This window comes from Tympanuchus pallidicinctus, unplaced genomic scaffold, assembly GCF_026119805.1.
Source record: "Tympanuchus pallidicinctus isolate F22 unplaced genomic scaffold, pur_lepc_1.0 scaffold26, whole genome shotgun sequence".
Lineage (NCBI taxonomy): Eukaryota > Metazoa > Chordata > Aves > Galliformes > Phasianidae > Tympanuchus > Tympanuchus pallidicinctus.
This window is the reverse complement of record NW_026294743.1, coordinates 8,714,483-8,776,491: the sequence shown is the minus strand read 5'-3', so window position 1 is coordinate 8,776,491 and position 62,009 is coordinate 8,714,483. Positions and strand designations below refer to the sequence as shown.

The 62,009-nt window shown below is 40.1% G+C and overlaps 2 protein-coding genes and 1 long non-coding RNA gene across 6 annotated transcripts; 2 read left to right on the top strand and 1 right to left on the bottom strand.

Moving 5' to 3' along the window:
- The first annotated feature begins 28,121 nt into the window (after positions 1–28,121).
- ANXA10 (annexin A10) lies at positions 28,122–53,895 on the top strand. Of its 2 annotated transcripts, XM_052690188.1 has the most exons (12): positions 28,122–28,392; positions 38,006–38,090; positions 40,935–41,029; positions 42,976–43,089; positions 43,925–44,015; positions 44,655–44,734; positions 47,347–47,400; positions 47,522–47,615; positions 48,790–48,885; positions 49,594–49,652; positions 51,825–51,947; positions 53,148–53,895. In XM_052690188.1, the coding sequence occupies exons 1-12, from the start codon at positions 28,375–28,377 to the stop codon at positions 53,214–53,216; spliced, it is 978 nt and encodes a 325-aa protein (XP_052546148.1). In that variant the 5' UTR covers positions 28,122–28,374; the 3' UTR covers positions 53,217–53,895. The 2 variants fall into 2 exon arrangements, with proteins under 2 accessions (XP_052546148.1, XP_052546147.1); XM_052690187.1 differs by lacking the exons at positions 28,122–28,392; positions 38,006–38,090; positions 40,935–41,029 and having other exon boundaries at positions 42,659–43,089.
- LOC128084282 (uncharacterized) lies at positions 36,090–40,573 on the bottom strand. Its single transcript, XR_008208430.1, has 3 exons — positions 40,519–40,573; positions 39,182–39,311; positions 36,090–36,189 (listed from the first exon to the last, which is right to left on the bottom strand). It is a non-coding gene; the product is annotated as an uncharacterized LOC128084282 (long non-coding RNA).
- Positions 53,896–54,719: 824 nt separating the features above from the next.
- Positions 54,720–61,704, top strand: LOC128084249 (tripartite motif-containing protein 59-like). Of its 3 annotated transcripts, none has more exons than XM_052690161.1 (9): positions 54,720–55,343; positions 55,542–55,628; positions 55,825–56,058; positions 56,896–56,918; positions 57,756–57,901; positions 58,712–58,797; positions 58,887–58,988; positions 59,891–59,999; positions 61,253–61,404. In XM_052690161.1, exons 1-9 carry the CDS (start codon positions 54,759–54,761, stop codon positions 61,279–61,281), a joined length of 1,401 nt encoding a protein of 466 aa, XP_052546121.1. In that variant the 5' UTR covers positions 54,720–54,758; the 3' UTR covers positions 61,282–61,404. The 3 variants fall into 3 exon arrangements, with proteins under 3 accessions (XP_052546121.1, XP_052546120.1, XP_052546119.1); XM_052690160.1 differs by lacking the exon at positions 61,253–61,404 and adding an exon at positions 61,045–61,206; XM_052690159.1 differs by having other exon boundaries at positions 59,891–61,704.
- The last annotated feature ends 305 nt before the right edge of the window (positions 61,705–62,009 follow it).

Here is a 62,009-nt window from a genome sequence, read left to right as displayed (position 1 = left end):
GCTGTGCTGCCTGATACTGTGACTAGCTCCCCACAAGTAAATCAGATGGCTCTGAGAGGTCCTTCTTCACCGTGATCAGTAGGGTTGGTCTCTAGTTGAACACAGGATTCTGAGCAGCATGCTTTAAATAAACACCCCCAAAAAGCCTGCAGTCCAGATTTACTCCTTCATACCTTTACTGAATAAAATGTCTCCTCTATGTTTCGCTATAGCTGACAGTTTTCTCTATACCTTCATCTTTGGGGAATAAAGAATTCTTCTGTGATGGCCCCTGCACATCTGAGGAGAAAAAGCATTTATTTTATACCTGTGAACAGACAGGTAGATAAAGAACAACACAATTCATCTGATTGCTAACCAGACCATTTCTATTTCATACAGCTTTAAAACAAAACTGCTTTTAAAACTGCTTGCAGTCAGTAGAAAGACTGGTGTAACTAAAGATCATACAGCCCAACTGGCTCCTTTCACTTGTTATACTCGGTAAAATATACTTACTGTACAACTATTCAGAGGCATTCTGGATTTATATCTACCCTCCTCCACAAGTATGCATGTACGAAATACTATGTACAATAAGATCAACATATATTTACATCACGCTGAAACACAGGATAGGTTTTGTTGTTTTCCTGGTGACTCTCTAATCATTTCTAGAAGCAGCGAGAAGGCAGTTTTCCAAGCCCCTGACTTGCCTTCATTGTCAAGAAAGCTATCCAGTCTGAGAGTAGGGGTTCACTCACGAACAGCCAAAAGTTGGGGGCACAGCTACTATTAAAGACCACGAATCCCAAGAACAGCTGCTTCAGCCAACAGGCAACCCAGGCTTGTCAGGGTCATTATGCTGTTTCCACAGCAGAAAAGAGCTTTAATGCTCATTAAACCTGGAACCCTTCCAGACACTAAAGCAGGATGCTGACTTTCCTAGTCTTTCAGATATGCCAACATCATACCACCCTGTGGTTTTACGATCATATCACTGCCTACACTGAAAAAGCCTACATCTGGGCTGCTTCCTTAATTCTTCATGAAGTAAATGAAATCTGCCATGCTGTTACTAGTTATCGCTAGTCACACAAATCCATGGGACATATTACAAAAATCAAGTACTTATGATAGCACTGCTTGATCATTTAAACAATAATGTTTTTAGATGACAGGTCTTCATACTGACTGATCTTATGATATGAGCTCGCAACAATTTCCAGCAGCTAAATTGCAGAGGAAGACAGTTGAAATTTATTCAGCACACTGCTAATATTCCTTAGTCACACAAACAATTGCTCTTTTAGCCTCACCACTCAGCACGACAGCAAAACAAAAAGAGATGGCAGTCTGCAATCTCTGGATCAGCAGATGCCAAGGGGCTGCAGCTCCCCCAGCAGGCTACTGAGGCAGATGCAAGTTCTCACTAACAGTGCTGCTAGTCATTTCAGAGGTCATCTTCTCTTACAACAAACAAACAAAAAATAATACAACGAAACCAAACAAAACCAACAATCCTAAGCACCTTGTGTTTCATTTTACATAACACTCTCTTTCTTAGGCACAAAAAAACCCGCCGACTACTTGTCTATTCACATTTTGTGTTTATTTTTAAAGGGCATCATTTGCAAATGAGAAAGCAGACAACTACAGCCTAAGAGCAGACAGCAGAAGGTTTCCTAAACCAATATAGGGCTGTTGAATTAGAATATCTTATAAGACTTAAAAGACTCGTAGTACCAACTTTCAGCTGCCCAGTCTGAGTTACTAGCTTTTAGACACAACGCAGCTACAAAGACAAAGAAAAGCTTATAACTACTGAATACAGAATACTGTACAGAAACTTTCATGATAAAACACAGGCAATGGAACAAAATTAAAATCTCTACCTACCTAGGGCCTCTGAATCACAGATAGCATCATACCAGCAAACGCTGACCCAAAGACAGAAAAAGAACCTTCACCAGCATTCTCTCCTTCTTCCCCACCTCCTTTGTGCATTTTTAGAAAACGTAAACCTTGAACACAGCTGAGACAACCTTGCTAGTAGCACCTCGTTATGATTTGTAGCAGCCTCACCTGTTCCCTTTAATGTTCCCTGGAACACCTGAAACTGTCCTAGAGACTAACTCTTTTATCTTCAAGTTTTTGAGTTATGTTATATATGATCCTGAGTCAAGAGTTACATTCTGAAAACGTAACAGAAAGTACAGTTATTTGCAAGGGAAGATTCCAAGTTCCCCAGCCTGTCAGAAATTTGCAACTGTTTTTCCCTTGTGGATTTGCTGAGAAATTGATTTACTTTTTCCATCTCTATAATAACTGATTACAAATTTTCCTTGTGCTTTTTATTCTATTGCATTCCACAGCGTAGACAAATCCTAAACTGGGAAGGTCAGGGATGAAGCAGCACCACAGCTCTGCAGAAATGTATCTGGCACAAGGAATGTCTCCAAGTTCTTCAGTGGAGACACTGTTCCCAGTGTGAAAACCCTAGAGCCAGCAACACTTCACAGTTTGACCAGGAAGAAGTAGAAGCTCTTCTTAAAAAATGGTTTTACTTCTGTTGGAGCTGGAAGGCAGATAACAAAGGAAAGGAATGCAAGGACAGACACAGTGGGAAAACAGTCTGAGTTCACAGCAGTGGCTCTATAGAGGCAGCAACACAGAAACTATTCAACCTGAGCTGGGCTAAGAGCTGAATCACCAGCGCCAGGAAGGAATGGACACATGAACTAACCTGAGCAGCACTCGGGGCAGATCAATGTGTGATAGGACATGAAGATCAAAACCTGTTCTCCCTCCATGTCAGAATCCAGCTGAAATCTTTGATCAAATGCAGACAACGAAGCAAAGTGTTAATAAAGCTGTGAGAGGGAATCAAGAGACTTCAGTCATACGAGACTGAGTGCCAGATGTTCAAATTGGGCTGTGTACAAGACTACAGGTGGCTCACGTAGGGAAGAGGACATACTCTAAAGAAAGGGTTGTTTTACAAGCAGCCATATCATATCATGGAGACAGCTCTCCTGCACGAGCTGACAGAAATAAGGAATTGCTGAGAGGAACTTGATGTCCTTTGATTCATTTGTGTTCGGACTTAGAGCAAAGAAGTATTTCCAAAACTAACCCTGATGAAATAGTTCTCAAACACTCGTACGCCAGTCTCCACTTTATTTTTCATTCACACATTCACATTATGGTTTTATAAGGCATTCCTTTCCATGCTTTATTTTCAACAATTTTAACTGTCCCTCACTATAATGCCATTTCACTGCAACAAAGGAGGAATCTGATCCAGAACACATTCTCTATTTCAAACGGTATTCAACAACAACACTGAGTTAAGTAGGATAAAAAAAATAGTTTACAACATTTCTAGAATACGTAACTATTTTGTCCCAATTAAATAAAAATAAATCTGGCTTAAAGTACTGTAATACAGAAATATATGCTGCCTTCAGAACAAATTATGAATAGAGATATCCAGAGTACTTAACTAGTTCAGGTGCAGCTTTCAAAGTATCTGCACTGGCTCAGCTCCTTACAGCCTCATTAACTTAAGTATCTATTAAGTATTTATTCAGTATACAAATGTCATATATTTATGAGTTTTGAAGTCTAGACAGAATTCTTCTGCCATAAAACTCCAGAGATATTACCTAGGTTAAAATAGATCTCTCTGAGCCTAGTTGAAGCATTTATTTCTCTAACAGCCACTGTGCCCTCAAAGAGCTGGAGTCAAAAGCACAGGTAAGTCTATAGTGTTTGAATCGTATCAGGGATATGGTTGCATTCGAATGAACTGCTGTGTAATGAAACCAGATGAGTCCTCAATTCTTTGTTCAGATTGCTTGTAAGTCAAATTTTGAATCAATAAAAATAACTGTTGAACAAAGTTTAATCAGTCAGACTTGAGGAAAGCACTTAAGTTCTAAAAAATTGTATTTTGGAATAAAGTATGTTTAAAGCTTGTGTTACCTGTCACTATCACTCTGAACAGCATACTACGCTTTTCGTATGTGCCCACAGTTTCAAGAAGTCCAGAAGGAACCCAGACAGCACATTCACAGACCAAAAAAGAAAAAGAAATCGTAGGCTCATTATTTGTTTTATTGTCAAGATTTTAAAATCAGTAAAATAAATCAATTTGGCTGAATGCAGTCTTAAGTAAGTCTCATTTGAAGAACAATTAGTCTTACTATTTTCATCTCTCCTACTTTCTGGAGTTTGGGCATCTCTCAAGAATATTTTTTCTACAGTCTGAAGGGTTTTTTTGTTCTGTTTTATTCTCAGCATAAAACATTTCTGTTTAGCAAGCCAGATACACATTGTGAGTAGTAATCTGTACTTACGGAGGCTTAAACTACACCAAATACCCTTCTCAGATCTCATACTGATACTTTCAGTACTTGTCAACGAAATTCCAATTTACCATCATTCTCTCTCCAGCTCTGAAAACAATAAAGACCATAAAGCTGCAAAAGAAAAAATGAACACCCCTAAAAAACTAATTAAAAACATTAACCATTGGAAACTGTAGGCCAATGAACACGGATATCAACTAGGGTGTGTGGGTATTTCTATGAAATGTGATATTAGAAAAACAGAAAAAAACCATTTAGGCTGCTGAAGACCGCAGTTTTTCTGCTGTTTATTCTAAAAAATGTAAGAGTTTGTGGAAGGAAGTTAGTTCCAGTACTCATTCCCTCTCACAGCTGCTATTCCAATCCCCACATTCTCTTTAAATTGCTTCCCTCAAGGACTCCACTCAAACAAACCATCTCAGAGCAACAGAAGCCCACTTCTCAAGAAAAAAATAATGATGGGAAGGAAATCTAATTCATTTTTTCACCATATAGTAATTTATACACCTATCTAGTTATTTTAGTCAAAGTCAACGGAAACCATGGCTGCCAGATTTTATTTAAGGGAAAAACCTGTATTTGCTAAAAGAAACCTATTAAGAAAATCTTTCACAACCACTTCCTGAACCTACAGAATAGAACATCCACTAAAAACTTCTATGCTTAATTATCATCTCAGTCAGATTTCCCACAGACCTTCTGTAAAATCACTAGTTTTTGTACACCTTGCAGTTCAGGATTGAGAGTCGAGATTAAGCAGAATCAAAGAAAAAAATAACTGTAGTTTAGTCAGTCACCAGCTATTAAGCCTCAGAGTTATCAGAAAGGGCATGTAGATAACATTATCAGTATGTTTTCAAAGAGACTGGACTAGCTGAAGGAAAACCAAAACAAATGCACAAATGTGGTAATTGCCTTTGCTTCACATGGTTGACCACCTACTCTCTAAAAGTGAGGGGTGGAAAGAAAAAAAAAAAAAAAAGGATTATCCTCCTTTAAATATTGGCAGTTTGCAAAGAAATGTAACACTGACCCTACTGGATCCACATCATTTTTCAAATGTATGTTTACTGGGCCACCTCACACATGAGGACTGTACAGGATCCTGCTTCTGCTCCCTCAGGGTATGCTTCCATGGACACAGCTCTACCTCCTGCTTACTGATCAGACCCTCTTTGCCTTTCCTCCATCATCTAGAAAACAGTTTAATCACAACCCATAGACTCTCCTCCACTGTCTCATCTCCTAAGGTTTATGTCACTGACCTATGGCCCCTAGAGATTTAACAATTACTAAACAAAAGAACAATGAACCACCTTTAGTGGGGAACAAAGACAATGGCTCCAAGGAGTTTAGACTCAAGCCATAGCTGTAGTTAGCATACAAGTAAATCAATTCTGTCAGTTTAGAAATCAAGGTGATGGGAAGCAGGAAAAGAAAAAAAGAATCAGAAATAGTTTTTAACATGTTAGTCAGTGATTGTAAGAGAAGGACTGGAAGAAGGATTGCCTACATTGCACAAAACTCAAGAAACTGAAGTAATATACTGGCAATGGAACCAAATTATTGTCTAGAAAAAATACTTTCATTGATGCAAATTCCCTACAGAACATTATTCTTTAGGCAATTCTCTTGCCTGAATTAGACGACATAGATATTTGCAGAGCAGAAGAAAAAGGTTACTGCAAAGATTATTGATGTCATCATAAAGATAGCAATGTGGATAAAATTTATAGCACCAAAACGGTAGAAGGCTGCAGCAACACCACACAAATAGAAACTTCTGTGACAGGAGTCCACTGTTTTGCAAATCTCTCACTGTAAAAGAAAACAGTGACTATATCACTATTGATATAGTATATTGTCTTGATGAGGTCAGAAATTGCCCTCTTGCTGGGCAATTAAATACCAGCTCCTTCAAATTTTCACCTTTCAATACACCCAGTGAGACAAGAGCAACAATGTGACAGAGACTGAATGGTCTGAATACACAACCTGTCTATTTAGTTACACAGAACAACAAATGAATGAACAAAATAAATAAGAAGTACTGATTATTTTACAGTCAAATCAAGAGAGTTGAGATTTCTAAGACATTCACCCACAATCAACTTCTTATTAAAAAGACTGGGCAAAACAGCATACATTCAGCCCTACACAAATACATAATATAACTGACTCCAAAATCTCTCCTGAGCAAGCTTGCAGCTAACCTGGAAGCTCTGACTTTTGCTAAGATCTTTCATTCACGACCTGTTGGCACATCGACACACGTGGTTCTTCAGGACAAAGTGTTCAGCTCCAAAAAAGCCCCCACCAATTCCTGTTCATACCAATTCCTCGACATACCACATCGCCACACCAACAGGAACATGGGGATGCACCTCTCAGAAGTGCTCGAAAAGACACAGGCCCTGCCATTCCTTGAGAATGGGAAACAAAACTTTCACAGAAGTCCCGGTTCAGTAAGCATATGCCTCCAACTAGTTTGGAATGGGAAAGATGAATTTGTTCTTTCCAAAGGCTGGTGGAAAGGAAAACAACAAAAAAAGAAAAAAAGAAACTTGTTGTGGGGGGGGGAAAAAAAAAAAAAAAAAAAAATCAGGACACAAAGCAACGTGGCAGAAAAAAAAGCATTGAAAATGGTATATACGAAATTTAGCAGAGATGTTCCTGGGTAGACAAGAATAGAAAGTTACAGCTGATGTTTCTGTGCAATAAAATGCAGCTAAGAAACAAAAACGGTTTTTCATCCATGATCTTGGCTCAAGCCTTTTTTTTTTTTTTTTGCTTTTTGCTTTTTTAAATGTAAGTATGTGCAAACCAGGGACATGGGCTGTATCTTCAGTGAATCCTCATGCAAAAAGGGGACTCTTACAAAGAACACGTTACAGCCCAAAGAAATTAACTAGCACGTGGTTAGCACTTCCCTCCTTTGAGGTTTGGCACAAAGCGCAGCAAGTTTGTAGTTTTAGAAAGAAGTTTGTAGTTTTAGAAAGAGAACAATCAAATTGTTCACTGCAGGCAGAAATGTCACGCCTGGAATACCTGACATAGCCACTTCAAGTGGCAGTACAAGGATCTACCATTGCTCCTGGTAATCTGACCACTGCCTTCGTGGTGAGGATTATCCTAACTTCCTGAGGGACCTTGCAGACATCAACTCACAGCTGCTGCACTGACTGCATCACTGTTCAGGTTGCTCTATCTCCGGCACACATTTGTGGCCAAGGCTCACAAAGCACATTCACAAGAACTAACAAGGTACCAGGAGATGAATATGGATCACAAAGCAGCAAAGGTCTTCCCAACAAGTTCTACCGTCTTCCCAGGACCAACCTTCACCTTTCTTCTCATCACCCCTTGTCTGAAGTCAAAGTATCAAAGAAAAGCAGAGGCGTGCATTTAGTTTGTATATTCTCCTACATCAGACATTGCTACCACAGCAATGTCAACTTGCCCTCTGAACTGAGCTGGACGCACACACAGGGCAGCCACTGACATACGCGTAGTGTGAACATTCCTGTTGCCACGATACAAGCCAGGTCTGCATGATCAAGCAGAGCTGCCCAACACAAGATCCATCAGAAGAAAAAAACAAAACAAACCTGGTGCTCAGGAGGACCTGCCATTCACACTGAAAACATTCCAGGAGTTCCACCCTTTTTTGCTAACTATATTCCCACTCTGTTGTTACTGAAGGGCATTTGATGCATTCCTGGAACTCGCTGTCTACTTAAGCTAGCTACAATCATTCAAGTTCACATTCTGCAAAAGGATGAAAATCAAAAGACGCTAAAAGGAGACTATCAAGAAATTGGCTTCAAAAGCTCATGCTCAGTGTGAGCTAGAAATCTCTAAGTTTCTAAGTCTCTAAGTCGTTACAGCACTACCAGCCTTTCTGCAGCATACAGCTCGGGATGGACAGAACTCACCTTCCCTGAAGCTGCTCTACCACAACTATTGCAGCAGATGCCCCCACCCTCCCATTCCTTGCCAGGAAAATATTGGCTTCATTCACCCACTGACAGTGAATGCACTGCCCAGTCTAACAAAAACCACGGCTGAAACACCTTCCCTGTTAACAGGCATCGCTGTGCCTCATTTGATAACAGCTACGTCAGAAGCATTGCCATCTTGCCCCACGCTACTTAAAAACAGCCTCACCAAAGGAAGCGTCAAAGCCACACTGCATTGAACTGTAAGGGCTTTCTGCTCTGGTTCTCTCTCCTTCCTTTCCTTCAGACCATCCATAAAACATTCGCTGTGAATGGCTCATTTGTTCCAGTTCCAGCATGGATATTCCAGGCTCGCTGCAAGACTTTCCATTTTGAAACTGTTTCTGACCTAACATTGCTATGTTAACCATCTGCCTGAGTGACAAGGCCCAGCTTTGTTACCATACTCTGCTCACACACCTATGCTGTACAACCAGTGGCAGCCTGAAATACCTCCAGTCCAAAAATAAACACTGCAATGGCATCGTATCTATGCATATTGAAAGATTGTAACAGAATACACAGTAGGAAAGACCCACACGGGCAAATGAAAAACACAGACCGTATTTATTATTTGTTAATAACAAAGGGAAAAAACCTCCAATCCAAGCCAGTTTGCTTTTCCATCTCACCATGCATGTCTTGATGAGCTGCTAGGAAGGAACAGGAATGACTTCCTTTGGAGGTAGAGCACGAGTCTGACAGCTTTCTGCACTTCACACTATGTGCTGAAAGAGCAAAGGTCCTTTACTGCCATCGCCTGGAGTCAATGCAACCAGCAACAGGAACTTGCTCTAAAAGCAGAGCATGCAAAACTCATTCAGTTGCATGCTGTTACACGGACAAAAGGACAGGATGGCATCGTTCAGGTTGCAAAAGAACATTCCAATTGTCTAGTTCAACTCATCACCAGCACGGCCAGTAAGCCACGTTCCTCAGTACCACAGCTACCTGCTTCTTCAGCACCTCCAGGAATGGTGGTGACTCCAGCACTTCCCTGTCCCTGTGCCTCACCACTCTTTCTGAGACTTTTTTTTCCCTAACATCCAACCGAACCTTCTCTCGTGCGACCGGAGCCCATCCCCTTTCGTCCTACAGCTGCTATCTAAGAGAAGAGGCTGACCCCCACCTTGCTACAACCTCCCTTTCAGGGACTTTTAGAAAGAGATAAGCTCTCCCCTGACACCCCTCTTAGCCACAATAATCCCCGTTCCTTCAAAGAGATCATCTTCTGTGTGTTTTGCTACAGTTCCTGGGAGGCAGAGGCCCCAAGCACCAGCGTGGGAGAAGGTCTTTCAAAAGAGATTTGCTATAGCAGTGCATCCAATGAAGCCATTCATGAACCAAGTCTTCCCCGGGCAAACCGGACCAATCTTTCTGCTCACTGGTTTAGGCAGTGTCACTGCCTTGCACCACCTAAGCTAAGATATGGGGCAGATCACCTACAATCTAAAAAGGAGCAGTTTGTCTCTGCCAGGTGCTGATCTGGGAGCTGCATATGGAGATGGCATACATGGAAAACAACGCTCCATTAGGTCAAACTGACTACCTAATCCCAAAAGAAATGGCATGCACAATTCTCTAAGCGCTTATGTGGAACAAACTGCTCTCTGCTTTGCCTTTTGGTGAAACAAAGATCAAAAACAGCTGAAGACTTAAGAAAACGGTGACAGAACTCAACTCTCTCAAAGCATTCTCTTCCTAAACTTTCACCACTTGCAAAGCTTCCATCACTTTACAGTTCTTCCAGTCTACATACAGAAAACTCCAACTGACAGCTTCCCAACAAAGACTGTTGGCATTTACACATCATCACTCCATAGATTATTACACCCCACTTCTGAAGAGCTACGGGAACCCCAAAGACACACTTGCTGCTGTAGTTCTTCTCTTCTACCTCTTGATTAGCAAGAGGCATGAGCAGGTCGTAGAAGATCTTATTACCTTCTTGTTCCTGCTAACAAGAAACAAATCCTACCCGCCCCTTTATTTATTCTTCCATCTTCACTTAAGGCCATGTCATCAGCCTGGCAGGATATTGCCACCTGACAAAAGCTTGTAGTGGAAAACAAAACCCTAAGCCTTAAAAATTACACCTTGCTACATTCTCCTCCTACTTCTTGGAAGCAGTGAAAAGGCTTCTGGGAAGTTCTTGGCAAAACCAGCCACAGAAAAACTACAAACCTCAATAAGCACACAGACAAAAACAATGAGAAACACAACCGCTGAAAAGATCTCAGACTAAAGACAACACCCTCAAAGAAAACAGCCTTCACCCACAAAAAATGCTCCCAGGGCAGGCCAGCCATTCACTAAGCCCAGGTCAGGCAGCAGACACAGGTGCATTTCTTGCACCTCCCAAACCTGGACGAGCCACCCCTATGCCAGGGCTGCACAATCACTATCCATCCAGGCCATGACACAGCACTTCCCCTCAACCTTTCGTTCCTTAGCAATATTTTTATGCTCAGGGTCACCATTGCTGGCTTTTTTGGAGGAGAAGCACTGAAGTGGCCAGGATAAAAAGAGGAGGAGCAGAGCGACAACAACGAGCCAGGAAGGAGAACGGTGAAGAGAACAGAAATGAGGGGAAGAGGAGGAGAAAGGGGACAAGGAGGAAAAGGTAAGTGACAACAACGAGGGCAGGAGACGACAGAAGAGGAGGGGTATTGGGAGGTAGAGGAAATTAGGAAAAGAGGAGGAGGAGAAGGAGAAAGGAAGAAAAAGTAACGGCAAGAGAGAAGGAAAAAGCCATTAAAAACAAAAAGGAGGAAAAGGAGAAACAAGAGGAGCAGAGAAGCGATAGGGAAAGGAAAAGATGGAGCAGGGGGTAGAGGAGGAGAAAGAAAGGAACAGGGATGATGGAACACAAAAAGGAAGGAGGAAGAAGAGGACAACAAAAGACGGGATGATGAAATGAAGAGGAGGTCGAGATGGAGGAGGCAGAGGAGGAAGAGAAGGAAAAAAGCAGCAACCAAAAAATGAGGAGGAGGAGAAGGAAAAAAGAGGCGATGACGAAATAAGGAGTAAGATGCATCTGGAGGTAGAGGAGGAGGGAAAACAAAAGCAGTGACCACAAAATGACAAGGAGGTGGACGGAAAAAGAAGCAGTGACGCAATGAGGTAGAAGAGGCGGAGGAGGAGGGGGCCGAGGAGGAAAAAACCAAGACAAAGAATTAGAAGCAAAAGGATAGAACCCATGTCTTCAAAAAATGGCGGAGAAGGAGGGAAAAACAGCGACAAAAAATTAGGAGCAAGAGGAATAAACGAATGTCTTCAAAATATGGTGGAGGTGGTGATGGAGGAGGAGGAGGATCAAAGTATCAACTACAAAATGAGGTTGATGAGGAAAAAGGCAGCAAGTTTGAAATATAGTGGAGGAGGAGGAAGTGGAGGTGGTGGTGGAGGATAAGAGCTACGACAGGAAACTGAGTTGGAGAAGGAACAAAAGGGGAGGACCAGGAGCAGGTAAGAAGCAGCGCAAACAAAACAAGGAGGGTAAGGTGCAGGTGGAGGTCGTGGAGGAGGAGGAAAAGAGCAGCAACCATGACATGACAAGAAGGACGAGGAGAAGGAACAGGAGGAAAAGACAGAGACAAAAAGGAAACAACACGGATGGAGAGGGAAAAATCAGCAATTGGGAAATGAGGTGGAAAAGGAGGAGGAGGAAAAAACAGCAAGAAAAAAATTAGGAGCAAGAGGAACAAACCAACAACTATGAAATATGGTGGAAGTGGTGGGGGAGGAGGATAAAAGAAGCAACCACAAAATAAGATCGAGGAGGAAAAAAGTAGCATCTTTGAAATATGGTGGAGGTGGAGGATAAAAGTAGCAACTACAAAATGAGGTCGATGAGGAAAAAGGCAGCAAGTTTGAAATATGGTGGAGGAGGTGGAGATGGTTGTGGAGGATAAGAGCTACAACAGGAAACTGAGCTGGAGAAGGAACAAAAGGGGAGGACAAGGAGCAGGTAAGAAGCAGCGCAAACAAAACAAGGAGGGTAAGGTGCAGGTGGAGGTCGTGGAGGAGGAGGAAAAAAACAGTAGCAATGACTTGACAAGAAGGACGAGGAGAAGGAACAGGAGAAAAAGACAGAGACAAAAAGGAAATTACATGGATGTAGAGGGAAAAATCAGGAATCAGTAAATGACAGGGAAGCGGAAGCACAACATTAGAGAGGGATGAGGAGGACATGAAAAAATTAATGACGATGAACAGTGAAGTAGGGAAAGGAAAAGAAACCACAAATAAGGTGGAGGAGGATGTAAGTAGCAACTACAAAATGAGGTTTATGAGAAAGAATGCAGCATATTTGAAATATGGTGGAGGAGATAGAGGTGGAGGTGGTGGAATAGGATGGGGATAAAAGCAGCCAACACAAAACATAGTCAATGAAAAAAATATCACAATCTTTGACACATGGTTGAGGAGGTGGAGATGGAGGAGGAGGATAAATGCAAAATCTAGAAACTGAGGAAGAGAAGGAACAATAGGAAGAAAACAAGGAGTAGATTAAAAGCAGTAAAAACAAAACAAGGAGGGTAAGGTGCTGCTGGAGGCCATGGAGAAGATGGAAAAAAACAGCAACTTTGAAATATGGTGGAGGAAGAAGAGGAAATATGCAGCAACCACAAAGTGTGGCCCATGACGAAAAAGGTAGCATCTTCAAAATATGGTGGAGAAGTTGGAGGTGTAATAGTAGGAGTAGGATAAGTAGGAAAAAAACAGCAACCACAATATAAGGTCGAGGAGAAGGGAGGAAGTTTTTCACTCAAGGGTTGGAGTCACACTAGGTTTCCTAACACTCTGTGGATCCCCCATCCGTGGATGCATTCAAGGCCAGCGTGACAGCTGCAAGGACAGCAATGACAACAGTAGGAGGAGAAAGCAAAGACCACGAGAAGAGGAGGTGGAGTAGGACGATGACAACGACGGGACACGGTGAACAACTCATTGGAGGAACGGAGGAAGACAACAGAAATCTTCTTACCCTTGGAAGTCTTCAGGTACTAAGGGACCTTTAGCAGGATGTCCTTGTCTCCACTTCCAACCCTTTAATTAGATCTTGGACAGAATGCATCTCTGCTCAAGCCCTTCCAGTTACACCTCCTATTTGGAAATAAAAAAAAAATAAGCAAACAAAACCAACAAAGATGGTCTGCCATCCCTTTTTTTCTAGAATTTTCTCTATATTTCCCCCTCCTTTCAGTACTTGAAATCCAGTGCATATAGCTGTATTCAAGGACCAAGCCCTGTGAGTTACACTACAAGCCTTTATAATCCCCTAAAGCATCCTTAAAGCATTTTTCAATTCATAAGCATCACCAGGTTAAAAAAAAAATAAATAACCATGTGCTACTGCCCTTTAGATAGTACAATGTGGATAATTAACTAATAATTAGGCTGACCGATTCATTTTTTTTTTTAAAGCACTGTGGGAGTAGTGGCCACCCTCAGCATGTTTGGTGTTGATAGAAACTTGGGAGGACTGGCTGACACCTGAAGGCTGTGTCGCTATTCAGCAAGACCTGGATAGGCTCGACAGCTGGGCAGTAAAAAACCATTCGAGGGTTAACAAAAGCAAGTGTAGTTTTGCATCTAGGGAGGATTAACTCTGGATTTTAACTGTGAAGTGATAGGAGAGATGTGCATGAAGCTCACAGTTCAGCAGCTGAATGATCCTGTCGGAAGGCATGAGCTATCAACACTGCTCAATGTCAGCAATCAGCTGCTAACCACTACAGTGCAGATGGTGGTCCTCGACTGGAAAAGGCTCTGTTCAACTTGCTCCGACTGGAACAGAATTAATCCTTCTTCCTTTTAATTAGTGCCACAGCAATCAGACCTTGTCCCCTGACAGTGAGAAGATCCTGTCTGCAAGCAGGCTAAGAAGGCAAAAAACATTCTGAAGTGTTCTGTAATGAGCATTTGTTACTGTGACAAGGAAGTCCGCAGAACGGACTCCAATAAAATTAACAACATAAACATTACTTTTCCCTGCTTAATCGCCTGTGGTAGCGTATTTGTCTTTTCAATAAGTTGACAAAAGAATATGGGAGTCTAGTAAGATAATTATGAAGTCTTACCATTCTATCTTCAGACAGTCACGACAGAAGCCAGGCAAGCTGAAATGTGAGTGCTAACTGAGACAAGACAAAAGAGTTAATTAAGAGTATTTCAAGAGGAGGAGAAAAAAAACTAATCACCAAATACTAAACTCCTCTTTTCCTGTGATTTTTCCCTTTATCTGGACAAGCATGGAGAGTTCCTTTACGAAACTGAAACCCATGCTTTCCAGATTACTAAGCTGCAGGATTGAAAAGCTGAGTTTTCTCTGTACTTCACACGCCCTATCAGGTAAAGGAACAAGAGAATAAGCAGAAAGATGCAATAAAAGCAACAAGGAAGAGGAGAATTTCAGAGACAGTTTCAACCTTGGAGTAAACAGCACATTTCACAGAACCATAGAGTTATAGGGGCAAGAAGGGATCTGTAGAGATCATCAAGTCCAACCCCCTGCCAAAGCAGGCTCCCTAGAGCAGGTTGCACAGGTAGGCGTCCAGGCAGGTCTTGAACACCTGCAGAGAAGGAGACTCCACAACCCCTCTGGGCAGCCTGTTCCAGTGCTTCGTTGTCCTCACCGTGAAGAAGTTCTCATGCACATTTGTGCAGAACTTCCTATGCTCCAGTTTGTGCTGTTTTCCCCTTGTCCTACCCCCACGCACTGCTGAAGAGAGTCTGGCCTCATCCCACATCTTCGATATTTACTGACACTGACCAGATCCCCTCCAAGTCTTTTCTCAAGGCTGAACTGATGCAGGTTGCTCAACCTTTCCTCCTTAGAGAGGTGCTCCAGGCCCTTTTATCATGTTTGTGACATTCCACTGGCCTTTCCAAGAGATCCCTGTTTTGTAGCCCAGAACTGGACACAGTACTCCAGATGAGGCCATATCAGGGCAGAGTAGAGGGGGAGGATCACCTCTCTTGATCCACACTCCTTTTAATGCACATTCCTTTTAATTGGGTAGCTGGAAAATTCAATGCCCAGCTCTTCTAAAACGCATCTGTATTACCACGATAGCATTAAACACTTTTAAGCTGTTTTGACTCATCTCCCTGAACTTTTGTGCATCAGCTAAAGGTGCTCAAACACACTAGTTCAAAAAGGGGAAACTTCACTGGAGCAGTCTTGGCTGAACGCAAACATTTGCTTCAAGTTTATTGAAAAAACCTTTCCCATTATGAGAGAGAAAAATCACATGTAGCACTGACCAGGGTTCATTAGCCTTCAGAGAACTTACTACACATACAGGCAAAAGCATTATAAACCCAGGTACCTCCACAAGCACAGAAAGTTAGGAGCTGTGCTGGACAGGCACAAGTCATTTCAGGAGTGCCAGGCACACGTAGCATCATTCCACAAATGACTGACTTCAGTGGAGTTTGTTTAAAACAATTTTTTCTTCTGAAGATCTAAAAATAAAGATATCCATCAACATCATTTCTTGATCACTGCATCCTTACAGAAAAACAATTGACTGCTGAGACACAACCTTTTTGTTCTAATAACCTGGCTTCAGGTTGATGACGGGACCATCATCTCTTATTCCTGTCTACAGGTTCGCAGAAAAGGAAACACAAATCATTATTTGCTAAGCAGTGCAGTATAGGAGCCTGAGCTTGGAGACAGGAAATACGTATTCAGAAGCCAGAATCATGCAAACAGATGCTAAACTGAATCAAAATATCAGCAGAAGATCAGTCATTTTTGAATATGACTCGGAGGAAAATTAACGGATCCTCTGTGACAAAACAACGCCAACAAAGCTGATTTTCAACCACCAGCCTGTTTTCACTGAAGTCGTAACATCTTGAGTTCTTTTTAGCATAGCCATCAGATTATTACCTGAGGAGTCAGAACTAGTCAGAATGCCTAATACAACACGTATTAGGAAGATCAAATGTGAATCCTTACTATTAAACCCATAACTTTTCTATTACTTTACTCATGAAATTATTAATGCTTTTGATGTCTTCAAATCCATCTTTGCCAGCATTAACAATTTACAAGATTTCTCAAGCAGTATCTAGAAATATTCTGAAAAATCATTATCCTAATTGATTGAAGTACTGGTTCAGTATACTTCAGTACTTTTTCAAGACAAAAAATGAATGCATTTCTGCATGTACTGCATTTGTTCAAGTACTTTCCTAGCTATCACTCAAGCATGAACTGAAATTTAATTCCCAGCACCCTAATTTCACCCCACACTGTCTTCTTCACACATAACTTGCACTGTCACTTTTTGTGTTGCCCTGTATGCCTGTATTCAAGGATACAAATCCATTCCTCTGTCTGTCTGCCTTTATTTCTTGGACAAAGGAAGTTCCACTCTTACATACGTTGGACACAGAAAGATGTACAAATATCCACAGTACAAATATCCACAATCAAATTTTTGCATAGTTAGGAGTCAAAGAAAGAACTGTCAGTGAGTGTATACACAAGGCTGTACTCAAACTACAGCCTTTTCTATTACAAGTTTTCAATCGGTCAGTGACAAGAAAAATGTCAGGGCATGGATGCTGAAGGAAAAAAACAGATGACACTAAGTGTTATTCAAAGCAAACAGCAACATAAAAAAAAAAAAGGCTGCAATGTTTACATGAGTCATCTGCACAACATTTTGAAGCAGTCAGCTATAGAAAGGAGAAGAAGGTACAACAGAGGAAAAAGATACACTGACTGCTATTTTTGGGACAAAAATTTTACATGACTTGGTACAAATGCTACTGAGCTTACTGGCGGGAGCATTAATTAGACATTTTGCATGTCAACAGAAGGCACAAATAGTCCTACAAAGGCAGGTTTCCTAATACAGGCAAACCAAAAGATTAATGTATCTTTAAAAAAATACACTTGCAGGAGGGATATAAGAGAGCAATTGGGAAGAAATAAGAGCACAACATAGATGGAGTAGGAAAGATCTGACAAATGGCTTTGCCAGCATCGTGCAGGAATAGCTAATGTATGTGGAGAGAGATTCATTAGAATTCCTATAGGAACAAATAAGCCATTTCAGTCAATGTAACTATGGATGTACACTGACTGCAGAGCAGAGGCTATCTCACCTCTGAAAGTGAGTGGAAATTAATTGTAATCTTTCAATATAGAGAAAAGTCCTAACATAAACAGAGTTTTCATTTGCCTCTCAGCAATCAAAGAAATCCAACTCATATCTTCCCTATCACAGACACACGGAAATAGAGTTTATACTGCCCTTTTTCAGACTAATGTCGTCTTTACTTCCTTGTGTTTTGCATGTTATCTATTTTCAGATAATTAGTCACTGTATACCAGTGAGTATGACTTCTTATCACTTCCCATGAACTGCATTTAAGTACCTTTATTAAAAAGATATCATTATTTCCCCCTAGAAAGGGAAGGTGGAACTGCACAGAGCTAAGTAAATTTTCCCATTTGCCAGCCCATTAAGCACCTCTAGGAGCACAACACAGGCATCTCAAAGCCCATTTTGTGGTTTTGTCCATTCTTCCTTACAACACTAAAAATTATGACCCAAGTATAGAAATCCAAGCAACAAATTACCAGAGAAAAAAGCCATGCTCTCAACACAGTGGGGTTTTAAGATGACTCTTACTTGTTATGAATAACTTTGGAAAGCTATAGCCAGTAGTTTAAGTATACCTCTAAGCTTTCCTCCCTCAGCATAGTATAGACAAGTATTTTTTCAGACAGTAGTTTATATGCTAGTGCCAGCCTTATTCCAGTTAACAGGGCACCAAAAAGAACATAAACACCCAAACAAAACCCGCAAGCCAGATTAAATCAGCTCCTGATTTATTTTGCCTATCAGAGTTGGCAAAGATTTTCAAGAACACATGAGGGGAATTATCTTATTAAAAAGGCAGCATTCATTTTACTCTTTCTTCTGCTGCACACAATAACCTCCGCCACATTCCACTTAAGTCTCTTTTAGACCACTGCAAGCTGACAATTATTCTACCTTAAACACAGGAGTTATTACCATTCCTTCTGTAGATGCAGGCATCTAAATAAATGAGATTTGAACAGTGCTTAGCATCAAGCAGCTTCTAGGCTTTAAGACCAGAGGAAGTGCAGAAGATGAAAGGTGGCGAGAACAGGCTTAACTGCCTGGAAAAACGTTAGCAAAATGTAATGTCACTTTTATGAGCAGTAATTTGACAGCGAAACAATAACATCGAGCCTTTCATCGTACCCAATCGACACTGAGTTACAACATCACATCAAATTGTTATTAAACTCATCTTTGGAAAACGATTCGCACTGAAGTTGATTCACTCTATCAGTACCACTTTAGTCACAGCAGTAGGAGCTCTGTTAAACACTTGCTAATTGCATTTCTCCATCTTTATGGTGAAACATGTGCTAACGGATCCATACAAGTTGTTGCAACAGGAAAATTCCTTACAAGTAAGCCTCTCCAGATAAATCACAGCTGCCTCACAAACACAACCACAGCCCCTTTGCTTCCTTCTGAGAGCCTGACTGTGAGATCAGCAACAGCCACTGCCGTAAGTGGATGTGGCTCTGGGCAGCCTGGCTGGTTGGTGACAACGCTCGTAGCAAGGGGTTGAAACTGGATGATCATTGCGGTCCTTTTCAACCCAGGCCATTCTATGAGGACTCTATGATGATGGTAAGGAGCACGCCGGAGAGGTATGTTCTACCCCTGCCAAGATAATCATGCCTGCAGATTGAAAATGGCACTCCAGTCTAACAGCCTATCATACAAGAGATCAGACACTCATCAACGCGCAGTGTAGAATGTTACAGTTGTATCTTTGAAATGCAGCTGGGCTTACCAAACTGCTCAAATTCATAGCATTTCCTATTCTATTTGTAAACATTTCATTAAATTATGAAGTACTGTCTATAGGAGCATAACGACCATCTCGTTATACAAATAAAGTAACCCTGAATGTTCTTCATAAAATGCACCGCATTCTTCAAGTGCTTGCAGTAAATTATCTAAGTGTAACTATCTGAATTATTTTGAAACTGTTATCTGATAAATTATGTTCACTTTGTCTGCTGTGAAACTAATGAAGTTATAATAAAACACTGCAATAATCACAACTGAGAGTTTATCCTTATATAACTGCACTTCTAGAGAACTACATCATTTCTACAATGGAATGCCATAGTACCAAAAATTCTACCTAACACAGCTTCTTCGTACACATAATAGCAGTTGAGAACATAGTGATACTTGGGTTTTCCTTTTATAATAATATTTTAAGCAACAGCTTGAGGAACCTTGCTATTTGGGTAATAGTGCTGTTTATGACATCTTCCTTTCTTTTAGTCCTTTTGCTGTGCATTTTCCTCAAAGGAATGCTTTGTTATTGTCTGTAACAGATTCCCAGCTACAGTGTGTGTGGGAGGGCAGAGGGATTAATAGAACAAGGCATTTTTTAATACTTGGTAAAATTACCAGCAGAATTCAGAACACTCTTGCTCAAGTATAAGGACACAGCTCCTCAGAGGACTCATTTTCTCTTACTTGCTTACCAGTATTTCCACTACCACACTGCCTAACTTCATTAACATGCCATTGATCCACTACGTTCTTTAAGTTTATATTTGCTTCATGCATAAATTATCTGTGCACAAAACCTTCCAATTCTCCCAAGAACCTTCTGAACAGCCTAACCTTTATTAAAATACCCTCAAAGTAAAGAAATAGCTCTATGTTGGACAGCTTTTTTCAATCAGCAGAGGTCTGACTTCATTTATATAAGTATTTCCTTCCCATACTGAGCATATTTCAAGCTCTGTTTTTATTCCTATACATGCTAATTCATTTTACCTTCTGAGCTATCAAAGAAATGGCACGAGGGAAATTGCTAAGACAACAACTTCCATGGTTAAGTTAAAAGAAAATACTTCCATACATTTTAATGGTGAAAGAAGCAAAAGTGATGCCTCTTTTTTTATACGGAACCTTATAAGGGCTTCGCAAGCCTCAAAGTACAGCTCTATTAACTAACCCACTCTTTCAGCTCTTACACAAGTTCTTTCATGTGCTTCTTCACAATGCGGCTCATTTCAATTTCCACAGCAAGTGCTATTGAGACAACATGTATTCCTCTATTTACTCGACTATGCATTAAGTCTAATTCAAAGAGATGACAACATAGGGCTTAACAGTAGCTACGAACATCCATTCAAGTAGAGAAAAGATAACAATACGAACCATAGCTCGACAAGAAAGCCGCAGGAAAGCTGGGCCCAACATGAAGCAGAGCATGACACACACTGACAACACAGCACACACCCAAGGTACCTGAAACCACACATCTCCACAGCAAGACAGAGTTGTTCGCCATGTGTTCAGCCTACATTAGTAAGCATCGGAAGCAAATTCCAGCTAGTCCAGATTATGCTGACTACAGCATGTGGAACTTGCTCTCAATTATTAAGTTCAATTCATCTTCCCTGAGGCAGCCTTAAAGGGATATACCTCAGCCAACACATCATCATACCATACAGCTTTCAATAAATACAGCATACTTCACAATGTCTAGAAACAAGACAAGTTACTAATGTTACTAAAGGGATCTGTTTCTACACAGTTACTGCCTTAGTCACCAATTATTCCCAACTGAGTGGTATGACAAAGAAAAGAAGTGCCAAAAAAGCATCTGTAACAACAGATCATCCCAGTACCTGTCCATGACTTAAAAGTTGTATAAAAGCACCCATGAAGAAGTGCCTGTCAACACAAAGGAAAGATGCCCTAACAACTTTTCTGGCCAGCTGGAAGTCACAAACGTTCTTTTCAAAGTCATGGTCACCCTCGGAGTACTGCAGTTGTCCAAAAGCACCTGGCTGGCACGTGGGAAAAGGAGAAGAGCTGACCTCATAGCAAATAAAGCACAAAATGCCTGAACCTGGCTGAGGTGAACTGAAACAGACTAAGATGGTCCACATCCACACGTAGGAGGGAATGAAAAGCAAGGGCTGCCCACCTGGGGCAGGTGTAATTAAGCAGAGCACCTCACAGCTTGTGAAAAATTACTGATGGCATACAGAAATGAAGAGTAAAACAAGAACAGGAGGTCCTGACAATAATATCAGGGCACAACATTAGGACCAAGAATCACAAGAACTTGGACTCTCCTGACAGCACAAAACATCTGACCAAACGCACTGAAAAACACCTATGCCTGGAGTTAATTTATGTCAGCTGGACACTCTTGGCTCTTAACACAACATGAAAGCGTTGCGTTAAGCCAGAGCAGCTACTCACCCTAGCTGTAGGGCTTCCTCTGCCATCCTTCAAGCTTCCAAAGTGAATGGCACAGAAGTATTTCCTTAATTAGTTTGCCCGAACCAACTGCTAAGAGGCAGCAACCTTCAATCACTGTGCAACACTACCTGCTGACAACTTCCTCCAGGGAAATCCTGAAGTCATGAATGAATGCTTTTTTAGAAGCAGAGCATGCAGTAAGCCAAGAGCACCAGACCTGTCACACATGTGAAGGCAGGACAATGCACTGTTCAAAAAGTTGATAAGAACTCCCTCAAATTTCAGGGAGTTTTACTAAGCAGTTCAATAATACACAGAATAGAGCTCAATAGGAGATACAAGCTGTAAGTAACTATGGCTGTAAAAAGACCGTGCCTTTTAATTTGTTCATCTGAATGTCTATTCTTTTCACTCATTAATCTTCTGCTCAGTTTTACTGTAATCTTGGGAAATATAATAGTTCAGAGATAAACAAGGGAAACAGGATTGGACATGAAGTATGAAATGCAAAATAAAAGGCCAATTCAAAATGCATGAGTAATAAATCAGGCAAAGAAGAATGACTTTATTGTATACTCAACCTTTAAGGAAATGTAAGTGCTATGCATTTGTTTGACAAATGTGCATTGTATCTGAAATCATAAAAACCACTTACAATGACATTCCCCTCCATCTGTGTAACACAGCTTATTACACTACTCAGGATTAAACATTTTAAACTAACTTCCACAGAACACCTTCTGTGGACAAAGACAATAAGTTCAGTTCGTAAGCAAAATAATTCTGAACACCAATGATCAGTTGCCATGGCAATAATTGATTCAAGACGTATGCATTTTGCTTGTTTGGTATAGGTAATCTGCTTTCTAGATAGAAGCTTAAAGAGAAAGTTAATTGTCTGTAGCTTGACAACACCAAGGTCAGACATACAGTCCACTGACATTTTCACATTGCCATTCAAGTCTTAAAACTATTCATTATGCTTCACTGTATCTTTTTTTTATTATTATTTTTAAAAAGCAAATACTTGGGAAGTGTTACTGTATTGAGAATTCCTTCCATGGTAGCTAGAAATATATGTTCTTGAAATAATGTTATTTTCCTTGCAGTATTAGGTTAGCCACTTACACTGTAAAACTATTCTTATTCATTCCTGTTATATACAATTGTATTCATTGCTGTTTGTATACAGCATGGGAAAAAACAAACCATCCAGTGATTTGAATTCAACCATTCCAAAACTGACAGAAGTTCTGCCGAAATAATTATATGCAGACTTCATAGGTTCTTAATGAAGAGCGTTTATTGGCTGCAATGTCAGGTTCTGTTCCACTTTGCTACCAAGCTGTATGTAAATGCTGAGTCCGTAATTAACGCAGGTGCTGAAAATAACATGCACACAGGTGATTCTGCACAGAAGGTTTCCTGAACCTTATGAAGGTTCAAGAAAAAAGTTACAGGAAGCTCAGAAATGCAGATAAGCTTTTCAGCAGTAGTGAGGTCTAAAGAGCAAAACACTTTCCTTAAAACAGAATCCCATCAGCTGCTTGCATTCCCAAACTATTTACTGAATCAGTTTTCATGCTCTTGAAGCAATGCCCACAAACACTGGCACTGTGCTATGAAACAAGGAATCACTTATTAATGAACACAGCATCAAATTAGGTAAGCATATCTAAATAATAAATCAAATAGCACAGAAAATTTATATATTCTTCCATGGAAAGAAGCCAAGACTTTCTGATGGGGAGTGCAACGCATTCCCCAAATCAAGTGATCAGACTCCTAGAAAACCCAGCGGCAAGTGTCAGCCATTATTTTAGACATAACCTGAACAAGTTGCATGAGAAACAAAAAAAGGCTGTTAAAATATGCAATTACAGAGGCTGAGTCTATAGCATAAGATAAAAACACAGAAGGACCTTAAACTACAGAATCGCTACTCAGAGACAGTTTAAACTGCACACACTGTGACCATAAGTCCAAGTCTGCTCTCTCTTGCCCAACAGCAGATTAAATGAAACCTGTACACTGAGAGAAGACAAAGAAAAAACATTCAAGGAAACAAGCACAGGCTTTTCTTGTGAGGCAGTAGAACTGAAGGCAAGTTCTTCTACTACACACAGACTGAGGTCACCAATCCTTTCAACACAATCAACGAGGTTTTGACCTCTGGCTGTTTTTTTACAGAAACAAATACTGGGGGGTGTGAAATGTCTTCAAATTCCTCTTCTTGGCTAATTTTTTCTCTTAGATCAGAGATCTGTGCTTTTGATGAGCTTCTTTTCAGACGATCTACATTTGCCCAGAAGTCACCTAGATCCCTCTCTAATTTTACATACCATTAAAAAAATGGAGTCTCTTTTCAGAACCTCATTTTCCTTTCACAGAACGGCCAGAATGGTTGGAAGGGACCTCAAGGATGATCCATCTCCAACACCCTGCCACATGCAGGGCCACCAACCTTCCCATTTAATACCAGACCAGGCTGCCCAGGGCCTCATCCTACCTGGCCTTGGGACTAAGCATCATCATCTCTCCACTCCAGGTTTTCAACTTAAAACTTTTCACCTGTGCGAAAGACCTCTATCACAGCACAAGACCTACTGCAGATACAAAAAGTCTATTTAAAAGCCTTTGAAGTGGCTAGGTAGAGACAAGCATCCTTACTACATGTCAGCTTCAAAATGGAACAAAAATCAAGCAGGCCCTACCTGGAGCATTGCATTCAGTTCTGGGCTGTCCAGTACAGGACAGACACGGACACAATAAAGGCAGTTTAACAAAGGCCATGAAAATATTTTAGAAGCTGAAGCATCTCTCCTTTGAAGAGAGGCTGAGAGAGCTGGGCCTGTTCAGCTTACAGAAGGAGGCAGCTTGGGACCTGAACTTTAATTTGCAGCTTGAAATAAAAACAGGGACATAACAGGCTGCCCCAATCTATGCCAGACGCTTTGCTGTGTTATCACCTGCAAGAAGGTAAGCCATCATTCCACACGTTTGTGGGTAAAGGCAAAATTCTGCAAGTGGCAGCTGGCAGCCACACTTTTAAGGCACAGTTTACAGACCCTAGAAGTCATCACAGGAGTGCCTTCACACTCTGCTCAGAGCACTCGGAAAGAGAGCAGAGCTTGGCCCTGGTAGTCTTAGAAGGAATTGACAGTTAATTAAGTGCCTCAAATTTCTTTTGTAATATAAATACAGACTTAGGAGTTGCTGAAGTTTAGTCTGACTTCACAGATCCTACAGCAACTCATTGTGTGAAGGTAGTCACCATCATACACTTCATCTAATCCTAAACCAGATGCAAGACATGCCTGTAAGCTCTCACACTGAGTTTAATTCTTATTGCCATCATTTTCAAACACCCAACTGCCACCCAACTGCCACTACTGCACTAGTGTTAGAGATCATTTTCCCACCACTTCTTGAGTTCTGACTTGCCTTCCACTATGCAAACCAAATGCTCTGCAGCACAGAGTTACAAATCCCACTTTCAGCACATTCCTGCTCATCTCTGCAGTAGAAAAGAGCAAAAACAGCAGTAGAAATATCTTTGTTATCGCCTACATTTCAGTTATGTGAAGAGACTTCAGAGTAATACTTAAAGCTTATAATATCAATGATGTGATTTTGGTTTTTAATCAATATAAAGCTGCTCTGCTAGAGCCTTTTTTTCAGGAAAAATGAGCAGATGATTTCACATTCAATCTTTTCACTTGAATTTTAGTTAAATCATTCTTTTCTAACAAGTATAAGGATCTCCAATTGGAAATTAATTTATCTCATTATTTTTACTCGAGGTTTCCACTTGAACAACATAAAAAATATCAGCTGCAATTCGTATACCTAAACCCATCATTGAGCAGAACAAAGGAAGCTTGAGGAAGGTTCTCACACCACACTCTCTGGGAAGACCTGAAGAACTGACAAAATTCTCACCTTATAATTGGCAAAGGTTAAGTAAAGAAGAAAAAAGAGAGAAAGAATACAGATGTTTTCACCTGTCCATCAATGACAAATACAATGACAATTTTTTCCCCACTTGCCCTTGCAGCAGCTTTTATTTTTATGGAACTGTTAACACCTCTTTCACTTTTCCTTCCTTCAGACTAAACAAACTGTTTTCTGTCTTTCTACACAATTCATTATTTTTGCTCTCATCTGCAGCGCTTCCAAGTAGTCCACATATTTAAAAAATATATATATAAATGAGGTGGTCCAAACTGCTTGCAGCACAACCCCTTTATTTTCCCCCAGAAGGCAGCTACACCTACAAATGACTCACAGCTCTGTCTGCTGGTCTTGAATAAAATGTAAAGGTGAGATTAGGTTCACTATGTTCACTCTACTGCACAAACACTGAATCACTCTTGCTAAGCACTGTGTGCACAAATGTATTTTGCATTGCTTTGTTGCCAAACTTGCCTCTCTTATTAGAGAGGAGATGGGAGGTAAGGACAGCCAAAGGACATTCACTTCCCCACCTGTTGAAGCCCTGTCATGGCTTCCCCTGGAATGAGTCACCAATGCACAATCCCAGAATGGTTTGGAAGGGACCTTTAAGACCATCTAGTTCAAGCCCCCTGCTATAGACAAAGACACCTCCCAATAGACCAAGCTGCTCGAAGCCGGACCTTGAAGGGGCATCCACACCCTCACCAGGCAACCTGTTTCAGTCTCTCACCACCCTCAAAGTAAAAAAACTGCTTCCCAACACCTAGTCTAAATCTACCTTCTTCCAGTTTAAAAGCATTTCCCCTCATCCTGTTGCTACATGCCCTTACATTAAGTACCTCCCCAGCTTCCCCTTAAGCTCCCTTCAGGACCTAGAAGGCTGCTATAAGGTCTCCTCAGAGCCTTTTCTTCACCAGGCTGAACAGCCCCAGCTTACTCAGCCGGTCCTCACAGGGGTGCTCCAGCCCTCTGATCACCGTCGGGGCCCTCCTCAGGGCCCATGTTCCAACAGCTCCATGTTATTCTTCTGCTCAGAGTCCCAGAACTGGACACATCTAGTTCTGTAATCAGCTCAACTCTCTCCTCGTATTGCATGCCAGCTATCAGTATTTCACAAGAGCACATTTTCTGTATGCATTTTTATGCCTTGTAGCTCCTGGCCACTTCAGGCTTACACGCAAGCAGATTAAAACACTGTAATCCTGTAAATTTAATCAATTTTGCATAATACTGAAGATGAACATTATTACATTTTAATTACAGCACGGACATGTGTGTAAAATTAGAGTGTGGAAAGGCTTGAAGTGCTCTTAAACTCTTACCACTGTCTGAATATACATGTCATCAGGAGGCTCAATCCTTGCATGTTTAGTCACCCAATCAGCCACCTCAGATTCTCCACAAATATCTTAGCTTAGCTGCAAAATGGGACTTCAATCCCCAGCCATCTTTACACAGCTCCTGAGACACAAAGATTAAAGCAGTTGATTTGATTACACTACAGAAAAAATCCAAGGCAGCTCTAATGCTAAAGCAAAGGTATGCTTTTTTCTGGAGATTGCTTCACAGGCATGCACTTTCTATGGAACTCAACAACCTATGTGTAAGGACTGACCTGTAGACGTCACATCCAACATACACTGACACGCACAAACTTGCCTTAAAAATCAGTACCACAGCATGCACAAAGCACATGTATAGCTCTGAACGATCGGGAGAGCCAGTAACATCTTACCAGGGCTGAGAAGTACAATTGTCATTCTTTCTATAACAAAATTCTCAACTGCAGCAAAAAAATATTCAGCTTTTAATTTGTGTTGCATAGCATTCGATGGATGCAATAATAAAGCCAAACAAGTGGAACTCACATAACTCAGATTTTGAGCTATAATTACCGCCCAACTATTGCAACGTGAATACTACTGCAATGAAACTAATTCCCCAGTAACACCTTCATTTCAAGCTGTACTAAAGGACATCGATTTCTCTTGTGTATCAATTTTATATTCCCACTTTTTGAGGAAACATATTTTCTCAGCACTTTGGCATAGTAATAGCTATGATTAACATGGAAAAAAAAAAAAGAAGCAATGAAAAACAGACTCTGCCTAACTCTTAATAGCAAGGTGATAGAATTTTTTTAATCTCTATCTTTTATCTTTTTACTTTTGCAGGATCTTACAAATTTTAACTTACAGGAAAACATCAAGCAAGATTTTCAACTACAGAGAGGTCTGAGGACCTGCCCTAGGTGTTGCAGGGAATACAGTATTTTTCTAAGCATGCAAGGTAAAAGTATGTATTTGACTAAGTAGTGCACTGTGTAGAAGAAGAAAAGAGACAACAGCTAAACCAGATCCCATCTGAAATGTAAATAATTAACAACAAGCACTTGCTGTAGGAGAACATTTCATTCTGTGTCTAGCTGAATTCTGATTTTTAAAATCAACACAGCAGAGCAGAGGGTGTTGCTAATGACTATTTACTCACGGTACAATCATATTTATTCACATCAGATTAATGACTAAGTACACAAGGAACCCATAAAACCTGAGGACACGCAGTACCAAGCACTGCTCCTGCTCCATGGTCACCTTGGAGCCAAAAGAACTTGGCAGCAGTTGCATCGGATGATTTCTCTAAAATGCACTAAGAGTTAACTGTAATAATTTGGTTTACTAGACCATTAGCTTTATTTTAGGAAAGTTACTATTTTCATCTCAACAGAACTTGAAGGCTTGCATCACAATGTATTGTGGAGCTTACGTGAGTATAAGTTTTCCTACAGTTTTATTGCTTCTGACTTGCTGACATGTTTGAACTCATTTTCCTTCACCAATACAGATTATTCTCTAAGTTAATTTATTTGTGCTCTGTGCAATTCTGGCGTTACTGACAGTATTCATAATGTGTCTGAAATTAAGAGTAAACAGAATTACCAGTTCACGTTACCTGACTGTGAGTCGCTATGTGTGGGTCTCGCATATTTGCACTAAGATGCTGGCACAAAAGGACACACTGCAGCCAAATTCTATGAAATGAGTTGTTCCAATGAGATCAATGCAGGCATATAAAACCAGCAGTATTTTTCGGTGGGTCTCAATTCTCAGTCTGTATAACTGCATGAAGTAGCTTTACTTCAGCACTCGTAAGCATTTAGTTTGGTTCACAACATGAAAAATATTTAAAAGCTAACAAGCAATTCCTGTGAAAGAGATAAAAGCACAGGAAAAACTACTAATTAATCACAGTAATACATTAAATAGTTTCATTTGATCTCTTCAAGAAAGTTCATACTGCAGTTTTAATGCCTCATTTTGAAAGCTACCATTAGTTATTATTTTCTGACAGCCAAGCATAAAATTGTTTTTTTGCACCTGGGATACTGATAATTATGTTAACTGCAACTGTACCTGCGATTCTGATCACTTCATGTTCTTCCATTAATAATTAATAGGAATAATGAGTCAAATCAAAGTCATCTCAAATGCTTTTTGCATATGCATTCTAAATACATTACTGATCAATGCAATATTTTCTAAAGAACAGACAATTTTCATCCTTATTTTATTTGAAAGCGTAATTGCCTTAATTATTCCAATCTCACCAGTAAAATATTTCTTCCTATGAAACCGTATTGAATATATTTGTCTTTCAATAGAACTAGATACTGAACGGGTTTTACTGATGCGTTTGGTCTTCCACTATTTGAGATCTTCCACTGTTAATTAAGCCAGTTAATAACCAAAAAGGGATTTCCTTCTTTTCCACTCTCTCTTTCTGTCAGAAACAGGCTGTTATTTACAATTCAAGCAAGACAAGTAGAATTACTCTACCTGAATAATGCAGTAGATGCTCTTCAGCTAGAGTTTCATTTCCTCTACTGATTTATCAAGATCAATTGTGTTTAAAGGACTGACAACCCACCTTCAAATTACGTGCTGCTTGGTGTTAAAGGTAGTAAATGATAACTTACAGGATGAGTTTTAACTTGTTTATTTCATTAAAATTAGTAAACCATACAAGATAAAAACACTGCAAGAGTCTGGTAGAACTATCAGAAAATCTGACAGATTGTATTTTAATTTGTAACTGTGTGGGATGACTATCCCAGCTGCTTTAGACTTCCCTTGATACCATCATACGCTGCTTTACTTCAGCTCACAACACTGACTTAAGCAGACACAGAACCTAAGTTCCTAGCATTGTCCTTCAAACTCCACCAAAAAACCCCAAAATAAATAATGAGGATACCAGGCCTATTTCACCTGGTTCCAAATACTTTTCCCCTCAATTTCAGAGAGGAAAAAAAAAAAGTGTTATTCAAATGTAGACAATGTGATGTAACTCCATCCCATAAAACTGAGAAAATCTAACTACATATTTTCTCTTAATAAAAAAATACATATTTTTTTCAGTGGGTTCTCAGGATAAGCAAGTTCTTACTCTTAATTCCCACTTCCCCTACATGTTGAGAGCTGGGAGGGGAGAAAAACTAAAGGGGATTAGTATGAACTAGCTCAGAGGTTCCCAACCAGTACAGCAGACTGCAGCTGGGGAGAAAGAACAGGGAGTTGTAGCATGGAGTCCAAGCAAGCACCCTCCCCTGATGCTTGCTTGCTCTTCAAAATGAAGTTAGTTACAGAACAACACCTGAGATTCAGCAACAAAGCAACAGAAAAGTGCTCTTCTAAGAGCTTGGGCAAATCACAAGCAGAAAACGCAGGATCTGCACAGGATGCAGTGAGAGGCTGAGTCCATTCGTTTCTTATCTATGCTCATTAAGCATGACCTTAATTGAGTCTAAGTCTAAATAGTGCACTTCACATATTTTTCAAAGACTTCCAATATGTTCATGTGCCATTGATTTGGAAATGCAAGAAACATAAAAAAGGAATTAGTGGTATTTAAAATATAGTTGATTTTATAAGATTATCTTACTCTTTATGTTGTAAATATATCTGCATACACTGTATGTGGAATACTGGACAGGATGGAGTCAACCTATACTAAGGAGATGCAGATAACACACAGCAGCAATTCTGACTGATTCAGCAGCTCTATGCAACTTCATTATCAAAGATCACATACAGGAAACACTCCCTTCCCCCAGTACCAACTACCAGAGACCAAAGAGTTCCAACTACCAGAAACTAGAAAAGACATTTGCATCCTCTCTAAAATACAAATACAGGTAAAGACAGGATGCTCAGCAGAAAGACTGAGGTCTCTACATTTAAATGCATCTCTCCCAATTCATACATTGTTCCATAATTCCAAAAACGTGTAATGCATACAATAACTCTTAGAAAAAAAACAAAGCTATTTATGAACAGTTTTTTAAATAACAAAGGTGCACACAAAGGACATAGGTGCAGAAGTATAGCTATAACATAGCAGGTAGTTAGCTATTAAAGTAAGCATTTTATTTTAGTACATATTTCCCACGGGAAACATTCAGACTGAGGAATCTGACTTTGATTGTTTGCTATCAGCAGAATGACCTAATGAATAAATATTATTACAAGGCTGTTCATAGTTGAGATTGCTTTTTCCATCACAAGATGGAACTGCCTGAACTTTACTTATCATACCATTGATAAAAACAGCCTCAGTTTTAATGGATACTTTCGTTGAACCTCTTATGGCTTTGGTCAGGCAAAGTTGTAACTTCCTTCTACAGAAGGAAGCTAGATTTCAAGTATGATTTTTCAGCCTTAATAAATATCTTAAAGTTCCTTTTCAGTCTGCTCTCCATTTTGATTTAATTCTGCCAGTACTGCAGAACCTGAACTGACAGCACAGCTGCTTTGGAATCAGTTACTCTCAAAAGGAAAATGCACATACGTGAGCACATAGATTTACTGAGTGTCCAACAGGGCCACAGGAAGATACAACAACATACTGAAGTCAAAAAGGTTACAATCCTTGAAGTTAAAACCACAGAACCACCCCTGGAGATTTGTTTGCTTTACTATTAGGAGCGTGGATATGATTTCTTCCAGATTCATGGATGTGACATCTCCCAGATTTCTTTCTTAGAAAGAAATAAAATATTATTATGTGGGATGTTAGAACACAGATATCAAAATTAAACCAATGTTTTCCACTGCACAGTTTTCCCACATTATTTCAGTGAACTGTACCAGATATCTTCCCCCTACCTTCTTCAGAAAACGTGGCCATCTTATAACCATCCATCTACACGTCCTTATCAGTAACACCAAACTCGTGAATTTCTGTAATACCTGGCAGCTGAACGACAATCCTTTCTGAGATCTATGAGAACACTGCTCAGTGGAAGCAAGAACCAATTTAATCTTCTGATTAAAAACAAAGGGCAGGTACAACTCCAATGCCATTTAAGTCATTGGCTTACCCTTAGTCATATAGTATGAAGCTAGGATTCAGCCAGAACAAAGCGTCTCCTCCTTAGCCAGTAGCTAACTTGGAAAGGACCTGGATAGACTACATCCTTGTCCTCGTACAAAGAATATTAAATGACCCAAAAACACATTCCAGCTCTTCTTAACCTACAAGAACACTTCTGGTACTTCAGAATTCACTGCTCTGCTTTACTTCTGTAAGTCTAAGAACACTGTATTTAAAGGAACCAAACTCAGTGAAGAAAAATAAAGCACTTCTGGCTTCTCTTTGGACGGCACTGACAAAACCACAAAGTCACTGCTGCAGCTCTGACACGCAATACAATTTCTCCTCACAATAAATAGCAATATAATTCTCATTTAAGCATGAAATCCATGATAGATAATGGGAGCATCAATCTTAGGTCTTTCATTTTTGTCCCATATTTTGCCCTCTCGCCGATCTCATCCATTTTGGCACCTATGACAATTAGTATTTTTTTTCCCCTCACATCTGTGAACCTCTGAAATACTTTCATTTGGCAGCCACAGGACACACTCATATATTCAACTCAGGTTCAGAGAAAGCACTAAGGCTTGGTTTGCAATGCAGAGCACTTGAGTGAGCAGAAGGAGCGGATCCTGGCTGCACCTCTCCTCACTCAGCCAAGGCAGCAGTATCTATCTGGATAGGCACTGCACTTCTGTTGAGCAGTCAGTCGCCTGTTGTGGGAAGGGGTGATCAAATTTTCTTTCTGTATTGCCTCTTATTGCTCCACAGTGTCTGTATCCCATTCTAAGGCACTGTCCTCAGCTTCTTTTGCTATACAATAGGAATAACTCAGTAATCTGTAGTGACCATTTTAAGGTGAACAGAAAAAAAAATATGAGATCACACTGTTAATTTTTCTCTGCTTCTCAGGAGTCACGGAAATAAAGAAATACAGTGTATAAATTAAGTTGTCAGAGATCAAAGGCTTCCAAGCACGTTTTTTTCAGACACTCCACAAGTGGAGAACAACATTAACGTTCAATAAAACATACCTGATCAAAAGTGAATCTCACTGGATTTATGATTTAACTACACAAAATATAGAAAATAACAAAAAGTTATACTTACAACTTACAAGAACAATATACTTACAAGAACACAACCCTGTGTCCCTATAGTTCCACAACCCTGTGACTTACATTACCACTATCTATAATGTATAGCTACAACACTGAGCTTCATAAGCATATCCCTCTTACTCATCTCCTTAGAGCTTTCCTCAATTATATGGATTTATTGGTCAATCACAGCTGACCAATAAAAACGTATGAAGTGAAACAACAGTATGATAACCATGATCAGGTGTTAACACAACCTTATAAACGCCCTACTTCAAAACAGGGCAGTAGAAATTCTCTAACCATAGATAATGGAAGCAAACAATTCCTCTGCAGTTACCTGCACTCTGTTCAACATTCAGTCTGCTGTTATTTCATCCAGTAAACAAATGCCTCCACTGCCCTGCCCTTTCTGAACACACAGTGCTGATCCTCGCTGTTACACATACATTACCTCTGCATGGCTGGACAAACAAACCCCCTCTAATAACTTACCTATGAAGCACAGATTCGTACCCTAGAGCCCTAAGCTATGCAATCAGACTGGCAGCTTTGCCAAAGAAGTCTTTGTTTTCATTTATTTCCTGACTGTGTTTATGAACATCAAGCCATCTACGACTGTAACCACGTGCACTTTTGAACTACTAGGAGACTGCAACAAAATTTCACTGAGCAAAATGCCTGCCACAGCCCTCTGGCTTCTGTCTCACTACAGATTGCAGCAATCAAACTCAGTCAACAACACCATCTCTTCCATGCTTTCACCCTCCACACGACACTGTGCCAAAGGACACGAGTAGAGTCACTTGCTCAGGAAAATCAACCCCTTGGATTTTCATGTTGCTTTTGAAGCAGGTTTTTCTCCTTTTCACTTGCTCTGTAGTGTCTTGTCACCGCAGCAGGACCACCACTATTGCCTCTGAAGTACAGCATTAAGGTTCTGCCCTCTTTGACAAGGGTACAGACACCCTGCACAGGATTGACTTCAGAGAGGCACTGACACATCTGTACCTTTCAAAGACCAATCTTGGTCTCCACTGCCAGTAAATTACCTTGGATTGCGTTGCACAGTCAATGACACACAGCTCACTGGGATTCTTCGGTACAGAGCAGAAAAGAATTGGTTACAGCACACAGCAACCTGTGAGCTGTTACTGCATGACCATGCTGAGTTCAGACTCAAAATCACCAATTTTCTATAGGGTTTGGTTGTGACCCACTCACATGAAAACAGGTGAAATAAAGTTTAGTAAGTTTAATAATCTCCTGAAGGAGATGAACTAGGGGCGACTCCACAAACTCAGCAAAAACCTGAAATTACCTTGCGATTGCTTCCATGAAACTGACACAGGCTGTGCTGGAATCAATTTTCTTAAGGGTCACACTGCATATACAACACAAAATAGCAGAACACTTTCCAGAAGGTACATTGCAACAATAACTGCAGCTTACACCAACAGCAAGAAATCAAAACGCAGGAATTCCCTCTGAGGATTCTGATGGTGTATGAACTGTAAAACCTCAATTTTACTTGGGAGAACATGGGCAGAGCACTGAATCGGGTGGGAAACAACCCTGAAAATACACAGATGATGTCCACTGAAAATCCTCATCAGGACTAACACTGGCACAATTATCTTAGGTGCTAATTACAACCTGTACAATACAGAACAACGCTAATTCAATTTTCATTTCTTTAGAAGTGAGTAACAGGTAGGTGCTTCATCTCAAGAGGAACCTTCGTATTTAATTAGATTCTACTTAAAAGCATCATGACTTAAACCAAATCCTTGGTAGGACACAGGTGTTCACTAGATTGCATTTCATCTGCTAAAGGTAAACCTCAAACACTGGTGGTGAATGCTCACAAGAAGCAGCAGCTCAGCTGAACCTTAAGAGAATTGAGTCCATTCATAAACTTAGACTTAAAACAACCTTACAAACGCCCTACTTCAAAACAGGGCAGTAGAAATTCTCTAACCATAGATAATGGAAGCAAACAATTCCTCAAAGACTGAAAGACTTACTACAAGAGCTGTGTTGTGGGAGTAAAAACCTTAACAGCCTTAAAATCTGTGTATCTGAACGTACTGTTGTTATCATCGATTCCTCTACTATAATTTTGCAAATATTCATATGATGCCTTTTCTGATTTTGATGGTTTCATGGAGATACAAATTCAAAAATGTAGTTCCAAGAACTACACGGGAGTCCACTGTTAAAGCACTCATTTATTTGTCATCACAAACGCCGAAAAGATCGTTTGCTTTAACACTACAAACCTGAGTTTATGAAAGAAATACTCTGAGATAACCAGTCTTTCTGGATATTGAACCTGCCAATAGCTGTTGCCAAAATGAAGAGCCTGCACTGCTATTTTAAATTAGATTTGGATAAATACATACACCTGCTAGATTTTCTCTCCTCCTGCCATCCTTCTGACCAGCAGGTACAGTGACATGGTCACAGAGTGCTTTAACAGGATGTCAGATAAGCTCATCCTTCCTACCACAGGTTTATCCTCCAAGCCAAAAGCCTCTGAATCTTGTATCTGCTACTCAAATTCCATTCACAACCTATCATTCTTGATTATTATCCTCATTTAAAGAAAACCATTCTCTTTTGGCAGTTCTAGCATAATATTTGGTAACAGTCTGGTTTTGGACTAATTTCCTCCTTCTCAAGATTGATGAGCTATTCTAGTGGCTCAGACACTCTGAGAAGCATGAATGATAAGCAGAAAGCTAAATTCTATGTTTCTTACTCAGAGCATATATCAACATACATTTCTTGATTCTGCATTCTAACAGTGTCTTCTAGCAATTCTTTCTACAGTGATTTTGCTCATCAGTAACTTTCAGGGTGGCTTGTCAAGTTACATTAGATATCAGCCAGAGTTCACAGATTCCTGTCTCCTGGGAGAACTAACTTGGACTCTCAGCATTACTTGACATGCTAGCAAAGGAAAAGTGAAAATAACTACCTCAACTTGCACCTCATGTCCCACGTGGTCAAAGAGCACTCGAACTCCTGCAAATAGCACGTGTCCAGGGGATTTCTGGTGAACAACATTTGAAGAGCACACGTACTGTAAAAAACAGAAAGCCATGAGGTTAAACATCATTTCTGAAGCCAATCTCAACCAACAGATGTGTTATGTGAGCAGTGAGACCCAGGATACATGGACTGAAGGGGGAAGAGAGCATGGAAAATAGCTACAGTATAAATCTGAAATTCATTTTAGGTACAATGTGATGTATCACCTTATATAAACTGACATGGTCTCGTCTCTAAAGCCAGAGTTGCTCTCCTTATCATATATTCCCTGATTGTTTTTAACAAGTATAATGACACTCAATGTTAAGCTTGGTTGCAAATGTAGGAGATAGTATTTAAAATGAAGAACGAACTGCAGAAAGATGCTCGTCTATCAGCAAATATTTCCTTTCTTACACAAAGTAACTCCTTCAAAACCTCAAATTTCTGATGCTACATTCTTTCCGTCACTAAGCCACCAATAATTTGTTTGCCCATACAGTTACCTGCTTGGTATCAAGAAATTATGTTTTCCTTCTCTTCAAACATACCCACTTCTTGCTCGTTGCTTTTTAAATCCTTGAGTAGAACTGTAAGCCAAGGAAGCACATCATTAGTGATCACACACTACAGCAGCATGTGTATGTCATTACTGATGAAGGCAACATAGACAAAACGTTTCAAGTGAACATAAAACAAGAAAATAAAGACAGTAATTGTATAAACAAAGAATATTAGGATGCTATAATCACAAAATAAACAAGAGAGTCAGGCAAAGCAGACTATGATAACAAAAAAGAATGAATAGGAGGCTAACCTCTGTCCTGGGCTCACCCACAAAACACCAGCAGAGCAGATCTCCAGAAGAGATCCTTCCCCACTGGTAGCCAGCTCTTAAATAGGTCTAGGAATTGCCTTCACCTGTGCTGCTCTGGCTGACTCATGGCTCGCCTCAGGTGATCAATCAGAGGTTCAGGCCTTAACTCAGCAGTTCCCATACAGTAATTCATATCATCAGTTTACCTCCTAATTCTAAGAGGTGTTTGTATGAATCCATTTTCATTACCCCATTTTTTTATTGAACATTTCAAGTCATCAAGTTCAGTTTAATCAAATGTATTTACTAAGAACAGAAATCATTACAAAAGACAACTGTTACGCAGGGTGAGCCTGAAAAGGCAGGTGTAATCCTCAGAAGAGCTGAAGGGGTTAACTGAGTACAGAGCTCAGAGCAGATGAACCTGAGTTATTTTCACCTGTGCACATCTGTGATCCTATCAAAACAAGGAAATCAATTCTATTTTGTATTCACTGCTTTGGCAAAACATGAAACACTGTATGAAACAAAGCATCACTGGGAACGAACTGAGAATAACTTAATCAGATAAAAAGCAACCAGAGAAATAATGTTGACTTCCACATTGCATGTCAGAAAGACAGCCCACACTCCATCCCAACATAATTTCTTTTAAAATTACTGGCTTGGTAAGCAACCTACATACTTCATTATTTTCTCACCAGTCCTTTCAAATTAGAAATATCAAGAGAAACTCAAGACTGACAGGGATAACAAAAAATAACCTCAAAAGACAGAAGAATATTTTCAGAAAGGTTTGAGAAATAGAAACAAAACTGTGACTACATTTTAATGACAACAAAACACCTTAATAACCTATTTTCTTTGTTCAAGCCTAGCTTAAATACGCTCTGGCTTCCTAGGGTTTGCTACAAGTTCTTCCCTGTAAATTAACATACTTTTCCCCATAAAGCCAAAGTTTTAATCTTATGTGGTTGTTGATTCTCACTTGAATCATATATGCAGTTAAAAAATATAAAGCATTGCAATTAAAGGCTTCTTTCTCCTTTAGCAGACACAAGGAACCATTCTTCCAGCTCCAAATTTCAACCCTGTTATGGATGCTCAGTCCCTAGGAGGAGCCCTACAGGGAATCAGTAAGTACCATCGCACATTCTAACACCATTTATTACAATATAACCCAAACTAAATGTATGTATACCCACAATAATACAAACGTCAACACATAGGTGGTGATTCTTCAAGGTATCACAGTAAGATTCACTGGTGATACCCAAGCAAGTCAGGCATTTGCATGAGTTCAGAACTAATTAAAATTAACCTGAAATGTATACCAACACTGATAATAGCAAATGTTTTCCGTGAGGAAAATAAAAACTTGTCACTACGGTGAAGGTCAAAACTGGATTCATTTTGAGCTGTAACCCCAACGTCAGTTAGAAGCAGATATTGTTATGTCTTTTACAGTAACAGCCATCGAGAAATAAAAACAAATGGACAAGTGTTTACAGCATTGATCACCTTCCCCTCTGGAGTTAAGTTTTGCTTTCAGCTTACAAATCACAGTATGTTCAGCAAAACAAGCCTTTCTGTTCCTTTTTTGTTTACAGCTGCACACTTTGTATTGCTGAAGGTTCTAAGGACAATTTCTTTTTAATTATCCTGTGAAACACTTCCCTCACATTAAGACTGTCACCTGTATCAGAACTCTTTTTTAAGTCCTAAGATTTTCACAAGACTGTACAGCACCAAATCCAGCATCCTGATCAGTTTCTTGAACAGAAAAGTGGTTTCAGTCTTTACGTCAATCAAAACACCACTAAGTGGGTATTATTAAGAACAACATGAAGGACCTTTAAATTCATTACAAATGAAGTTGTACTTACTTTGTCAGACTTCAACCAGCACTTTTAATGCAATGCTGCTAATGTGACAATATAAGGATGATTCTCTCCATTTACTGCTGTAAACACACACGCAGTAGCCTTACTTTAACCTCTGCCTGGCAAAGAACAAAACAAAGTTCTAGTCTCAAAGAGAGCTGGCAAAATACGATGCTCAGCTTACAGCAATTCAAGTCTTCCCAAATACTGACACCCCCACTTTCTCCTCACAACATTCATTCTCTTGAAGAGGTTCAGTCACTTACTGTTACAGTTGGTGTTACAGCTAGAAAGGTTATCATGGCAAACATAGGAAAAGAAACAAACAGGGAAGGAATGCTCACCTGCATCCAAAGACCTGGGTTCACGGGAAGGGCTCCACAGAGGAGGGATCTCCAGAAGACTCAGTGCTTCGTTCAGGCAATCAATCAGTGGTTCAGGCTGTGACTCAACAGTTGCCATACACACATTACCCTATTAATACCAGTGGCATTATTAAATAAAATAAAAAAAAACAAGTAAAATTACTTAGGCATTTAAAAATTTCTTGAATCCACCTTAGTTTATACCATCTCTGTAGTAAAACAGAGGTTGGGGTTGGACTCGATCTCTGGAGGTCCCTTCCAACCCCTACAATTCTGTGATTCTGAAAACTGTACAGAAAGTCAGTGACAATTATCTTCTGAATAGTAAAAGAAAGCCTTAGGCACAGGGATACAGTAACGCATGCATTTTGTGAGTTTGATGGCAACGAATCAAACTGACGTGAAGCCAGTGTAGCACAAGAAGCCATTGTAATTTCGGCTAGATGGACTACAAGGAAGAACTACTGAACTTCCTGCATAATGAGCAGACATAGATTTCATCTGCAAACTTACTAAAAAAAAAAATTTTGATCATACCCAATATCCAATTACATTTGTGCCAAAATGGAGCCCACCACTCGTAGGTCATATGACAAAATCAGCCTAAGCTTAGAAAAATACAGAGCTTATATCTGTATGTGCATACAGAACAGTGATTTGTAGAAGCAGCAAAGTATCTTTCTCTAGTCAGATGCGAGCTGATCTCCATGCTTTGTACCCAAACTTACCTCTAAGTGTAATAAAATAAATTGATTTATGCTTGCAGACATGTTTCTGCTGGAATGACACTGAAACACTGAACTACCTGAAGTAACCAAGAGCCATCTTCTGGGATAGAAAAAATTCAAAAATAATAAAATAATTTTCAAAACATGCTAATCATCATCTTCTTTTTCCTGAGCAGTTATTGTAATAATAATTGCATTCAGAAACTGATTTTTAAAATAAAATATTCTTTAAAACTTCATAATTTAACTTCTATAGTTTCTCTGAAAACACGTAGCTTTCATTTGTCCAACAAATGGCTTGACTGTACCTTGTCATTCCCATTTAAGAGATCCCTAATCCTCAAATGACAATTTAATCAATATCAGGAAGGCATACGAATATGGCTCGGCCACAAATCCTTTTATCGTGCCTAGTTCTCAACAAATGAAAGCTGGGATCAGTTCCACGGATGGCTTCAAATCCATTTCACTTGAGATAGACAGTGATGTGTATAATCAAAGAATATTAGGATGTTACCATCACAAAATCAACAAGAGAGTTAGGCAAAGCAGACTATGATAACACAAGAGAATAAACAGAAGGCTTACCCCTATCCTGGGCTCACTCACAAAACTCCAGCAGAGACAATTTCCAGAAGAGATCCTTCCCCCCTGGTAGCCAGCTCTTAAATAGGTCTAGGAATTGCCTTCACCTGTGCTCCTCTGGCTGACTCACGGCTCACCTCAGGTGATCAGGGGTTCAGGCCGTGACACAGCAGCTCCCCTACAGCAATGTATCTGATAATAACAGAATATTTAACTAATTGCTGATAGTACACCAGCAAGTGAAAGATATGTATGCAAAGCACATACAACTGATTCAGTTAATACTGGCAGAATATCAATTTGCTGGTCTGTTTTTTTTTCAAGAAATTTAGTTTGTTTTCTTGAATAAAACAGGAAAATCAGAAGCCTACATAAATAACAATTTGTCAACTGAGAATCTGCGTCTGGTTTACCTGCAGGTTGTGAAAAAGACGTGCTGATTGACATCCTCACACAGCGCTGCAATGCACAGCGGCTCATGATTGCTGAGGCATACAGAGACATGTATGGCAGGGTATGACAGAACCAAGCTCAGCTTTCTTTCCTTACCTCTGTCCCTTCTGCTTCCAGTACAGCTGGTCAGCCTTTCTCTCAGGTCACCACTACAATTAGAAACCTGGCAAACTGCTGACTGGCACCAAAAGGTTGGCACGCAACTTTGCTCATGTAACCATGCATGCATTTGAAGGTTTCTAAATGTCATTTACCAAGCAGAGCGTCTGCCACAAAACAAGGCAGAAAAAAGGACGTGCAAAGTTTCCTCTTCCATACGTACAGTCCAGCAAGGATTTTTGGAAAGACTGATTTCTTCCTCCGTTTTGGAGTGGTCATCAAATACTTGTTTAATATTTTGGAAAACATAGTTAGAGACTCACTGACCCAAATATTTACAGAAGAGAACAAAAGAATAATGCATTAAAAAAATAAAACAGATGGCATTGCTGTCTTTCCTTAAAAAAAAGCCAGTTCAAACTATGCTCCTCCTTTTCAGCACAAAGACCAGAGCAGAGACTTCCAGTAGGCTGCTAATAATTTTTCACCACTTCATTCCTTGGTTTTTCTAACAAAATGTTCCTTTAACCTTTTCTCTCAAATGTTTTAACATGTTTTAACTACACCTAGCATTTTAACAACAACAAAAAAAGCCTATTGAAACAAAAGCCCAGGAAAAAAGTCATTTTTTCATTTTGAATTTCTTTCTTTCATACCTAGAGATGACCAAGGATATCACTAACGATGTGCTAGTAAGAAACTGCCAACCATCTGTCAGAAATGGAGTTAGGTCTGCCATTTTTCTCTGAGCACAGAAGAACTATTAATTTGCTCACTAATTATCTGCTTGGGTTTTCTTTTTAAATCCAGACTAAAAGTATGACAGAAATACCTAAACCCTTATTAAAACACATTATCAATTAATTTGTCTCCTTCAGCCATCGCCAATTAACCTACATCCCTATAAAGCTAGTGCTCACAGAACTACAGACCTAAAACAACTAAAAAGAATGCATACAGTGAATACTGTGTGTTTCTCCTTCACAAATCCAATATTTAATCTGTATTTGTCCTTGTTCATTCCCAGTTTAGCAACTGATTTAATTATATTAAGATATACATCAAAGGTAAAGTACAGGCTGGAAAAAAACCTCTCCAATAAGTGAAGTTTGTATCACAGGAATCATTTCTGGTATTTCTACAGTTGCAGACTTCGCTCAGAGCCTATCTGATAGCTGCCCAGAACTGTTCAAGAACCAGCAAAGTATCCTCTTAATGAGACACAGCTAACAGGCTTTTGGCATTTGCAATGTTTCAAGGGATGCTGCTGGGAAAGGGGAGAGTGGGAAGGAAACTCTCTTCCGTTAGTCAAATCCCAGGCAAGTGAGGAAGCTTCCCTTTTATTAATCCAACATCTGTTCAAAGTAGGGAACTCATTTTGAATATTTCATACATATAAACTGGAGCACACAGCCTTCCAGTAATCCAGAATAGGTAGTTTTACGTACTGGGATGACTCTTTAAGAATGATTTTTTGTATTAATTACATGGTGAACAGCCCAGAAGAAAGGAAGCAAATTGCTGTGAGTTAGAGGATTTCACTTCTGAGGGCTCAGCTCTTGCAGATTCAGACAGGGAATCTGCCATGAGAAGCTGCAAATGCTGTGCTGTGGTATTCAGATTTCCAAGCCCTTAAGGAGCAGTTGCATTTGAACCCCTAAATTTTCCTCCTGTATTCCAATGAACCAAAAACGAACAAATCTATACAGTTTACTTGCTTCTCTGTCTACTGCCATCTCACAAGTACTATTAAAAGGAGTAGGTTCTATTTTAAAAGACTTATGTTCCCCAATCTTAGTAACTCCATCTCAGTTCATCTTCATTCCTTCACAAAGAAAACTGCTAATATTTTTAAGCTGCTTTTCACAAAGTGTGACTGCTGAATTAATCCCATGTGTTTTTGTTAAGGATTTGATGGCAGACCTGAAAGACAATCTCTCTCATCACTTCAAAGAAGTCATGGTTGGCCTAATGTACCCACCTGCATCCTATGATGCCCACGAGCTCTGGCATGCACTGAAGGTATTGGCCCAATTAACAGCTACTCAAACACTAATTTTTTATATTTAATAATAATAATAATATTTTATTTTTTATTAATAAATAATTTTTTATTATTTAATAATAATATATTAATATAATTTTTATATTACTTAATATATCATGAAGTGATTTTTAATCCATTCAAATGTTTGATAAACTGCTAGAAAGATGTTTCACAGTACACTGACATATAAGAAGTTTTTTTTTAAATGTTTGTTTTGTTTTTGTTCAAACACCGTGCAATTAAATGGTGAAATCCACTGCTGCATGGCAATATTAAAACCAAAAGCACAAATTGGTTCCAACTGAATCAAAAAGGACTTGAAAAATTTTGCTCTTGGTTATCAAAAATAATCATTCCTTACTAATACTTGCTTAGGAAATTCCTAAACTGCCAAATCCCTAAAGGTGGAAAGGCACATCCCAGAACTGGTTTTCTTATCCACTTCAGACTGCCTTGAACGCTTCCTGGCACGTATGTTCAATCTTTGCGTCTGATTTCTCTCAGTAACCCCTAAGTTCTTATTCAAGCTGGAAAATTCTTCCCATTGTGTCTCTGTCAACAGCAGTCTTGCTTCTTTCCCCACTTACTAACAGATATTCTGAAATCCAAACTAAGTAGGAGCATATTTGTTGTGTAAGTTGCTACTATTAACTTGAAGTCAATTTCTTTCTGAACAGGCACACTAAGCAAAGGCACACCATACACTGCTCCAGAAGAAACTGTTAAGCCCTTTGTTACGTCTAATAAAGCAGTTCTGTCTTCTAAAAGCTGTGGTTCCTAATGACTTCAAATTTACTTCCTCCTGCACAGGGAGTAAACACAGAAGAGCAGTGTCTAATTGACATATTAGCCTCAAGGTCAAATATGGAGATATTCCAGATGAAAGAAGCCTACTTAACACGTAATGTATTTTACCAGTGTACAACAGCAGCTCTAGTACGTGCATTAGGCTGGATGTATTAGCACGAGCAAAGGAACTAAATTACAAAAGTGATTTCTCCGCACGGTTCCCTCCCTCTTCCTCCCCCTTCATAATTATATTTAAAAAGCTGAAGCAGAATGAATCAAGTTGAATGTATCTCAAAGTAATTGGAGATGTATTGCTGCCTAGTATGTTCTAAATAGCCAGCAGCAACATCTGGGGATTTTCATAAACTTGGGTACACATTTTTCCCAGTGCCCCAACTGTTTTTCTCACAAAGTGCTTCCTCGGGCTGAATACTCAGCTCACCTCCCTTGAGCAGGAGCTTCTCAGTATCCCCCAGTCACGCAGCTGCAGCAGGCGCAGGGCTGCCAGGCGCAGGCAGGAGGACGGGCGGGCGAGCTGCTGAGGTGGCTGAGGCCTTGGCAGGGAGGAATCCCTCTGTGGTGAGGTCCTTGCAGAACCTGCATGAGCTCCTGCGGAATGATTTTTAATACCTTTAGAAAATGAGTGTGTATTTGCACCCTATTTACCCTTTGTTTGCTTATTTTCATAAGCAACATTCAGAGCATGTTTGTTTTTTATGTATTTAGGTGACACATTTTTGTTTCAATCCAGAATACAACAGTGATCTTCAGCAAGATATTGATTCTGAGACTTCTGGTCACTTCAGAGATACTCTGATGAACCTCGCTCAGGTACTGTAAATACAATAAATAATATGACATGCATATAAAAAAATTTAGAGAGACTTCTGATATAACTGAAGAAGTCTTAAAACGTGAAGTAACTGCAGCTAAAGTCAGCTCAACACGAGTACACTTCTGAACAAGAGAGTGGAAAGAGTAGAGGAGGAAGAGAGCTGGAATTTTCCTTCTACTTTAACTTCATTTTTCAGATGGAGGCAAAAATCAACATTTTATTAGAAAGGCCCAGGATACACAAGTGCTGACTCAACCAGCTTCATTTCTAAAGGAGTCTGCAGTCAAGTACAAATTAGACTTTGTTTTTAAAGCTGTTTCCCCTGTTTTTAAAATTGACAGCTCAACATCCAGCCTGCACATGAAAAATGCAGACATCGCCACACGTCTATCATCAGGCAGTTCCTTGTTTTAAGCATTAAGTTATTTGCACTGATCCTTATGCTAAAATCTCAGTACACAAGAAGGCAGCCGAAAGAACTACAATCACACAGCAGCTTTGACTCAGTATTACCAAACCGCAGTAGTTATCTTCCTGAGAACACAAGTTCCTGCTCTCATTACCTTTAAAATGCATTGCAAACCAGAGTAACAGATGATGACAAAACTAATGGCAGCAACACAAATTGCATTTACATTTTTATGTATGTTTGCATGTTTGGGGAAAGCGTTCCTGAGATCTGAAAAGACATTAGGTCTCACTGCAGCAGAGACATTAGGAGTAAACGTTTCAAAGGTAGAAACTAGAAATGGGAAATATTTTAACTAATATTGGAGGGTTTTTCCCCTAATAATGAAAATTCCTACATGCTTACAAATTCAGGAGCTAAAATCTAGGCAACTTCTTCCCTTTAACAAACCCATGAGAAATTTTTACATATAAAGAAAATAACTTTAAAATAAACAACACCAGGCTAACTCATTGCTCCTTATTTTCTATACACGTACAGACACCTGATATCAGCCACTTCTCAGCTAACGAAGTCTAACTGCTATTTGATAAAGAATGGTTGTAGGAAATTGCAATTTTACTAACATATACCGTGTATCTTTGAAGACTGCTAACTGAATCATCCCTGTCTGGACAGAGTCTATATTAAAAGTCAGTGATATTTCAACAGTTCCAACGCTACGTAACTCACAGAAAATTATTCTAAAGCAACATTGCCAATGTATCCTTAAGTTGTTAGGGTTTTTTTGGAAACACACTGCTTTGATTTCTAGTAAATCTCTGGGCTGATGAGGCACACATGACCACAAACAGCAGCCACTGTGTTTCACACACAGGTAACCAACTGTTCAATTGCTTTAGCACAATAACTGTGGTTTTGATATGAACACCAAGGCAATTGAGAATCTACAGAAATCTGCTACCAATGACTACATACCAGCAAAATCCTCTGGATGGAAATGATTCTGAAATAGTAATCCCTACGTAAATTTTACAAGTTACAACTTCAAGTTAGTCAATGTTCTCGTATGATAAAGAAAAGATTTTTATACTGTTTGCTGTGTACAAACTGAAATAGAATCATTTTCTAGTATTTAAAAAACGATCAAGTGTGGCATGGGATTCACCAGCTAACTGTGCCAACAGGAGTCTCTGTCAATCAGTACTGGAGGCAGTGGGCACTTATCTTACATGGAGCACCATGCATCTTGCTGCCCACTTGTCTTTTTCCCCTGCACCCACGTCACTTCACGTGGTCACCCCAGCATGATTTCCTTCAGGTAATTTATCTTCTTAGTAGGAATTCCGCTCTTAGCTAAGTGAAATTCTTACAGTTCAATTACAATGCAACTGAACACTTTTAACAATAAAGAACTACAAAGCAGTCATTCCAAGAGTTGACAGACGATGCATAATTTCAATCCTCACAATCACATGCACAGAAAAGCAATTGTAAATTCTCAAGTAAGTTGCTTCAAACACGTATCATTAAGGCAATGGCAGCATATAGCTTGAGACTACTGAAGAGTTGGCAATCAGGGCTGATTCGTGTCCTTAGAAGACAATTAAGGTCAAAAAAGTAATTCCTGAAAGTGTGTGCTTTTTTCTTTTTCTAACAGCTATGTAATTCAGATCATAGTGTGCTTACTGAAACACATCATCTTGATTGACGTAACTGAAAAGCTACTAAATACATGGCAATGTCCAAAGCAGTCTTCTTTGGCTTATCTGGCAAAGTTGTCTAAGTCTAAAAACTGTTTGACCTTAATTGTAGACAGTGATGGAGAAAAGATTCTCCTGGCAATACACACACTGATAGGAAACAAGCAGTCAATGGTAAATGCTACCCTTCTGCTTGCTTTTCTCTCATACAGTAAACAATAGAGCACTTACAGCACCGGGAGGTGCTAAAACATCACTTAACATCAGACTAACAATGGAATGGGTTTATGAGGCAAGTTTATCCACTTCCACGATTTTTTCCTCTCGTAACACAGCAGGCTATTTCAGTTTCCTTTGTTCAGATGACATGAAGCTGTAAATTGAAATTTGAGGATATTTTCCACAGTTACTAATTCAGCTATGATATTGATTCAGTGTTTTTCTTAGATATATCTCAAGAAGTGAAACATAACTTAGTTTTTCTTCCCCCCCCCAGGGAACAAGAATGGAAGGATATGCAGATCCTGCTACAGCTGCTCAGGATGCAATGGTAAAAACAGGCAGATGTAGGCATGTCTCACATTAAAAAAAAGAGCAAATGTTGATGTTGAAAAGTGATTCAGAATTATTTAAAATCTTATGCATTTTTTTTTCTTTTCCTGGTGTAATAGATTCTATGGGAAGCCTGTCAGCAGAGAACAGGCGAACACAAAAACATGCTGCAAATGATCCTGTGCAACAGGAGTTACCAGCAGTTGTGGATGGGTAACCCAGTGCTTCAGCTCTTTGACCATACAGCGTAAAGGAAACATCTGACTTGCTAATAAGGCCACGGTTTATATATCAAGCTCAGTGAGCAGCAGAATATGAGCCTGAACCCTAACTGTGAACACTTGGAGCTCCCAGAATCTCACTGATATTAATGGGATTTTGGAAGTAATGCTAAATTGACCTCTGCCTGATGACTGCAAGTTTCAAACATGTTTTGAAGGGGGAGACTTCCAGAGTCCACATCTGCTCTCTCTTAAAGAGCACAGACACACAGAAACATAACGGGATGCTTTTATTTAAAACTACATCATCAGGCATAATTACAGATTGGAAAAAAGGAAAAAAGGAGAAAAAAAAAAAAAAAAAAAAAAAAAAAGGAAATCTTCCACTACAGTTATGAAACTCATCTGCTTGATGACATGCTTGCGATGTGTTTTGTTCTGCTGTGGAAAAGTCTGCTTGGTGACAAGTTTACCATCGCGCAGGCAGTTGTACTTCTGCCAACTTCTAACAATAGCTCAAAACTACTGTGGTGTCATGAATTATCCTAGTAATTCTGTCACGACTTCTGTAAGGATGGTGATCATGGGATGAACTAACGTAACACCTGGCCATGCTACTATTCCCCCACTGCACAAGACTTTGAGGGTTCTGCCTGTCATGTAGTTCACTGTAAGTTTTGTCATTTGCAGTCACCAAAAATCTCCTGCTTTCCTAAGGCTTAAGTAAGCATGCACTGTACTGGTGTGTGCGTAAGCCCAGACAATGCCCATGTCTGCACAGAGACACGTTAGGCATATTGTTGATGGCTTCTCATGATCTATGACCATTTGGCCAGCTTCAGCCAAGCGAAGCATGGGACGTGTCTTACTGACCTGCAATTCTTACAAGTTCTAAAAACAGAAACTGCAGGAGTATCTGTTAATTATTATTATCTGTGAAAAACACACTTTGCTATGCATTTATTTTAAATTGCATACTAGAGAACCTAGAAAGAGAATGTCCTGGAAGCCAGGTTTCAGACTACTCATTTAGATTGCCTTAGTTGCATGATATGGACTTAAGGAAACACTGGGAACAAAGGGTTATCGTCAGGAGGGTGGGGAGGGAGAGGAAAGTTGATCACTGTTAATGAACTGGAATCAAGTGAGATTTCTCTTCCTCCAAGTTTTCCAGGAGTTCCAAAGTATCTCTGGGCAAGACCTAGTAGATGCCATCAATGACTGCTACGATGGATATTTTCAAGAATTACTGGTTGCAATAGGTACACATCATTTTACACTTAATATCTAGATGACGTATCAGACATACAAAGAACTTTCTTTTTCTGATACTCTTCTCCACTTTGCTACGTTGTTTGATTCAAAGTTCAGAAATCATTAGAGAAAGATAACTGAACATAACTTTTGTTCCATGCTCATGTAAATCTAGAAATGTACGTGTGCAGCACCAGATTGTGACTGAGCAGTACTACTATCTTTGTTTATTTGATAAGGAACTCAGCGTCATCAATGATGGATGCATCAGCATCTGACTCCACACACCTTAAAGCAGTCAAAGAATCACAGAAAGGCCTGGGTGAAAAAGTACCACAGTGCATCTAGTTTCAACCCCCCTGCTACATTCAAGTGTCACCAACCAGCAGACCAGGCTGCCCAGAGCCACAACCAGCCTTGAATTAGTAAATTTTTCAGGACTTAACTGATATGCAAACAAGTTCTAAGCTTCATGTGCTCATTTACAGAATAATAACATTTCTACACGTGTCACAAGAGAGCATGCACTGATTTTTAGTAAGCCCTTCTATGTAACGAGTGCTTATCTCAAATAAGTACCAGATTTTTATAACCGATGCATACAGCCATAGACTGGGACCTGAATTTTGAGCTGAGCTGTGGATAGCACTACAAAAGCTAGCAAGAGTGATTTCAGCACATTTTCCTATTTACCTGTAGTAACATCTCTTTCCTAGTTCTCTGTGTCCGTGACAAGCCTTCCTACTTCGCTTACAGACTCCATCATGCCATTCACGTAAGTAGCCGCTCTTCTCCACGGAACATAAAAAATAGCTCCCTATTTCTGTTTGCTCCCTTACACTTAAACAAATAGTTGCAAACCAATCTGTTCAATCCTTGAGGAGGGACTGCGTGCTTTAACACTTTTGGCACCTGAATACATTTCCAAGCAGTAGTACCCACATAGTGGAACATAACTGAATTTAACACCAGTAATTCAAACATTTAGATTCCTTCAGAGAGCTGTTTGGTAATCCTTTTTTTTTTTTTTAACAGCTCTTATTTTCTTTGGATCGCAGTTCCACCTGCAGTTCAGAACTAAATGTGCACTTTTTGTACCACGCATTATTTCCCCCCTCACAATTTAATAAATATTACAAATTGCATTATCATAGAATCATAGAATCACCAAGGTTGGAAAAGACCTAAAAGCTCATCCAGTCCAACCGTTCACCTATTCCCAATAGCTCCCACTAAACCATGTCCCTCAATACAACATCCAGCCTTTCCTTGAACACCCCCAGGGTCGGTGACTCCACCACCTCCCTGGGCATCCGTTCCAGTGCCTGACCACCCTTCCTGAAAAGTAATACTTCCTCATTATAAATTAGTGCGACTTGAAAACCAATAGTCATACATTCTTGTGTGGCTCTATGAACATTTGCAGGTTCTGTTCTCTTGGCGTATAAAAACTATCACATTAAATCGTGTGAATGCCAAGAAGAATGGAGGTAAATGCAAAGAAACACCTACAACCTATTCCTACAAGCAGCAAGTGAAGACATTTCCTTTGTTTTTCATTCATTAGTGAAAATAAGATTTTATCTTACATAAAAAAAACAAGTTCAATCTCTTACGTATAAACTTTAAAGTATAATCTTCTAAATGTTACCTACAGAAGATCGCCATGGGTAAAATAGTAAGAATCATTTTAGAACAGGGAAGGCAAAGGATTAGATTCAAGGCCAAAGCACAGAGCAAAACCATTCAGCAACACTTCAGCAGAGCCCCAGCGTCCTCTTGCAGCACTACTGCCACCTGTTTTAACTAAACCTGCAACAAGTGGCAGCAGAAAAAGGAAAGGAAAATCCCATACGTACTGGCAAGAGGCACAAATTGAATTGCCCAGAGGCTACTGGCATATGACATGAAAAAAACTTGCCAAAAGAACCAGCTACAGGAAAAGTGACGTTTCTCAAAGGTCCTGTGGAAACCAATTACAGAAAATGCGGGTGAAGCACTGAAGGAAGTAGAAAAAGTTCTGAAGGATTAAGAATAAACATCCGCATCCTGTTTTAATTCATCTCTCCCTGTTTTCACAAACTGTTTTAGCCAACGCTCAACTCCTGGAACAAACACAAGATTTTCACTGTGCCTACTCTGGCAGCCAGGCCATGCCCACACTGCAACAAAAGCTTTCTGCACATGCACTGCAATACAACCGAATTCACACTGGATTCTCCTGTCTGAAATCACAGTCCACAGTGGTTTACGGAACAGGTTTCAATCCAGCCATCTAAGGGTCATCAAATTCTCCATAAACAGCTTTATTATTATCACTTACTATTTGCCTTCTGGGTAAAGAGATTTCAATACGAAGGAATAGATCACAGAATTACCAGTTTGGCTTTACACAACCTCAGCAGGTCATCAGGACCTCAAAGCTGTTTTGATGTCTTTAAGCACCACTGGATGCCTTCATGCACCACACTGTTACAATACAAATATTTGTTCAGAAACCCTTAAAAAGAACAGCAAAATACAAGTTACGTGCATCCAGTCATAGATTCAGAAAATCTCACTGAATTCACAAGGGGGAAACAGATTGTGAAACAGATTATTGACTTCAATACAGTTTCAATGCACTCCATAATGTCACAACAGCTACTTGTACAACAGGTTATCTACAGCTACTGGAAAAAGTTTCTAACTTCCTTTTATATCTTCATTGTACAGTTAAAACACTCACATATAGAGAATACCTACTCACTGATGTGAATTCCATTATTCAGGCACATAAGAACTGTAGAATAAAGCCTCTGAACACCTAGGCATTTAAAACCTTAAGTACCTTCCTGGATGGCCTAATTAATTGTCTATCACAAAGAACTCAAATAACCATACACAGATGGGCAATGGAGCAATAGATGCTCGCCTAGTTTTTTTCATGTATTCTTCTGTTTTTTAGGACTTTGGGTTCCACAATAAAACAGTCATAAGGATTCTCATTGCCAGGAGTGAAATTGACTTGATGACTATACGACAACGATACAAAGAGAGATATGGGAAATCGCTCTTCCATGATATTAAAGTAAGTTCCTAATCCCTTCTAGATATATTCAGCACACGCACTATTAGCAGAGTCCTCTCAGAAAAATCCATTCAATCCCTATGGATTAAAAAAAATACAATATCCACAATATACATTTCCAATGTCTCTGGCTTACCTAGGGAAACAAGCAGTAAATTCTCAAGCCTTAACGATTTTGTCCCTCCTCAGTAGCAGGAGTGACACCAGATTCCTGTTACCTTTAGTCTTATCCTCATGTTTAAATCCCAGCCTTCAGAATAAATCTTCCTTTAGAATTCTTGCTCTGCATCTTAAACTTTGATATACTGGTGAACAGTATAAAAATGACAATGGCTAAGACTCTGAGCATTTTTTTATGCTGCTATATTCCAGCTGTGAGGTGTGCAACAGCTGCAGGAAACTGCTCATTAGTTTTTGCTATTGGCCTTGAGAAGCATTAAACAGAACTTACAAGGTAATCACTTGTAAGCATCCAAGCAACCAAAGCCCGAGATGAGTGAAATTAAGAAGTCCTGCCCCAGAAACCTTACAAAAACATGGCAATATTTGACAAAACCTTACAACTACACTCCAATCCTTGCCACACACAGAAGAAAAACTGCAGTGAAGTTGTCGTGGTTTAACCCAGCAGCAGCTCAGCACCACACACTGCCTTTCACTCGTTACCCCTCCTCACGGGATGAGGGACACACACACAAAAAAGGGGTACTTGTGGTTTGAGATAAAACACAGAAGAGCATGGGAAAAAATAACAGCAAAGATAATTGTATTCATATATATATTTACAAAGAAAAAGAATGCACTTGCTCACTACCTGCTGATTGATGCCCAGCTAGCCACCAAGCAGGGGCTGTGTCCCCCTGCCAACTCCCTTCAGTTTTGCAGTTCTACAAGCTGTTATAAGATACATCTCCACCAAGTTTAGGTCAGAGCTGTCCCAGCTCCGTGTCCTCGCAGCTCCTTCTACCAGTCAGCCTCACAGTGGCAGGACAGTACAAGAAGCTGAAAAACTGACACGTCCTCCGTTCTGTGCAATACTGCTAAGCAAACAACTAAAACAATGTGCTAAATGAAAACACTTTTCCTTTAAAAAGAAAACTTGGCATCATAACATAAAATATTGAGAACATCAACTCTCCCAGCTGAAACCGGTACAGAAATACAGTCACATTATTTTTTTTTTTCCCCCCTCTCTTGCAGCATTTTGCTTCAGGGCATTATGAGAGTGCTTTGCTTGCTATCTGTGCTGGTGATGTTGAAGATTATTAAGAAAGAAGATGACGGATTTTGAAGACAGTATAAATTGATTTTAAGTGGAAATTCAAGCTATACACAACACACTGTAATTGTGGGAGGTATCTAATCTACTCAGAAGATCAGAAAAATCAGTGCTAAACATTTAACAATTTTAAATCTTTGTTTGAGACAAGAAAAATGTAAAGAAACGTTGTCAGGAACATGGTTTTACCCCCAATTTCAGACTGATGTTGCCGCTACTGTTATTACTGTAAATTAATGGTAGAATTGGTAAAAGTACTTGATGTAAGCACACGTTTATTATTTAATCATGCAACGCTCCAAAAACTTAACACAAGGGACGTGGCGATCCTTCAATTCTGTTCACACCTGTTTTGATGAGGGGAAAAAAAAACAAACACGGGAAGACGAGGCATTTCATGGCTTTCTGCAGAGAACTTCCACTCCAAAGGAGTAAATCTGGAAACCTTTGCGCCTTTGTCATTTAAATCATCGGAAGCCGCTCGGGGTGTGAGTTCTGAGCTGGCTCACAACCGCTAAGGCTTCCTGCCCGAAGGTTCACAGACGCTGAGGAGGACATTTTGTGACAACTCACACCACAGCCCAGGAAGCGTAGAATAAAGCAATAAACCCAAAGATAAGCTCCTTTATAAGATTATCTACAGCCTATCCGTTAAACTGCCTAGCACGTGTATTTGAGCCTCCTCTCTATCGGTTCTGACAACAGACTTGCAAGTATGGGAAAATGAATCGCTTCTGCTTTTTGCTTTGCCTCATTTTCCTACAGATCTTCCATCCTAACACGGACCTTCGCTTTGTGCCAAGTAGGCACCGCGACTTTCTGCCAGCAAAGCTCGGTGTTACACAACAAAACACCACCATTACAACAAATATGTGCTCGACTTGGTGCTGCCGCACCACCTCCCGTCTGAAAACAACACGTTCCAAGTGTTTTCTCGGCTTTCACAAACACTCGCTTCATAAAACTTAGCATAAACTTGAGACTTTAAGCGGGCCCCTTTGCGTTTGAGAAACTCCAAAATACTCGGGGTACAAAACAGAATCGTTGAGGCAGAATTTTAGACTGAATGGTGCTAAAAAAGAAGCCGCCTGCCCAAAAAGAAAGATGGCGATAAGCTCGCTGCCAATATAATTAGCATTAACGAAACGCTAAACTTGAGCTGCAGTCTTGCAAGCGTAATTACAGGTAACCAACTCACCTCACCGCTGTGCAGGGGAAAACGTTTCTCTCAACCGCAGCCTTTTTCCCTCAAGCGCAAACCCCCCCGCACCGACCCGCTCACTGCGACGGCCAGGGCGAAAACCTCGCGAAGGCAAACGCTCACAAAATGGCGGCAGGAAGGGAAACGGCCGGCAGGCGTCGCGTGAAAGGGCCTCTCGCGAGCGGCCCAGGCCCCGCTCCGTTTGGACGGCGCGCCTGCCAATCTCCCGCCTCCCCCAATCGGCTCCGTGCCCCGCCTCCTCTCCGCCCCGTGCCACTTCCGGGGAAGTTGGCGATTGCAGTGGGCGGGAGTTACCGTTGCCGCCGGCCCGATGGCGGCGGGGCCCGCGGAGCGGAGCTGCGGGCAGCGGGGAGAGCCGGGATCGGCGGAGATGGAGCCGCGGCCCCGGTCGCTCTTCTGCTCGTCGCAGATGGAGGCCAGTCTGACGTGCGCCGTGTGCCTGTCCCTTTTCGAGGAGCCGGTGACGCTGCCGCTCTGCTCGCACAACTTCTGCCGGGGCTGCGTGTTAGAGTGTCTGGCCTCGGCGGAGGCCGCCCGGCTGCAGCAGCGGGGCCACGGGCAGGTCCGCGGGGCGCGGGGGGGACAGGGACAGGGAGCGGACGGCGACGACGCGGCGGGGGCCCGGGTGTCGTGCCCGCTGTGCAGGAAGCTCTGCCCGCTGCCCCGCGGCGGCGCGGCCGCTCTGCCCGTTAACACCACGCTGGCCGAGGTGGTCAGGCTGTACCGCTCGAACGCGGCCAGGGCCGGGGGAAGCTGTCAGAAACACCCGGGCCGGCTGCTGCAGCTGTACTGCCGGATGTGCCGCCAGGCGGGGTGCGGGCAGTGCGTGTCTGAGGAGCACCAGGGCGTCTTTCACTCCATCAACCTGATCGACACGGTGTACCAGGAGGAGCAGGTGAGCCTGAAAACGCTACTTGAACGTAACAAAAGTACCGGGACAGCAGTAAACGTTATTAAAAAGCAGTAAATGTTGTCAGTGAGTCACCACTTTTGTTTATATGCTGTAGCTCGTGGTGTGGTTCTAGACAGCTTCTTAACGTGTTTATTTTTGGGGGTTGTTGAAGTCATGCTAAGTGTTGCTGTTGCCTTCCAGTTGAACTTCTTCAGCAGTCTAAAAGAAATGAGAATAATAAATGAGAAGCTGATGAATGAGATCTCCAGTCCTGCAGATGATACTGATGTGAGTTACGTGTGCTGGTTTTCTGAGTTGATGGTTTCATGTAATAGCTGGACAGCAACACTGGTTTTTGTGATAGGATAAGCACAACACAGCGTGCTGGTACTTTATGTGGCACAGATGCATCCTGAACTTAAGGACATTGCTCTGAGTAGTCGTTGCTGTCGCATCGTCATCTGTTATGTTTTCATGCTTCTAGACGGTGCTGAGTAATGAAGCAGAGATCATTGCGCTGGCATTTGGAGAAATTTCCAAAACTCTGGAAATGAAGAAACAGCAGTTGACAGAAGATCTTGAAAATCAAAGGCGTAAAAAGGAGAAAGAGTTTCAGATTTGGAAGAAAATGAAAGAAACTCACAAGAAAACCATTGAGAATCTTTTGAACGATTGTGAGAAGCTAGTTCATGAATGTGATCCTCAGCAATTCCTGGAGGTGATGATCTTTTTCACTTGACATCAGTCGTATAGCTGAGTTCAGATCCTGTGTAGCGCTTGATACGTTACGTAGTGGGATAAAGATTGGATCAGGAAAAGCAAATTTAGCCAATGACAAAAATTACTTGACACTCTGCTTCTTTATAAGGGTACTTTTCATTTTGGAAACATTTGACAAGCTTTCTTTAAAGATTATCTGTGACACGTAGTGAATGCAGTAGGTGCTGTTTTCTTTACATTTAGAAGTGATTAAACTAATATTGACTACACAGCTTTTGATTTAACCCTTGCGTGTTATGCTGACAGCTATGAAAGTCAACCTCCTTCGTGCCAGAGGGAGTTATTTTGATAGTTCTTCTGTCAGACATGCAGAACAGTTTGACTGCTAAAAAATCAAAACACAGAGTATTTAAATCTTACTGTAGTAGTATCCTAAGAGGTTTCTCTCACCAAAAACTACAAAACAGTCTTGCATTAGAATATTTACAAGGGTCTGAAATGATACAGAACTGTCATTCTTTAATCAGTAATTTTTTTTTTTTTTACTTCAATGCTTTCATTTGTCTCTGAAATAACTTTTTTTTTTTTCCTTAATACAATATTAAAGGATAAACCATAGTCCAAGAAATATCTTTTTTGTATGTTTGGCTGCTCTTGTACTTACTTATTTCAAGTTAATGATAATGTCAGCAGCTTTATTTCCTACGGTCTTGTGAAATGAAGGCAGGAAGTTTAATCTTTGAGCTATTTTAAAAGCACAGTAATCTTCTTTTGTGAATTGGAGGAAAATTCTCCAAATACATCTGTGTCTTATGAATTTTTGTTTTATTTATAGGTGGCCTGTGGCTTGAATACAAGGTATATGAATTTCTTTGCATGCTTTGTTAGTTCTCCTCTAACTTGAAGATTGAAAAGTAAGAAGGCAGTCACTTTGCATACGGTCAGATACGTCATTGCACAGTGAGGAAGATGTTTATTAAATAAGACATTAATGCTTTTTAGACTTCTGGGTGCTCAGTGTTCAGAATTCTAGGAAATCTGTCAAGTTCAGTGAAGGATTGTTTGTGATTACAGAGAATTGGCTCTCTGACCAAAATGAAGTGTAGCAATTTGTCAGTGTCACCCTATTTTTCTGTGTTGAGAACACTGAAGTGTCTCTGGAGTTCTTAGATACCCTGCATAGCTCTTAAAGAATATATCTGGAGATTTCACAGTGGCTTCATTCTCTGTTTGCTATGCACATACCTGGAATATTTCTTTCTAAAGCTTTTTAATTACATCTGCTGCTTATGCGATGGCTTTCTAATCAGAGTTTAAACAGGAGCGTTAGAAGTGGAGTTCTCTACAATGTCTTGTAGCACGTGCTAGCAGTACCCTCTGAAGAATGAGTACAAGTTAGATTCAGGCTATAATAGATAATGCTTTAATAATAGTTTCCAATCTTTTGGCTGAACCAGAGGTCCAGCTTTTTGCAGTTTGCATTGCGTATTAAACATATTTCAAATGGTCTGTCAAGTAGTAAGTTTTAAGTTTAAAAAGATGTGGGAAACGACATTTTACTGAAGATTTAACGCTTTCTGATTTCTTTTTACTGATTTTTTAAATAACTTTTTCATTTTTATTAAGCAGCTGTAATCTTCTTGTTGGCATATAAACCGTAAGAAACAGGCGTGTGTTTGTTATTTACTTGTCCAGAATGAAAACTCAGCTTGACCTGATGAATATAGCATCCAGCTATAAAAAGCCACCAGAGAACGCTCGGAAGAAAATGGATATCAAACCTGTGGTTAATGAAATCTTGGCTTTGAAATTAGTGCCACTTAATGTGGACACAACTAAAGGTAGGATAGAGGGACTTCTTAAAAGAACGAGATTCAGAACTTCCCTCTCGTAATCCGCAACTTGTTGAATTGATTGTTCAAAAAGAATTGGTGTGGCTGGAGCATGCAAGAGTTAAGAAAGCATATGAGCAAATTAATGAAAGGTAAATTCATCAAGGACGTGCTTCTAAATACACTTTGCAGATGGGCTTTCTCTAAAAAGTCCCTAATGTGTATTTCTGGAAGCTGGAGGAATAATTACTGTCATTTACCCGTGCAGCCATTGCAGCCATTGCTGCTGACTTAGAAGTTGCTGAAGTGCTCTTACCCTATCAGGACAGGTGTCTGCAGGCATTGAGAGATACTTGTCAGCGGGCCTCTGTGTATCACAGAAGTTTAGCCAGGTGCTAGGATTCTGATTCTGTCAGTATAGTTTTGTTCTTACTTCGAATCTGCTTAGATAGAAAGGAACCCTTCAGTATACAAAAATAGGAATCAAATATTTATTTAGGTACGACTCTTAACCATTGCAGCATAGGTTTCTTGAACTTCTGGTTTTTTGTTTGCCTGTGTCCTTTTTAATGCAATTCCAGTATTAAGTGCCAGTGCCTTTCAGATGTTACCTGTAGCCAATATTTCACTGTCTGTTACCTTTTCTATTTAAGTATCTACTGATATATTTTAAAGCTATAAACTCATATTAAATCAGTATTCTCGCTGCTTTATAAAAATAGTTTTTCAGTTGCAACTGTTTTTTTTTCTCCTGAAAATGATAGCATTATTTCCCATACTTTGCATGCAGACCATCTCTTTTTTCTTTGTTTCTGATAGACCTGCCTGCTGGAGGAAATGAGAGCTCAACGGAAAATATCATAAACCAGTGGCAGGACCAGAAAAATACACCCAACTCATTTCTTGTAAGTTGTTGACTGTGAGGCAGCAGCTCTGTATTTTGTTTTTTCTTATCAGACAAGACATACAATGTCAGCTGCAAAATGTTTTTCAGCCAGTAGCAGGACATGAGGAAGCACTGACAGACAGCGGTAGGATCTGTACTCGCCTCATGTCAATATCAGAAATGCCAGTGTTTCAAAACTTGAGTCACGAGGTACGATTGAGCATCTGCTGTAAGTATGGACAAGTTACTGTTTGTTGTGACACAACTTTCTTTCTGTACTTGTATACTATCTGTCTTAAGTGTTTTGCCTTTGATTGTTGTTCTTAATTGATATCTGTGCATTTTTTATCTAACTCTTTTCATGTTCACCTTTGTCTTTCTGATGCAAATCATCTTTTCTGTTCCTTGTTTGAAGATGAAATAATTTGCACGTGCTCTGTTTTCTGAAGATAGTAGAAATTCCTGACGTTTGGACACCAAACTGAGTCCAGTCACTCTTTAGCATAATTTCCAAGGATCTAGTTATACAGAGAGATTTTTATATCTTCCCACTTAATAGGAGTTACACGTGGGTGGCTCAGTGTCTAGTGTTCTGTGCAGGAAGAAACTCGTTACAGTTAATGAAGTGTTGCTGGTAGTGATGTTCTGAGAACAGTAATAATGGCAAATGAATTTTTTTCTTTTGTTTTACTAATTTGGAGAGCATCTACTTTCTATCCCATTGCAGACATGATTTAGCATAGTTAATTATATCCAGTAAAATGCTAAATTGGTTGTAGAAGGTTGTTTTTCATGAGTTCTTAAGTAATTGCCAACATCTAAGCTAGTGAATTTAGCTATTTCTGGGTTTGGCAGTCACCTGAAATAACTTTTCCCATAGTTTTTTATTTTAATGCTTACTTTGTCATCGTGGTTTCATGCGTATCTTGTTCAATTTTTTTTAAGGATTTCTTCTGCCATAAAAAACTTGTTCAATTAGCAGCAATGGAAAAATAAACCATAAATACTTCAGAATATATTTTAAAAACCCTCTGGATCAAGCGAGTTTTATAACCTCTGCACTCACAAGTATCTGCTTTGCTTATGAACAGGATATTTTTCTGTACTTGCAGGAGCTGCGTTACAAATACTACATGGAACATCAGAATCTTAACAAGCTCAAGATACAAACTTTACCTGCAAGTAAAAAGTATGAGTTTGTGGCTGCTGAGGCTTTGAAGAGTAAGTCCTCAGGAATTCCTGTTGTATCTTCAACTACCAAAGCAAATAACATGGATAGAGTAAAAGTGGAAACCCTGTCAAGAGAAAGTGGTATTGATAAGACAAGCTTTCCTGGAAGTAGTAATCGTTGCATCCCATCCACCAGTACTAGATTGTCTGAAACAAATGGTGACTTAAGCTTAGCCCATGAGAGAAGTTCAGAGGAAGCAGCCACTCCAGCCTTACCAGAAAACTCTAAAGACCAAGAAATTCAGGAAAATTTGCCAATGCAGTCATCAGCAGTTTCAATATCCAACGAAATGGACACAAATTCTAGTGTTTCATTGGGCTTAAAGCCAGCAGCATCAGTAGCTGTTACTGTTTCAAATTCAAATTTAGATTTCTCTGCTTGTGGTGCATGTAGCAACTCATTACCTAGACTTAACAAAGATGCAGCTACATGTTCCTTGAAAGGCAGTAAATACGCTTTCCCTAAATTTTACCTAGGAAAATGTGAAGATAAAGCAGGTAACCGGTGCGAAAGCCAGTTTAGAAAATGCAGCTCTGTAGCCAAAACCAGAGCTTCTGATGCTTCAACCGCTTGTCATTTAGAATCGGCAGGAAGTCAGAAAGCAGTTTGTTCTTTTTCCAATGGCAGTTCAGAAAGACAATGTTTAGCAGCATCGAAAGTCAGTGATTCATTTAAGACTTTGTCATTACGTTCACTTTTTAACCAGTCTGAGAAGACATCTGACCTAAATGTGTTCTCTCACATGGGAAAAAACACATCTCTAAAGAAAACTGCAGATGGTACGCTGAAACCGTCTGTCTCATGGGAGCAAAACACTAATGCCTCAGAGTCCATCACAACTGTACCTTGTGGTACTTCAGAAACCACCACTGCAGCTGGAGTGAATGTTATCTCTGAGTCCTCCCTTCTCCCCAGCAGTTGTGTATTTTCCTTCAAAAATAGCACTTTTCAGTTACTTCCAAATGAAATTGCTGGTGAAGATATTGTCAAAAATACCTCTGATTCCCTGACTTCCTCCTCTGTGCTTTTGTCTAGAAATGGTACTGACAAAACCAAGAAAGAAAAAATGAAGTCTCTTGGCAAAACACCTCACAATCTAGGAAATTCTGCATATCCAGTGTGTGCAGAGCCTGCTTCTAGACTCAGTCATCGAAAATGTGAAGGCTCTTCTTTTTGTATGAACTCACCTAAGAACATGGGAAGTACAGACATACTTGCTAATATTAATTCTTCCTTTACTCAGCCTTTATGTTCAGCAGTCCTTCCTGGTAACAATGGGAATGCATCTGCCACTCTGCTTACTGTTACTTCAACAAAACAAGACATAAAGGTAAAACATCAAGAAAACAAAATGACTGCTGAAAGCAACAATTCCTGTCCCAGGAGGGAAGAAGAATTTGGGTCTGTGCCGTTTCAGAACGCAGCTTGTTCTGCTCCTGAAGCATGCAATGATTTGCCTTCAGTAGGTTCTGCGCCTGCAGTAAGCGAGGCCAGAGAAATGTCAAGTGACAGCGATTCTGACATGAAAAGCTCAGTCAGACATCAGTGTCCAGTGATACCAGCAGTGCATCAGAATATTTGTCTGTTACGGAAGACGAAGTGTCTGCTAGAAGAAAGTCAGAGACATGAAGAGGGCGAAATGGAACACAGCTCCACTTAAAATGGAATAAAATAAACGCCACATAACATATTAAACAGTGGGAATTACCTGTCTTTTTATAGCTGTTCCTTATGATAATCTTACCTGTTAAGGGATGTGGTAGAAACATAGCTGCTTATCAGCAAGTACCGTATGCTGAAGGAATTTTTTTCTAAAAATCCAAACTGAAAAGCAATGAAAAATGTCATGTCTTCCTAAAGGCTGAAGAATTGACCGCGTGTGCTGGGTCTTTCACAAGCAGAAGTGCCAGGAAGCGCTATGGGGGTATTAGGAGTAGTAGGGAAACTCAGAGGTCTCCAAGAGCAGGCTCAGTGGAGACCCAGTAGCAGGACAAAATAGA

What these genes read in the sequence shown, in the direction of transcription:
- LOC128084249 (XM_052690159.1), top strand. Translation starts at nt 54,759, where the DNA reads ATGGCGGCGGGGCCCGCGGAGCGGAGCTGCGGGCAGCGGGGAGAGCCG. An exon ending in GTCCTGCAGATGATACTGAT is followed by an intron (nt 55,629 to 55,824) that starts GTGAGTTACGTG and finishes TCATGCTTCTAG; the next exon opens with ACGGTGCTGAGTAATGAAGC. An exon ending in GCCTGTGGCTTGAATACAAG is followed by an intron (nt 56,919 to 57,755) that starts GTATATGAATTT and finishes TTACTTGTCCAG; the next exon opens with AATGAAAACTCAGCTTGACC.
- ANXA10 (XM_052690187.1), top strand. Translation starts at nt 42,748, where the DNA reads ATGAACCAAAAACGAACAAATCTATACAGTTTACTTGCTTCTCTGTCT. An exon ending in TTACCAGCAGTTGTGGATGG is followed by an intron (nt 47,616 to 48,789) that starts GTAACCCAGTGC and finishes TCTTCCTCCAAG; the next exon opens with TTTTCCAGGAGTTCCAAAGT. An exon ending in CGCTCTTCCATGATATTAAA is followed by an intron (nt 51,948 to 53,147) that starts GTAAGTTCCTAA and finishes CCTCTCTTGCAG; the next exon opens with CATTTTGCTTCAGGGCATTA.